This window comes from Staurois parvus, unplaced genomic scaffold (assembly GCF_062004578.1).
Source record: "Staurois parvus isolate SC_StPar_1 unplaced genomic scaffold, SC_StPar_1.0 ptg000657l, whole genome shotgun sequence".
Taxonomy (NCBI): Eukaryota; Metazoa; Chordata; class Amphibia; order Anura; family Ranidae; genus Staurois; species Staurois parvus.
In genome coordinates, this window is record NW_028318453.1 from 3104989 (window position 1) to 3162135 (window position 57147).

Here is a 57147-nt window from a genome sequence, read left to right on the forward strand (position 1 = left end):
AACTTTTGTTGACATATTATAAGAATGTCTAATCTGTAATTTGATGCCTTTTGGAGATTTTTCCATCTTTCCTTGGCTTCTTTATGCACATTAATACAAATTTTTAGCTGGGGTGCCCAAACTTTTGATCCCCACTGTACATTACTGTGTACGTGTCATATCACTATAATGCAGTACAGGGGAGGGGGATATACATTACTGTCTACATGTCATATCACTATAATGGAGTACAGGGGAGCTGGGATATACATTACTGTCTACATGTCATATCACTATAATGAAGTACAGGGGAGCTGGGATATACATTACTGTATACATGTCATATCACTATAACGGAGTACAGGGGAGCTGGGATATACATTACTGTGTACATGTCATATCACTATAACGGAGTACAGGGGAGCTGGGATATACATTACTGTGTACATGTCATATCACTATAATGGAGTACAGGGGAGCTGGGATATACATCACTGTATACATGTCATCACTATAATGGAGTACAGGGGAGCTGGGATATACATTACTGTATACATGTCTTAACACTATAATGGAGTACAGGGGAGCTGGGATATACATTACTGTATACATGTCTTAACACTATAATGGAGTACAGGGGAGCTGGGATATACATTACTGTATACATGTCATATCACTATAATGGAGTACAGGGGAGCTGGGATATACATTACTGTGTACATGTCATATCACTATAATGGAGTACAGGGGAGCTGGGTACTTTAAATGTGAACTTAGCCTTTAAAGCATTTGTCAAACACAAGCCCAGTCTTCTCCACACCCACCTTGTCTCAGCAGTCAGTAGCGCAGAGGTAGACAGAACTCCTTCAGCAGATCCAGCGTCACTCCTTGCAGCTGCAGAAAGGCTCATCTCTGCCACACACACACCCCCCCCCATCTCAGCAATAGGCAGCAGAGAGGAGGACTGAAATCCTACTACAGATTCTGCGCCTCTCCGTGCAGCAGCAGCACTCCCTTTTCTCCACCTCCCCTGGTCTTACCATTAAGCAGAGCCCAGCAGCTGACTCCAGCCCTCCTCTGGTCCTCCTCCAGACCCTGCACTTTCTTCTTCCCAGCCCCTCCCCCAGCTTCTTCCTGGCAGCAGCACAAGGCAAGGGGGGGGGTAGTTCACTGTGATGTAAGGGAAGGTGGGGGACTCTTGACTTCTGATGTAGGGGGTATGCTCTAGACATCTGCTTATAATTATTACATTATTACAGTTCTATGCCAGTTGAAACAGAGGGTCACACACCTCTGGTATCATCCACAAAAATGCTCAGACAAAACACCACAGCAGAACCATGGTCTGTGCAAACCCTCCTTTTCTGACTTGCATCATCTGCTACAGGAGTGTGAGTGGGCTTCATCCCGGTCTGCACCTGGCCGTCCCAGCTTAAAGTGTTACTAAACCCAGGACCCTGCATTCACTATATCTGATCTCCCACAGTACACACAGCATGGAAATGCAATTATTTTAGTAAATATAAACTGCTTGTGACTTCTATCAGTGTTCAGCAGAGCATATGTTAAAGCTTGTAGGAGGAGTTTTATTTCTGCTCTAGGAGGATGCAAAACCCCTGACCTCTGTCTGGACAGTGCTGATTGGCCCTGTGCTCATCACAAAAAAAAAAAAAACCTCTCCAGCAATACACACCAAACTGAGCATATGCAGAATGGCTACTAGTTCAGTCTGTCTTATCAGGAAATAAGACATGGACATTTGAACAAGAGGAGGAGAAGAGAGGTCAGGATCAAACATCCTTTTTACACAATGCAGAGGATTAACCCCTTAGGTTCCTCAGTGAGTATAACAAGCATGCTTTACTGCATATACAGGCTGAATTTACTGTTGTGGGTTTAGTAACACTTTAACCACTTGCCCTCCTAAAGATTTACTCCCCTTCCTGACCAGGCCATTTTTTGCTTTATGGCGTTGCATTACTTTAGCTGATAATTGCGCTGTCATGCAATGCTGCACCCAAATTAAATTTACATCCTTTTTTTCCCCACAATTTGAGATTTCTTTTGGAGGTATTTGATCGCCTGTGCGTTTTTATTTTTTTTTGCACTATAAAAAAAGTCAGACAATTGTGAGAAAAAAAATATTTTTGACTTTTTGCTATTAAACATGTCCAGTAAAAAAATTCAAAAAATCAAATTTCATCATAAACGTGGGCCAAAATGTATTCTTCTACATGTATTTGCTGAAAAAAATCCCAATACATGTAAATTAACTGTTTATACGTGAAAGTTATAGCATTTACAAATGGCGGTTGTCACGGAGTGCCCTTGCCTCCACCACCCCCCTTGTGCCTGCTGTCCCCTCCGTGTCACCTCACCCTCCGTCTCCCTCCCTTGTCAGGTCCTCGCATCCTGCCACAGCCTTTGAAGACAGGCTGTGCAGGGTGAGAGGTGTCACCTCGTCCTCCTTCCACCCCTTGTCAGGTCCTCTCATCCTGCTGCAGCCTTTGAAGACAGGCTGCGCATGATGGGAGGAAAGTGACCCCTGTGGCGGGAATCACATCTCTCCCAGCCATATAGCCAGAAGTGGGATGACCCCCTGCCAGGGGACTCTGGCGCAGTGCCACTGACCTGTCTCCGCACGCCCCCCTGGTGGGCGCAGCGCGGGCACGAGGCTTCCCGCGCTCTGTGCCCGGCGGAGACAAAGGCCGCGCTCCCTGAGTGCGGCCCGAGTGAGGAGGGCGTGCCTCGTTGCCCCGGCAACCCAACCCTGGGCCGGCCACATCCTGCATCCTGCACCGGCTTAAGAAGGCCGGCGCGGGACCCAGTTTGTGTGTTTGTCCCCCGCTCGGGACAGGGTGCTGTGTGGGGTCTGAACTGAGGCCAGACCCCAAAGCCAAGACCCTGCTGAGTCCCTGCAAGCCTGCTGTTTCCCTGACAAGCTGACCGCTGCGTTGGTCCCCTGCACGAGATAGAGAGAACAGCTGTTGGGAGGTCTGAGCTGAGGTCAGACCCCACAGCCAAGACCCCGCTGAGTCCCCGTAAGCCTGCTGTTGTCCCTGGAAAGCTGATTCCTTATGAGCCTGCTGTTGTCCCTGGAAAGCTGAACCCTGTCTGCTGACCACTTTGTCCCTGGAAAGCTGTGTGAGGTCTGAGCTGAGGTCAGACCCCACAGCCAAGACCCCGCTGAGTCCCCTTGAGCCTGCTTTTGTCCCTGGAAAGCTGAGTTCCCGTGAGCCTGCTGTTGTCCCTGGAAAGCTGAACCCTGTCTGCTGACCGCTTTGTCCCTGGAAAGCTGTGTGAGGTCTGAGCTGAGGTCAGACCCCACAGCCAAGACCCCGCTGAGTCCCCGTGAGCCTGCTGTTGTCCCTGGAAAGCTGAGTCCCTGTGAGCCTGCTGTTGTCCCTGAAAAGCTGAACCCTTTCTGCTGACTGCCTTGTCCCTGGAAAGCTGTGTGAGGTCTGAGCTGAGGTCAGACCCCACAGCCAAGATCCCGCTGAGTCCCCGTGAGCCTGCTGTTGTCCCTGGAAAGCTGAACCCTGTCTGCTGACCGCTTTGTCCCTGGAAAGCTGTGTAAGGTCTGAGCTGAGGTCAGACCCCACAGCCAAGACCCCGCTGAGTCCCCGTGAGCCTGCTGTTGTCCCTGGAAATCTGAGCCCCTGTGAGCCTGCTGTTGTCCCTGGAAAGCTGTGTGAGGTCTGAGCTGAGGTCAGACCCCACAGCCAAGACCCTGCTGAGTCCCCATGAGCCTGCTGTTGTCCCTGGAAAGCTGCCCCCTGTCTGCTGATCGAGTGTCCCTGGAAGCTGCCTGCTGCTGAGTGTCTGCAAGCCGCCTACCATGAGTGCCCCTACAAGCCGCCTGCTGCTGAGTGTCTGCAAGTCGCCTATCGTGAGTGTCCCTACAAGCTGCCTGCTGCTGAGTGTCTGCAAGCCGCCTATCGTGAGTGTCCCTACAAGCCACATGTTGCGGAGTGCCCTGAACTGCCCCTATTGTGTGCCCAGATTACCCTTGCCTGAACTGCCCCTATTGTGCGCCCAGATTACCCTTACCTGAACTGCCCAATTGAGGGCCCGGATTATTGCTACCTGCACTGCCCCATTGAGTGCCCGGATCAGTGCTGCCTGAACTACCCCTATTGTGTGCCAGGATTTCCCCCCCCGAGTGCACGGGCCATCGCTACCTAGATTGCCCTATCATGGGCCGGATTACAATTATTTTGGGCTCCTCCCCTCTCTTCCCCTTTTTGGGTACCTGGATGCTACCTTCCTTCCCTGATTGAGTGCCTTCCATAGTTCAATAAAGCTTTGTGTGTTTACCATCTTCTTGGTGTGTTCTGTTCTGCCTACGCTTCCGTCACAGCGGTATAGATACTGGAATTTTTTTTTCTACTAGTAATGGCGGCGATCAGCGACTTATAGCGGGACTGCGGTGGACCTTCTGACACTGGGAGGGAACTGACTTGGTGTCACTGACATCCCCAGTGACACCAATACAGTGATCAGTGCTTAAAAAAAAAAAGCACTGACACTGTACTAATAGCACTGGTCAGGATGGGGTTAACATTTTATTTATTTATTTATTTATTACAGGTACTTATATTGCACCATCAATTTACACAGCGCTTTTACATATGCATTGTGCATTCACATCAGTCTTTAACCCTCAAGGGGCGTACAATCTAAGTTCCCTAACTTACATTCATACATACACATACTAGCGCCAATTTAGACAGGATCCAATTAACCTACCAGTATGTCTTTGGAGAGTGGGAGGAAACCGGTGTTCCCGGAGGAAACCCACGTAGGCACAGGGAGAACATGCAAACTCCAGGTAGGTAGTGCCGTGGTCGGGATTTGAACCAAGGACTCTAGTGCTGCCAGGCGCACGTGCTGACCATTTAGCCACTGTGCTACCCAACAAAGGGTTAACTATGTGCAGGGACTGTTGTACTAGGGGGCGGTGTGTTGGTCCTTCACTGTAAGCACACTGCTCTGGATGGCTGTGCTGTGCCCGAGCTGACAGGGAGGAGGACTGTTAGTAAACAAAACAGTCCTCCTCCTTGTCGGTGATTGTGGGAAATCACCGGGCACCGGGGAGTAGTTACTGGCCGGGACTCGGTGATTGATAGCCGTGGCCGCGAATGGCGGCGTGGTTAGGGTGCCTGTGCAGCTCATGTGCGCCCCCTACCTGGAAATGCTAAATCATGTATATATATATGTGATTTTGCGCACCCGTGCCGCCCTGTAGCAGTATATCTGCTATAGGGTGAACAAGAAGCAGCTAAGTCTTAAATTATTACTAAAACCAGTAATAATCAAATGCAGAGGTGATTATTCAATATGATAAAGAGCAGATACATTTATATATTCTTACAGATACAAACGGCCCTTTGAAAGCAACCAAACCACTAATGCAGCCAACAATGAAATTGAGTTTGACACCCCTGCTTTAACGTCTTAATACTAGAAATGTAGAAACTCATCTGAAAAATAGACACACTCCTGCAGTAACTAACAGGTTAAACAGAGTGCTACTGCTTATCAATGACATCCAGGCTACTCCCTTCCACTCTTTCAGGCCTCCCCTACTTACTTCTGTTTCTGCTTCTACTCTCCCCCCCCTCCCCTTCCTTCTTTTCCCAGTCCCTCCTTCACTGAAGAAATGAGACGTAAACACAGCAGTCAGATCTAAACGGATCCAGCATTTCAGCTTTAAATTTCAACCGAACACTATTACAATGGCAGACTTTACAAACTTTATCAAGGAGGTCACAAAAGTATTCGAAGCTTCTAAAAATATCCCAAAGGATGAGTTGATGTTTACATACGATGGAGTGTTGTATCCAACTGCAACATGCGACATTGACACATTTAAAGCTTTGGAAACATTTGAGACGCGTGAGGATGATATTATGATGGCGGCTTATCCCAAGTGTGGTAAGTGATTTGAAAAAAAAAGAATTGGTTTAAATTCAATTTTAGAGGTTAGTATTAATTTTAATAGTAGATTTAGGATATGCCTATTTTCACTAGAAGACATTGGAATGGGATGTGTATCAATTTAGACACTCACTTTTTTATTTGGAATTTATTAAATTAAACCAACTCCTTTTAAAGTGGAACTAAAAGGGAAAACAGCAATCTGTGAGCAGAATCAGCAGAATATTTATCTTATCACATGTATAATATACTGTACATACCTGCATGTTTTCAGTGCTCTTTACCTTGAGCTATGCATGTGCAGCACAGGGTACATTCTTGGTACGATGCCTGTATGCCAGGATGAACCAACGCTGGCCAATCAAGATACCAGAAGATCAGGCACCTGGAAAACGCTGGCCAAAGATCTTGCAAACTTAAATCTGGGGGTTGAGCATTGTGGACTTTATTCACACTTGAAAGTATAACTAAAGACAAAGCATTGGGGTTTTTTTCTTAATTTTGGATAGAGTGGAGAAGGAATAGAAACTTTGTGAAGTAGTACTGCTTGGACCTTGAAGAAGGGGACATACCCTGAAAGCTTGTCCTGAAAATTGTATGTTACCGAAAAATAAAAAAAGTATCACGGACGGTACTCAATTTATTCTCAGTCTAAGCCTGGGTTCACACTGATGCGGTGCGGAATTCGCAGCGTTTTCTGTGTGAATTCCGCACCGCATCAGAATCGCACCCCGTTCATACGAACCGCTGCGGTTGTGTATGTTAAATTAACAACACCCCGAAATCGGCCCGTAAAACGCGGTGCAATGTGCAGAATCGGATCACATAGGTGTGAATACCCAAGAGATCCGATTTTAGTGTGGACCAAAAAAGGGTCCTGCACCTTTTTGGTGTGGATGCTGTGTGATTGGAGTCATACAAAATGTATGGCTCCAATCGCACCATGCACAATTCGCATGTGATTTGCACAGGAATGCGGGGCGGTTCCTGTACGAACCACATGCGATATACCACACCACTTATGTGTGAATCCAGCCTAAGGGTAGCTATATACCCCTAGATTTCTCTCATTGAGCCCCGTAGGTTGAACAAGAGAAATTGGTTGATTCCATGCTAAACATTGTGGATGGAGGAATCTGCACTTTTTTTATTTTTAATGCTTCAAAAGGTAACATGGGACAGTAATTGCACTAAGGTGCCTATGTATAGTAGATATACGTGATATACGTGAGTACATGTGGCTTTTAAGGTCATCTCTTTTTGTGTGTGTGTGTGTGTGTCCTTTCATTTTAAAATATAAGTTCAGTTCATAGTAACATCTTACCCTGTGCTCTCCTGTCCCCCAATGAGACAGCAGGTGGGGGTGCTTTACCTTACATCCGCTATCACATTTTAAAAGCTGCATGGTGTTGCCCACAAAGCCACATCATTCATTTACAGAGTTCTGTGAAATAATGCACAAGTCCCGTCTCTCGTGTAGTCACTTGTAGTTCTCAGTGAATTTCAGGGGATTCTTTCATATCCTCAAGATGGAGATAAAAGGGTTTTTTATGGTACTAACTCACACATGGTATACCTTCCTATTTAGCTGTAAACTATTGAAGATTTATGCCAAAAACATATTTTAGATGTTGATTTGGTTATGCCTTTCTTAACTATGTTGGGGTGGTTTGGCAGTAACCATTTTTTTTTTTTTTAGCAATGGTTAACATTGATTAATGACTAATGTGGTTCTGCCCATGGGGATCTGTATCATGAGTTCAATATACAACTTTACTTATTCTAGGTACAACCTTGGCTATACTGTATGTTTAATATAGTCCTTTTGCTCGTGCAGTGTCTTTTACCCTTTAGCTGGCAGAGCTTTTTTGCATTTTTTTGTACACTTGTTTAAAAAATACTTTTAGGCCTGAAGATTACACAAACCCCAGACATTATATATATCCTGAAAGCAGAGAGCCTAGAGAATAAAATAGTGGTAGTTCCAATTTTTTATGTCAAAAACAAAATGGCGACAAACTTCAGTATTCTATATTTTCTATGGACGACGCTCCTAAAGCCCCTTCAGGTCATCAGTTTAGAGTTACGGAGAAGGTCTTGTGCTAGAATTGCTCTCACTCCGGTATGCGTGGCAATATGTAACATTCACCTCATGAAGCAATGATGAATAAAAGCAGAACACAAAAAAAATATATATATATATATATATATATATATATATATATATATATATATATATATATTACTATTCCTGGACCTCCTCATGTCAGCCTACCACGGGATGTGACAAGCAATGGCAAAATAGAAGGGAGGGAAAAAATAACTTTAGATAAAAGACCCAGAGACTCAATGCTGCAAAATATTTTAATGATCGACAGTCGCTCCTAGTGCCCGTAAACCAAATTCCTCCTTGAGCGGAAGAGCCACATTCACCCTGTAGTGATGAATAAAGGTGTTGGCCCACTCCGGCTTGCTGCTCTGCATACTACTTCAGCCAACACTTTAGCATACACAGGAGGACATGACCTTCAGTGAAATACAGGCCTCTCTTCGGTCCTTTTGGAGAAGACAAAAAGATGATCTGGTTTTCCCTTTTGTTCGAACTAAATTCAGTTTTTTCCATTCATCTACTGACTCATCCTCTGGAAAAGCTGAGTGAACTGACTTCCAATTCATGTGAAACGAAGTTGCGAAGAAAATTTGAAACTGGTCTTTTTGTCTTGAAGGATCGAACAGTGTGACTCTTTAGATGAGAATTTGCACAACTTGGGCACTCTCCTTGCAGGAGCAAAAGCTGTCAAAAATATAGTCCTCAATGTTAGATGAAATAATGAACATAAGGAGACTGGATCAAACGGAGGAGCTAACAAAGCCTTCAAGGGACAAAGGCCGACCTCTTGTTTGACATAACAGACAGGGCCGAGACTTGGACTCTTTTGAATTGTAGGCCAAGCCACCTTCTAGATTGCTTTTCAGGAATTCCAAGATATTGCCATCTGAATCTTCAGTGCTTGAGGCAGGTGATGCAAGTAAGGGGAGACCTGCAAGAGTGCGTAGAGGGATTTCCAGCATGAACAGCCCTGGAATATGCTCTATAATGCAGTAGGCTTTAAACCTGACTTACCAAGGCAGAGCAGCAGGAAGACAGGCTGCAGCACTTTGTGTATGACAGCAAGAAAAGTTCAGCGCTCGTGCGACAATTTAGAGAAGGAGGAAGGAAGGCTACCCCATTCAATAGCGGAGGTCCCCAATCAGCAACAGGCATCCCACCGGCTCCATGGCACCCCAAGAAACAATCATAGGGAGCCATGTCATTGCTCAGCTGCCCACCTTCTCAATTGCCTGAAGACCAATTGGCTCCATGCTGTGGGACAACAAGCATCAGCCAGCCCACACACCCCAGGTACTGATCTAAACCCACACTCTCTGCAAGCCAAGTGAAAATGCCTTAAAGAGATAGCTTCCTTTGCATATCCCTCTGCTACCATAACTTCCATGCACCGTCATGAATGTAGTACTTTATACTGCCTACAACACGTCCCTGCACCAAAGGAACCCACCACCAAGTGAGTTTTACACCCCAAATGGGCGGTCTTCCGACCCGGGAGAGGCTGTACGTGGGCAGGATCATAAAAATTCTCTTTTTTTTTCTTCTTTAAAAAGTGTCAGAGCTGCTTTTTATAGGCTAGGTAAGAGATTTTCCTGGAGGGGCCAGAGGGGTTCGAGCTGACCCGTGGTAGGGTAACATGAGGAGGAGCCTATATATATATATATATTTTTTTATTTATTTTTTTTTTTTATTTTAACATGGATGTCATCTGAAATAGTTTGTTAGTTTGGAATAAATGCTTACAGACTTATTTCCTCTATCTTCAGTATAATTATGTTTGGTTTGTTTTTTTTATTCATTGTCACTAATTCTTTTTCTTATTCTCAGGCTCAAACTGGTCTGTAATACTGTTACATAGCATGGTCCATGCAGTACACAATAAAGAACCTTGTGCCTTGATCCCAGTCATAGAATTCAAATCCCCCAATAAATTTGAGGTATGTATTATACAGAGCTGCTCATGCTCTATAAAAACTGGGAGAAAAGTGTGGGTATTGTCACTTTTAATGAGAAATGTCACTTATAACAACCAAAATGTGTCCCATATATCAATGCAATTCAACAACCATAGGCTTTCATGAAATACAATATACTCTCTAGGTACAGAGCCGATGCTACCGCTAGGCGAACTAGGCAGCTGCCTAGGGCGCAGCCACGACTGCTGGTGTAATCATCATCATCCCGGTACAGGGTTTACCATCATTGTGGCTGTGCTTCACTGCTCCTCTGCACCCCGGAGGTGTCTGGGAAAGTGTGCATTGTCCTCTAGCTTCAGCCAGTACAGGACAGGGGGCATCCCATCAGGGTCTCTCCTTGGCTACCCCAGACCACTGACACAAGGCATTGCAAGGGTTAAAGCAGTATTAAATGGTTTAGTTTTAGGCCCCATTCACACTTTTGTGACTTGTCATGTGACTTTGGGGTCTAAAGTCACATGATAAGTTGCCCCCCGCCCCATGTTTCAGAATGGATACCATTCATACCTGTGCGACTTCAAGTTGCAGCGGCTTCAAAGTAGTTTCTGCACTGCTTTGGTCCGACTTTCATGTGACTTGAGGGCCATAGACTTCATGTAAACCCTCCAAAGTCTCATGAAAGTCGCACCTGAAGGTTGTACATGCGACTTGTGTACGACTTTGCACAGCAGAAACAATTATCCTTAGTCATAACCAAAGTCGTACTTATCCAAAGTTGCATCAAAGTCTCATTAAGGCTGCATCAAGTCACCCTGAAATGCAAAATGTTTAAGTTTTGTTTTTTTTTGGGGGGGGGGGTGAGTAGCTGGTCACGCCTAGGGCACAACATTGTCTAGCACTGGCCCTGTCTATGTAACCAATATTTTAGTGTTTTTTCTAACTGTAAATCTTTGACAATGATGCAGATTTCACTGTGTTTGAAAAGTCAGCACAGGGAATATAAAATCCTCATATAAATCTGAAAATAAAAGTGATCCAAACTGAGGTTTAGGAAAGTAAAAAACAAATGATAGTTTTCAAGTAACTTTTACCTAAAAAGAATCCTCACCAAAGAGTATTTATTAAGGATAGGTTACACTATTGAAGGTGGTTGCGGGTACAGGATTTGTAGCTGTTCCTGCACCTGAAACCACCCGCAGCCAAAATGCACTGCTCTTTAAAAATGCACAGGGCTGCCATTCATTTTTAATAGCACCCCCATACATATAAAAAAGGACCATGTGATTTCCCAGCCACTGCATTTTCAAAATGCTGGAGGAACGTTTTTCCTGCGTGAAACGCAAGCACAGCAGCCCATTCAAATGAATGCACAAACACAGCCCTCAAAGCCACATTAGTGTGAACCCAGCCTTAAAGGGTCCTTATAACACTTTGGATTTAAAGTCAATTGTGGTCTAGAGCCCTTTCCCTAACATTTCTTTATATGTACCTTCTTTCTAGATGTCTTTAGTTCAGTCAAGTAACACACAGGGTCCTTTTCCTCCTCATCTGTCCTGAATATTGCAAGGAATTGTGCTCATGTAATTAATAAATTCCTGTAAACCTAGGGGGGGGGGGGCATGTCCTTGATGCCATGGGCTCACAGGAAGTGGATTATAAGTAGCTGGAGGTCATTCATTCCAGAGGAGGACCAGCACTGGACTACAGAGGAGGGTGCAAAGGGCAGCATTGGAGTGTGGATAATATGATTACAACTTTTTTATACAGAAGGAAGGGGGGGGGTGTATGTAAACAATAAAAAAATAAATGTAAATAGGCTTTACTTGTGTTTTAAAAGTGTTTTTGCCACATACAAAAGTGTACAATTTTTGCTTTACAACTTTAACAAAACATTTAATAGGTGTCAATTTTCAGAGCACTATAGGATTTCTAAAGAAAAAGCAAAGCATTAGAAACATCCTTTTTTGTCTTTGGTTGAAACCCTGGACAAAGCTGTATAGAAAGAGATGGGAAAAGGCAAGAGTCACTGCTCTGACTGCTCTACTGTATGTGTGCAAATTGTAGCTTGAGCTACTGAACAATAGAAACAGGGGGCAAAGATGGCTAGAAAAAAAACAAATGCTATCTGGATATGGAAAGCATTAAACACACACACACATGCACACACATACACACATATTCTATTATTCCTTATAAAAGCAGCAGGGCTTTTGGTCAGCGGGAACGTGGAGGAACTCAGCTTGGCACCTCCAGCACTGAATGTATGTAATGGCAAGGGGTGGTGGGGTATGCTGGAGGGTCTATTGATGCTGGCTGCTGGGTGATCTATTTTCATCGGAGGGGATCTATTTTTGCATGAGGGTATATTTTTCCTGGGGGGGTCTTATGTTGCTGGAGGTCAATTGTTGCTGAGAAGGATCTATTGTTGAGGGAGAGGTCTTCTGTTGCTGGCTGCTGGAGAGTCTATTAATGCTGGCTGCTGGGAGATCTGTTGTTGCTGCAGGGGGTCAGGGGGTCTAATGTTGCTGGGGTGGTGTTTTGTTGGGGGGGTCTGAAAGGGGTGGTACTGGGAGGTGTTGCTGGGGTGGTATTTTGTTGGGGGGGTCCATTGTTGTTGGGGGGGGTCTGAAAGGGGTGGTACTGGGAGGTGAATGAGGGTGTAACCAAGGAAGGGAGCTCAGAGGTGCATAGGGGGAGAAGATAAGTGGGAAGCTCCTGTGCCTATTCTCTGAGCAAAAAGCCCTGGGAACCAGTATCTATTCCTTTTTTAAATAAGACTTTTCTAAAGGTATTGTATACACAAGTAAACAAGGCACATATCTGTTATAAATGTCTCTTCCAAATGAAAAGTGTTTTTCTGTTTATAATACAGATACTAAAAGCTGACCCTTCCCCACGAGTTTTAGCAACACACTTCAATTATGACCAAATCCCAAATTCCTTCTTTGAAAAGAAAGTAAAGGTAAGGTGTCTAATTTAATATGAAAACTTTACTATTTGGAAGTAGCACAGGCAGGGGCACACTGAAAACTCATGGGGCCCCCGGGCAAAAGGGGATCATGGGGCCCCTGTGTCCTTGCCCAAACTCAAAAAAGCCTATGAAATGGTACCAGGGGCATCTCATGGGGCCCCATACTGACCCCAGGCCCTCGGGCAGTGCCCAAGTTTCCAAATGGTCAGTCCGCCCCTGAGCACAGGAAGAAATAATATAGACCTTGATGAAATCTTGGGACATACTAGTGCAAGCATCAACAGCAATGATAAGAATATGAAATATGCATTAATTGTCTAAATACTTAGCACTCAACGTGAGGCTTGGGGGCTGCATGCAGTCCTTTGGCACTTTTTGTGTATCCCTAGGGGGCTCTGCAGCTACTACTGTGCCCCCATTCTATAGCTCCTGAAGTATATCCCTAGTCTCCAACAACTACTATGGCATGTCTGCAGTCTTTGTCTATCCTCCGTAGCATGCCTAAAGTTTCTGACCATGTCCTGTACCCCCCAAAAGCCTTTGGCCATATTCTGTTGCATGTCTGCTCTCTCTGACACCTATTTACCGAATATTATGTGTGGCCTTTTGGTAATGTCAGGGGCTGCACTTGAGGCACCCCATATCAAGCAAATTGATCATCACTAGTCTAATTTCCAACATGAAAATAGAACCTGCAATGTAGTCTAAGGGCAAAAATGTATTTCTTGTTATAATCTTAGATCCAGTTGTTTGGTTATGACTGATCGTTTACTTTTATCTTACCCTTACCTTATCATACCTTTTTTCTTTAAAGCTGAACATCTGGCAAACAGCTAAATACACAGATAAAATGCCTGTAAGGCAAGCGTTTCACCTTCCAAAGGATTTGTACTTACAATAAATCCAGTCAGTTTCGAGATTTGCACAGATCTGCCACACAGCACACCCCTATCTGATAGGAGTGGAAACCAGATTTTTTTTCCCCTACTGCAATTTAGTAGTATTTACAGGTTTCTACCCCATGCCCAGCCTATGACTAGGCAATGTAAGGAGAAACAGTAGAGGTCATCTCTCTAGAGCTCCATACCTGCGGGCTGCATACATGGGCTATATATTCACTAGAAACATTTGGCCTGTGTGTGCACCAGCCTGTCCAACAGAAGCCGGTCGAATGGGTGGAGTCAGGTCCCAACCCTGGTTGAGGGATAGCCGAGTGGAAGGACACCAGGAGGTAAGCAGAATCAGAGTCAGAAACAGGGAAAAGGAGGTAAAAATCAGGTAGCAAGATACAGATTCACTTGGCAACTGCGTAGACAGTAGTTCACGCTAGGGTTGGTAACAAAGGCAGACAGCGAACATGAGTAGATCAGGGTAATCCTAGAGCAAGGTCAGAGAGGAAGCCAGGTCAGCTACAGAATCTAGATGAATAGCAGAAACTGGATCACAGGAACAAAACTGAAGACCGTCCAGCAAAGAACTAGTGCAGGTTTAAATAGGGCATTTGGCAGTATGGACATGCACACAAGTCCATGCTTGCTTATATTTGTGAGCAATAATGTACATTCAGTGCATCTTCTATGCTCTTAGCAATGTGTATGCTTAAGCCAGACAACGTGCCTTAGACTGATGGCTGACACTGTGGTCCTGACAGAGTGTGAGAGAGTTATACACTTGTCAGGTTTTTTTTTTTTTTCCATCTGTGCCCATCGGAGAGATTTCCCTAACCTTACTGTCCCATAGCCAAAACAGAAAGTGAAAGGAAATCCTTCAAAAGTGAGAAAATCTGTGGTTTTCACCAGGGTCACCACCAGAAAAAATGTCTCCATTGGAAAATTTCCCCTCTATTACTGTTCTCAAAATTTGGGATTTTTTTTCCACTTTCACTCTCAGTAAACAGGACAAATAGAAAGGGTGAATCTCCCTAATGGGTGCATAGACCGCAATAAAAACCCTGAGAGGTGTTCTAATTCCCCTCCACTCTATCCAAAACTAAAAAAAAAGGTTTCGCCCTATACTTTTCAGGAAGGTAGACCAGGGTCAAATTTAAAGCTTAGTTGTGACATTCTGTTGAGCATATTTAGGTAATATCTTACATCTAGATGTGCCATGTGGCGACTACTTGCCTGTTTGATTTTATGCTGTTTTGAGATACCATAGCTGTAATTGTTTCCATGTTTTCAAATTGAAGCAATAAGAAATGAGCAAGAACACTGGAATGTGTTCAGAATAGCCTGTTTAGTGTATTACCTTTTTTGCCATTATTGACAGGTAGACAGAAGTCATTCAAAAAATGTAATACTATGGTTTTGTTCTCTGGTAGATTTTGGTGGTGTTTCGCAATCCAAAGGATACAGCTGTATCAATGTTTCACTTCTACAATAATAATCCAATGCTTCCCACCTACAATAGCTTTGATGACTTTTTCCCAGATTTCATGAGTGGAGAAGGTAAGAGGTGTGCTAAAAATTCTGAAAATAAGATTAAAATTAAGATAAACTATGATTAAATAAAAAAAATGATATATACTGTATGTGTGTGTATATGTGTGTGTGTGTATATATATTTACACACAGTGAAGGAAATAAGTATAAGTATTTGATCCCCTGCTGATTTTGAATGTTTGCTCACTCACAAAGAAATGATCAGTCTAAAAATCAAATGGTAGGTGTATTGCAACACTGAGAGACAGAATGGCAACAAAAAATTCAAAAGAAATGCATGTCTAACAAATTATGCACTGATTTGCATGTTCATGAGGGAAATAAGTATTTGATCCTCTTCACAAAACATGACTTAGTACTTGGTGGCAAATCCCTTGTTGGCAATCACAAAGGTCAGACGTTTCTTGTAGTTGGCCACCAGGTTTGCACACATCTCAGGAGGGATTTTGGCCCACTCCTCTTGGCAGATCCTCTCCAAGACATTAAGGTTTGGTGGCTGACTTTAGGCAACCCGAACTTTCAGCTCCCTCCAAAGATTTTCAATCAGATTAAGGTCTGGAGACTGGCTAGGCCACTCCAGGACCTTGATGTGCTTCTTCTTGAGCTACTCCTTTGTTGCTTTGGCTGTGTGTTTTGGGTCATTGTCATGCTGGAACACCCATCCATGACCCATTTTCAATGCTCTGGCTGAGGGAAGAAGGTTCTCACCCCGTCCATCGTCCCTTTGATGTGGTGCAGTTGTCCTGTCCCCTTAGCAGAAAAACACCCCCAAAGCAGAATATTTCCACCACCATGATTGACAGTTGGGATGGTGTTCTTGGGGTCATAGGCGGCATTCCTTCTCCTCCAAACACGGCGAGTAAATGCCAAAGAGCTCAATTTTGGTCTCATCTGACCACAAAACTTTCAACCAGTCCTCCTCTGCATCATTCAGATGTTCAGTGGCAAACTTCAGACGGGCCTGGAAATGTGCTTTCTTGAGCAGAGGGACCTTGCGGGCACTGCAGGATTTCAGTCCTTGTCGGCGTAGTGTGTTACCAATTGTTTTCTTGGTGACTGTGGTCCCAGCTGCTTGGAGATCATTGACAAGATCCTCATGTCTAGTTCTGGGATGATTCCTTACTGTTCTCATGATCATTGACACGCCACGAGGTGAGATCTTACATGGTGCACCAGACCTAGGGAGACTGACAGTTGTTTTGTCTTTCTCCCATTTGCGAATGATTGCACCAGCTGTTGTCACCTTCTCACCAAGCTGCTTGGTGATAGTTTTGTAGCCCAGTCCAGCCTTGTGTAGGTCTACAATCTTGTCCCTGACATCCTTGGACAGCTCTTTGGTCTTTGCCATGGTGGAGAGTTTGGAATCTGATTGTTTGATTGCTCCTGTGGACAGGTGTCTTTTATACAGGTAACAAAATTAGATTAGCAGCACTCCCATTAAGAGACTGTTTCTAATCTCAGCTTTTTACCTGTGTGAAAGATACCTGGTAGCCAGAAATCCTGCTAAATGATAGGGGATCAAATACTTATTTCCCTCATGAACATGCAAATCAGTGCATAATTTGATAGACATGCATTTCTTTAGAATTTGTTGTTGCTATTCTGTCTCTGTGTTACAATACACCTACGTATATGTATGTACAGTGGTGATCGAATGTTTGGGCACCCCAGCTAAAAATTTGTATTAATGTGCATAAAGAAGCCAAGGAAAGATGGAAAAATCTCTAATAGGCATCAAATTACAGATTAGACATTCTTATAATATGCCAACAAAAGTTAGATTTTATTTCCATCATTTACACTTTCAAAATAACAGAAAACAAAAAAATGGCGTCTGCAAAAGTTTGGGCACCCTGCAGAGTTAATATCTTGTACTGCCCCCTTTTGCAAGTATCACAGCTTGTAACTGCTTTTTGTAGCCAGCCAAGAGTCTTTCAATTCTTGTTTGAGGTATCTTTGCCCATTCTTCCTTACAAAAGTCTTCCAGTTCTTTGAGATTTCTGGGCTGTCTGTCACGCACTGCTCTTTTAAGGTCTATTCATAGATTTTCAATTATGTTGAGGTCAGGAGATTGTGAAGGCCATGGCAAAACCTTCAGTTTACGCCTCTTGATGTAATCCCCCGTGGATTTTGAGGTGTGTTTAGGATCATTATCCATTTGTAGAAGCCATCCTCTCTTTAACTTCAGCTTTTTCACAGATGGCATCAAGTTACCATCCAAAATTTGCTGAAATTTTATTGAATCCATTTTTCCTTCCACTCGTGAGATGTTCCCTGTGCCACTGGTTGCAACACAACCCCAAAGCATGATTGATTCAACCCCATGCTTAACAGTTGGACAGAGGTTCTTTTCATTAAATTCTGTGCCCCTTCTTCTCCAAACGTACCTTTGCTCATTCCGGCCAAAAAGTTAAATTTTAACCTCATCGGTCCACAGAACTTGTTTCCAAAATGCATCAGGCTTGTCTATATGTTTATTTGCAAAGTTCAAACGATGATTTTTGTGGTGAGGACGTAGAAGAGGTTTTCTTCTGATGACTCTTCCATGAAGACCATATTTGTACAAGTATCTTTTTATAGTGGAATAGTGTACCACAACTCCAGTGTCTGCCAGATCTTTCTGGAGGGATCGTGCAGTCAAACATGGGTTTTGAATTGTTTTTCTCACAATCCTGCGAGCTGTTCTGTCTGATATTTTTCTTGGTCTTCCAGATCTTGCTTTAACTTCCACTGTTCCTGATGACTGCCATTTCTTAATTACATTCTGAACAGAGGATATTGACATCTGAAAACGCTTTGCTATCTTCTTATAGCCTTCTGCAGCTTTGTGAGCGTCAACTATTTTCAGTTTCAGTTTTCTAGAAAACTGCTTAGAAGAACCCATGGTGCTGATTGTTGGGGCAAGGTCAGATGAGTCTGGGCATTTAAAACCTTTGAGATTGACATAACCTGTTCTTCCCAGACGATCATTGAGAACAATCCATGACACTGGCAGGTCTCAGCTTTGCAAAGGGGGCAGTGCATGCTATAAATTCTGCAGGGTGCCCAAACTTTAGCAGACGCCATTTTTTTCTTTTCTGTTATTTTGAAAGTGTAAATGATGGAAATAAAATATAACGTTTGTTGACATATTATAAGAATGGCTAATCTGTAATTTGATGCCTTTTGGAGATTTTTCCATCTTTCCTTGGCTTCTTTATGCACATTAATACAAAATGTTTGCTGGGGTGGCCAAACTTTTGATCCCCACTGTGTGTATATATATATAAAATATATGCCAGGGGTTAAGATTTCGAGTCCAGAGCTACTAGCCGGTCACAAAACTTATTCTCCACCAGTTGCCCCACCCAACCTTGCCCAGGCCCACCCCCAACCCCACCCCCCGCCCGCCCCCAACCACGCCCCCTTAAAGCTTATGAAATTACCTTTTTCTTTAGAATAAATAGTCCAAAATATAAAACTGTACACAGTAATGTATATCCCAGCTCCCCTGTATCCCATTATAGTGATATGACATGTATACAGTATGTATATCCCAGCTCCCCTGTACTCCTTTATAGTGATATGACATGTATACAGTAATCATTACTGTATACATGCCATCACTATAATGGAGTACAGGGGAGCTGGGATATACATTACTGTATACATGTCATATCACTATAATGGAGTATAGGGGAGCTGGGATATACATTACTGAGTAATGTATATCCCAGCTCCCCAGTACTCCATTATAGTGATAGGACATGTTGTATACAGTGCTTACTGTCCCCCTGAGTCCCCTGCAGCATTGGAGAGGGTGTCTCCTCTCAGCGGAGGAGAGCGGACCTCTCCTGCACTTGTCCCCTCGGCGGCGGTGCCGCAGAAGCCAGAAACCAGAAGTTGTAAACCGGAACTCGGCTTCACAATGAGGCTTGGAGCAGGTGCAGTCGCTCCATGCTTCATCTGTGCTCACCGCTCGCAGCCACTCGCCACAGATGAATTTGTCCTCGCATTTGGCGAGTGGCTTTTTCAAGCCCTGATATACAGTACGTTATACTATATTGCCAAAAGTATTGGGATGCCTACCTTCACACGCAGATAAACTTTAAAGGCATCCCAGTCTTAGTCCGTAGGGTTCAATACTGAGTTGGCCCACCCTTTGCAGCTATAACAGCTTCAACTCTTCTGGGAAGGTTGTTCACAAGGTTTTGGAGTGTGCCTATGGGAATTTTGGACCATTCTTCCAGAAGTTCATTTGTTAGGTCAGATGAGTAGGCCTGGCTCGCAGTCTCCACTCTAATTTATCCCAAAGGTGTTCTAACTGGTTGAGGTCAGGACCATGCAGGCCGGTCAAGTTCCTCCACCCCAAACTTGCTCACCCATGTCTTTATGGACCTTGCTTTGTGCACTGCTCTAGAGTCCAGTTGCGGCATGTTTTACACCACTGCATCAAACGCTTTGCATGTCACTTGGTGATGTAAAGCTTGGATGCAGCTGCTCGGCCATGGAAACCCATTCCATGAAGCTCTCTATGCATGGTTGCTGTGTTTAATGTGAAAGCCACACGAAGTTTGGAGGTCTTTAGCTATTGACTCTGCAAACAGTTGGCGCCTACGTGGCCTACATGTTCATGGCTGAGTTGCTGTTGTTCCCAGGTGGAATATTTAGTAGCGAGGAAAAGTTCCTGAGAACAACCCATTCCTTCACAAATGTTTGTAGACGCAGTCTGCATGCCTAGGTGCTTGATTTTATACACCTATGGCCATGGAGGTGATTGCAACACCGGAATCCAATGATTTGGAGGAGTGTCCCAATACTTTTGACAATATGGTGTATATCAGAAATAATTTGCCATTAGAACATTTGAGAAATGTTTTCTGGTACTGCATCCAGAAATAACACACCCTCCTGTGCTTTCCCTAACTAGTTAAATAATACTGACCTATACAGAGTAAATGTTGCTAAAATTTAGTAAATGTACATGAGCACATTAAGTGCTTAGTTGCACAATTAAATATGCATTAAATTCAGTAAGCATTATTAGGAATACACAGCAATATGAATTAAAAGCAAAAATTAGTTTGAATCTGTAAAAATATATCTAATCACAATCCAATCTCACCATGCTCCACTTCCCATGATCCAGACAATTTTCCCTCTTCCACTGTTAAGCTGTCCATACATGGATCAAAATTTGGCTGCTTAAGCAGGGACCACTCAAACGATCTATGAATAAACAGAAAGGTTGTACAGAAATTGATCTACTAATTGACTTCTGTACAACCACCCTTTCAGATTTTTCTTGCTCAGTTGGCTATAGCCTGCAGTGCTGATCATTGCATTCTGATGACAGGGAAGTCTCCCAGCTGTCAGAGTACAATAGCTCAATGGGGAGAATCCCCACTGGTTGAACAAAAAAAGAAACTGACTCATCTATGGTCTGCCTTACTCTGCAAACTGGTCTTGCTGCTCTCTCTCCCCCTTCCAACCTTCCTCTCACCACTTCTTAACAATTTGCATGTTGCTTCTTTTCTCTCTCTTTTCCACACTCAATTTTTTCACTGACCCCCACCAATATGGCCTTATTTACCCCATCCTGGTTCATTATACTGCCCCTTCCTTACCCCTACATAAACTGATTTCTTATCCCCCCCCCCTTCATATTTAAAACTCTTCTTTTTTATGTTCCACTATCATTCCCTCTGCCCCTTCGTACCCTTCTTCCCTACACTATACTGTTTTGCTTTCTAAATGTTGTTCCCCCCTGAAACACACAAACATACACCACTATCCAGTCTCACTGCCTCCATTCTTTCTATGCAACTTTTTTTTGGGCAGAGGCATCCAATCAGAGACTCTGTTTCATACAGTTTTGATCCATTGCATGACAAGCAAAGTGAGCAAGAAAGAAAGCATTGTACACTAAGAATTTCAGGGATCCTATGCTTTGACAGATCACAACCTCAAGGAAGACCAGTGGGCCTAAAGTCCATTTTAAAAATTTATGAAAATCCTTTGATTTTTCTCTTGCTTTTCACAATCCAAGAGGTTTTGCCATAACACAACTGACAAACGTTGGAAATGTGTTATACTCGTCCAAAAATTCTGAATAAGGATTCTTTGAGATCATAACATATATTATGTGGGTGAGCCCATGTCAGAAGTTATCTTGTGCCTATATAGTGCTACAATTTATCCTTTTAAATTTGAAACTGTGTATAATAATAAACAACACCCTTGAAGACCGTACCAACCTTTGACCATATTCATCAATCACCTAAATGGCACAACACAATTTGTGTGGTGACCTTTCTTTAGTGCACAGTCCTCACTGTCCAGACCATAAAAGGATGAGTTGGCTGGGTTTTTCTTCCCAGGCCAAATAGATTCTTGTCCTCCCTTGACTCAACAATTATCCTATAGAATGTCATAGCCAGGGGCGGACTGACAACTCATGGGGCCCCCGGGCAATAGGGGATCATGGGGTCCCTATGTCCTTGCCCAAACTCAAAAAAGCCTATGAAAAAGGTACCAGGGGCATCAAATGGGGCCCCCTATTGACCCTGGGCCCTTGGGCAGTGCCTGAGTTTCCAAATGGTCAGTCTGCCCCTGGTCGCAGCCTGTCTCAGCTTAAACTATATCTTCTGTAGGTAAAAAAAAATACACCAATCACAATGTGCAGCCCAGCCACCTGCTTCCTAACAACCAAGAAGGAAGGGGAGGGAAAAAAGTGCTTACTAACTGCAGTATGCAAGACAATTTTAACCACCTCCCACCCGCCATATAGTACAATGACGGGCGCAAGGCGGTTCTCTCGCTCTGGGAGGACATCATATGACGCTGACAGCTCGTGAGGAGAGGAGAGCCGGTAATTGGCATTGCTCAGAGGGGACATGTACACAGATCATTAGAGCACTGATCAACAGTGTGCCCTGATGATCTGTGTAGCCCCAGCAGTGCCACCTGTAAGTGTCCATCAGTGCCAGCTGTCAGTGCTCATCCATGCCACCTGCCAGTGCCCATCAGTGCCACATTTCAGTGCCTACCAGTGCACATCAATGCCACATATCAGTTCCCATCTGAGCTGCCTTTCAGTGTCACCCATCAGTGCCAGTCAGTGCCACCTATCAGTGCCAGTCAGTGCCGCCTATCTGTGTGCATCAGTGCCGCCTAACAGTGCCAGTCAGTGCTTCCTAACAGTGCCAGTCAGTGCCGCCTATCAGTGCCATATATGAGTGCTGCCTTTCAGTGCCCATCAGTGATGCCTGCCGATGCCCATCAGTGCCACCTACCAGTGCCTCCTCATCAGTGCCCATCAGTGCCACCTATCAGTGTCCATCAGGGCGGCCTATCAGTGCCCATCACTACAGTCTCATTAGCGCACATCAATGAAGGAGAAAAATCACTTATTTACAAAATTTTATAACAAAAACTAAGAAAAAACATTTTTTTTTTTCAAAATTTTCATGGTTTTTGGTTTGTTTAAGAAAAAATAAAAAACCCAGAGGTGATTAAATACCACTAAAATAAATCTCTATCTGTTTCAAAAAAATGATAAAAATTTCATATGGGTACAGTGGTGCATGACCGCTCAATTGTCATTCAATGTGTGACAGTGCTGAAAGCTGGAAATTGGCCTGAGCAGGAAGGGGGTATAAGTGCCCTGTAGGCTAAGTGGTTAATAGACTCCAGTTAAAAACACTTACACGATTACAAGTGTAAAACGGCCTTTGAACACAAATGAAGGTGCACCCCCAGATTCCACAGCCTAAGCATCCCCTGATGCTTAGATGCAATCACTGTTGATGGAAGAGGAGCCTCAAGCCACTGCCAGACCTAGAAGTTCCTAAACCAGCAAGGAACGCACTAGTCGGGCGGCCGTGACGTCATTGGGTAGGATGAAATCTCCAATCTTGGGTCCTGGTTTTAGGAACTACCAGCACACTAATTTGGTAGGTGTGTGCTGGGCCTTCAGGAAAATCATAACCAAATGGTAAGGTCAGAGCAGCAGTTTTGCATGTGTAAGCCAGAAGGCTGAATGGGAAAATATTTGGATGGAAGAGAAATTCGGAAAACCCCTATGAGAAACCCATGCACTGATTTTGTTTTATTTAACGTTCTTTTAAAAAAATAGGCAAGAAAAGCCCTTTAAAAGAAGATTAAGATAGTGGCTGTGTCCTTGAAGCTCTGTTGTTTGAAGCTAGTTGTCGCACTGTATACACTTTTTACTGTTCCTTAGAGTTCTTCTTTGATGTTCTCATAGCAGAGGACATTTTTACATTTGGACTTAAAAAGTTGTATTGAAGGAGTTAAAAGTAATCACTTGCTATTTTTCGCTTCAGTGGCCTGGGGTTCTTACTTTGACCATGCTATTGCTTGGAATAAACATCTTGATGAAGGCACAGTTTTGTTGATGACTTTTGAAGATATGAAAGAGGTTGGTGAACATTTTGTAATACACGTACCGAAAACTTAGCCATTGCTGAGGCTTTAAATGAAATGATCAGCACTGCTTTAAAATGTAATTATAGCAATATCTCTAGAGAGTTATGAATAATATGAATATTGAAAGGCAGATTATACCATTTTATTAAACTGGAAGTTTGTTGTTAACCTCAATAGTTTTATAGTACATTAATTACCAAATATTATTAAGGGGTGTATCAAAATAGTAATATTCAGGCTGCTAACTTGTACCCATTGGCAATTTATCAGGTTATATGATAGACAGTTCTGGTATCTAACAGGCAAGATGAAGCCATTAATACATACCATACATGAGTGGTTATTTCCAAGAAATACTTCATGGTCAGGGAATACATGAACCAATATTTGTTGTGTTCATTCCAAGGATCCAATTATCGTATTATTCCAACAAAACTTAATTTTTATTTAAATCGGTGCAATTGATGGGTTTCTTATCTTTTGGAGTCCCCATACTCTGTGTTTTGCATGTGGCATCTGCATTTGAGTGCAAGATAACCAAATGTGTCTATGAGTTCTCAAGCAACAGAGATGATGAGGCTGATTTACATTAGGAGTTTGTGTGACTTTTCACTTCAATTAACCAATCATGCGAAAGATGGAATAAGTAAAGAGGAATTTGCTTTTCACATGAATAGATAATTTGAGTGAATATTCACACAACCTATTGAGTGAAGATTCCGAAGTCCTTTTACAGATTAGCCAGATTGCCTTATAATATAACTATAAGCAAAACATTTTTTACGTTTCAGAGTGGTGAGGAATTAAAACAGCTGTCAGTTTTTTTTGGGGGTTTTTTAACCCCTGTCTGTCCCCCTGTAAGGGAGATTCACCCTGTTTGTCCTGTTTAACATTATCATTGAAAGTGAAAGTAAAAGAAAATCCAAAATTTTGGGTTATTATTATTATTATACAGGATTTATACAGCGCCAGCAGTTTGGGCAGTGCTTGTCACCAGAACTGGAATATTTTCCATTAAGGAAACTAGTTCCGGTGACCCAGGTGACAACTGGGTATTCCCTCACTTTAGAGGGATTTTCTCTCAGTTCCTGTTTTAGCTATGGGGCAGGAAGTGAAGGGAAATCCGCCCAATGGGACACAGGTGGCAAAAACTTTACAGGGGTTATAACCCTCTTTTGTTCTATCCAAATTGAAAAACAAATTTTTTTTGCTTTCAATTTAAACTTTAACTTTAAAATACATCTGTGACCCATTTTTGTAACCCATAATTGTAAAATTATAATATTGACATTAATAGATATCTTTACTTACTGCATGCTCCTGCTATTCATATAGGATCTTGAGAAATCAATTAGGAAGATTTCAGACTTTTTTTCTTTACCCCTCACTGATGAGCAAGTTAAAATCATTGCGGATAAAGGAACATTTAAGTCTATGAAGGAGAACAGCAAAAACACACACGGTGAAGTGGGCAAAGTTATATTCAGAAAAGGTAAGACAATTTTACACCATGTATAATATTTTAAATCAAGTGCAATTTTATATTTAAATGGAAATGGCCATAAGTACAAATAGAACAGCGAATCTCCCTAATGGGGACAGAGATAAAAATACACCCTTGATAGGGAGTCCAACCCTAGAGACCAGGTACTGTACATGTACGTCATCCAGTCTAAGCGGTTATACCGGAATGATGCCTGCAGCTATAGGAATTATCCCGATATCTTTTTTTAGAGCTGGTGATACTCTTTCAAGTAAAAGCAATACTGTTATAACCACTTCATCCCAAAGCTGTTTATAAACGGCAACAGACAGGAAGTGGTTAAAAATCAAAATCCTCAGCGAGTGGCTGGGGATTCGGATTTTAGCAACCCCCCCACCCCCATCCTGGTGCCCTGTGACGGTTGCTTAAGCAGCGTTATGCTGGCACCAGCCCTATATAATTTGTTGTGGGGATACAACAGCTTGACTAATTACATCTTAAAATAGTCACAATGTAAAATAAAAACTGAAATATTTATGAAAGTAGCCACACAAACTTCAATTTCATTGTACAGACCCTGTATAATCTCATTTAAAAACACACAAAACAAAGCAATATGAGAACAAACGTATGCAGTCCAATCAAATTCTGTACAATCACACAGGCCCTTAACATCTCATGGCTATTGGTAGATGCATACATCAAATTGTATAGTTATGGTCAGCTCTGTGCATTATGTACATGATTAACCTAGAACCAGAAGTATAAAAATTAATCAGGAATATAAAAAATAATTCATATTGCATACAGTATGTATATATAAAAACCATACCAAAAATTAAATAACAATGCTAATACTCATCATCAACTACAACCATAAATATAAATATGTATAAAAAGAGAGAGATTAGAAAGATTATATTAAAAAAATAAACTATGTTTTATAAAAACAAATATTTTATAAAATTGTGTTTTATATATATGAAAATGCTAAGGTATCCATACAATTAGTTTGGCTTTGGGGTCCTATGTATGTTAAATACAGTATTAACCTCAAACTCCTCATTTAAAATGATTGTAAAGGTTCTGATTTGTTTTTTTTTTAAATAACAAACATGTCATACTTACCTGTTGTATTTACCAAACCTTTCTGAGTGTGCGGATAGTGTGGCACACATAAAGTCAGCCGCATGGGTATCTCAGGCAGGAGACAACGAAGTCTGTATTTTTGCCGATGCATAACAAAGGAACAAATAACACATTTGATTTTATTTCATCGGAACATCCCTACTAATTGACTAAAGAAGCCAGGTTTAGTTTTAAAATGATTCCTCAACTTAATGTGGGCTGTCTTGGACATTGCAGAATCCGTAAACAGGACCCAAAATTAGACCCTTGTTTACCTAATAAATGTAGTTTTGTTTATTCAAAGGCAACCGATATGAAGTCCTTTTTATTTTCCTTTCCTGATGTGAACTTTTTGGCAGCACCACGACTTTTGTCATTTCTTAAAAACTTGTTGTCCCTTCCTTGACTTTCCCTGAGTTCTATGAGTGTTTAGTGGAAGGGTACCTAATTTATCCGCATGAACAGTACTGAATTGTCATGGTCGAAGTAAGGCTAAGAGGGCACAGTAGTATTTAACATCAACACCAAACACATAAAGCATCATAAATAACACTGTAGGACACAAATAATTTCTGTGGAAGTGATATAGCCACAGCTGTATTAAACAGCAAGATAATATTTACATAAATTAGACACAATTCTTCAAAACATACATGAATTCTAATACAACCAGGTCCTTGACAGTGCCACTCAATGTCATGTTGCATTGTAAACCCATACCAGCCATTCACAACCAGCTTGGTGGGTGCACGTCAGTCATTTTACACCATGATTCACCTGGAATAAACAGGAATATATGTGAATGTTAAGGTTAAACCACTTGTCAAAACATTACCTTAGCTCTTACTTTTTTGTAACCATCAAAGACTTGCCAATCCTGTGACAATATTAAAACGTCATCGCGGCTTGGTCATTCATACTGCCGAATCCTGCGAACCCGGAAGGAAGACCGGGGGAAGATGAAAGCACCTATAGAAGTAACAGCGCTCCACTGGAGGGCTTAGTTTTCAAGCAAGTCTGTCATAATCTGCTAATATGCACCACATACTAGCACATCATGACTTAAATTGCCCAGGGCCCATGTTTTTTTTTTTTTTGCTGTAGATTACTACCGTTTTAAGCAACACCCATGGAGATTTTTAAGTAACGTTGTTTGCCGCCATTTCACTGGCATGCAAAATGATAAATCTTGACATGCTTGGGTATCTATTTACTTGGTGCAACATCCTTTTCTATATTTTACCAAACAATTGGGCATTGTGTGTTTGTGTGCACTAAAATTAATTTTCCCCAAAACATTTGATAAATGGCTGTGTAAATATCGTGCAACATAAAAAATTGCAACAACCGCTTTATTTTCCAAGACCTCTGCTTTGAGAAAATATATAGTGTTTGGGGGTTCTAAGTAATTTTCTAGCAAAAAATGCTTATTTTAACATGTACAGTATGTGAGAAATGTCAGAATTGGTCTGAGCAGCAAGCGGTTAAACTTTACACCAACAAAAACAGTTACAGCTCAACAATAACTTGTTGCATTACTGCAGACTTAATGCATATATATGTGTAAATTATCCTTATTAACCTGTATTTAAGCTGTAACAACAAACTCCTTTTATTTGCTCCCTTTTGGTCACTGAAATATGCCATTGAAATCAATTTGTTATCAATGTCCAAAGAAAAAAATCTGTTGATCATGCCAAAAATTCAGAGCTCTTCTGTGTTCTTTGCAATGGTAAATCTACACTTCTTGCCCAGGTTACCACTGTAAACTACTGAACATGTCCACCTTATGTTGAGGTGAGGGGCAAGTGTTCTTGGGTCTTAATACACGTCCTGCCTAGGGTGACAATGCTGCTTCTCCACAGATACACTACAGTAAGTGAGGGTTATCAACCTACAACAGGACATGTGGATGGATCACCAGGTGAAAATAAAAGGAAAAAAAGAAAACTAAATGCAAACACCACATCTAAGGACTAGTAAACTCTAGTCTATCACATTTTGGTTCTTGGGTTTAAATACACTTTTTATGGTCTTGTAAGGTGTATAGATCATGTTTTACAGCTCATATCTTTTGTTCCTTACCCTCTATAATTAACAGGTATACCAATACAGAATCTAGTACTTGATTATAAAAAGTTCACCCATGCAGTGTAGCGTTATACTGTATTTAAATTTTTTTTTCAGGGGATGTTGGAGACTGGAAAAACTACTTTTCAGAAGCTCAAAGTCAAGAAATGGATGCAAAATTCGAAGAATGCCTAGCAGGAACAAAGCTTGGAGAGGTCTTGAAGTACAATATTTACTGTAAATGGTGACAAGGCAGAATTATGTGATATTTTTTGTTTTATGGATAAATAATCAATGTGTACAGAATTATACACCATGTGCACAGAATGTATAATCTTGATGTCAATTTTTTAAACTGGGCAGTCAAAGATTTTTTTTTTTAGCAACAATCATGACTAAGGTCACAATAAATCAGTATTGCCTGAAAGTTGTAATCATCTTAACACTCCTTTTCATGTCAAAGCTCCTTTGGTCACCAGCCAACCACTGAACTGCATTGACTGTGGGCTCTTTCGAGCAAGCTGCGCATTTACATAGGAACCTTACCGGTTTGAGTTTCCTCAACAGCTGGAAGGGATTTCCCTCAATGGCTGTATACTCTTCATCTCTATGAATAAATAAAGCTGCTATTCAGACAACTAAGCACAGGAATAGATATTGACCTTTTCATCAGGAATCAAATCACAGTCTGGATAATTCCAATGTGTATCAAAGTCAGGGGTGGACTAACAACTCATGGGGCCCCCGGGCAATAGGGGATTATGGGGCCCCTGTGTCCTTGCCCAAACTCAAAAAAGCCTATGAAATAGTTACCAGGGGCATCCCATGGGGCCCCCTACTGACCCCGGGCCCTCGGGCAGTGCCCGAGTTTCCAAATGGTCAGTCCGCCCCTGATTAAAGTGCATACTCAATAAGACTCTGTTGTCTTCTGATTATTATTGATTTTTCAGTATTAATCTAGCAACACCATTTCACGTGGCCCTTCCCATACAACCATTATATCAATACATATCCCAAAAAAAGGGATGCTTTGAAGACACAAATTAACCTACCTGTATGTTTTTGGTCTGTGGGAAGAAATTACTTGTGATGTGAAAGAGCCAGGTATCAGCAGTGGTGTTTTAGGAGGAAAGCCACACTTTATTGGGGGCCCTGCATCTTAATGCTGACTGGCCTATGGGTTGGCAAGTGGTATATCTGTGAGGGTGTCCAGCTGGAATATTTTTAGAGCCAACTGGATTAGTGTGAACTACATTATATTCTTTATGACAATATTCCAGCTGCACCAGTCGCTATTACTGGAGTGGGATGTTGTCAATTCCAAAAGCTCTAGTGGAAGACTGACGATGCAAAAGTGTATCCTTGCAGCTAAAACCTAAACTTAGCAGAATACAGTGAAAAAAATAAGTATTTGATCCCCTGCTGATTTTGAATGTTTGCCCACTCACAAAGAAATGATCAGTCTAAAAATGGATTGGTAGGTATATTGTAACACTGAGAGACAGAATAGCAACACAAAATTCAAAAGAAATGCATGTCTAAGAAATTATGCACTGATTTGCATGTTCATGAGGGAAAAAGGTATTTGATCCCCTATCATTCAGCAGGATTTCTGGCTACCAGGTGTCTTTCATACAGGTTTAGAAGCAGTCTCTTAAAGGGAGTGCTGCTAATCTCATTTTGTTGCCTGTATAAAAGACACCTGTCCACAGGAAGGAGCAATCAAACAATCAGATTCCAAACTCTCCACCATGGCAAAGACCAAAGAGCTGTCCAAGGATGTCAGGGACAAGATTGTAGATCAACACAAGAACTATCGCCAAGCAGCTTGGTGAGAAGGTGACAACAGTTGGTGCAATCATTCACAAATGGAAGAAACGCAAAACAACTGTCAGTCTCCCTAGGTCTGGTGCACCATGCAAGCTCTCACATCATGGAGTGTCAATGATCATGAGAACAGTGAGGAATCATCCCAGAACTACACGTGAGGATCTTCTCAATGATCTCCAGGCAGCTGGGACCACAGTTATCAAGAAAACAATTGGTAACACACTACGCCGATAAGGATTGAAATCCTGCTGTGCCCGCAAGGTCCCTCTGCTCAAGAAAGCACATGTCCAGGCCCATCTGAAGTTTGCCACTGAACATCTGAATGATGCAGAGGGGGACTGGTTGAAAGTGTTGTGGTCAGATGAGACCAAAATCGAGCTCTTTGGCATCAACTCAGCTCGCCGTGTTTGGAGGAGGAGGAATGCTGCCTATGACCCCAAGAATACCATCCCAACTGTCAAACTGTCAACTGTCAAACATGGTGGTGGAAACATTCTGCTTTGGGGGTGTTTTTCTGCTAAGGGGACAGGACAACTGCACTGCATCAAAGGGACGATGGACGGGGCAATGTATTGTCAAATCTTGGGTGAGAACCTTCTTCCCTCAGTCAGGGCATTGAAAATGGGTCGTGGATGGATGTTCCAGCATGACAATGACCCAAAACACACGGCCAAGGCAACAAAGGAGTGGCTCAAGAAGAAGCACATTAAGGTCCTGGAGTGGCCTAGCCAGTCTCTAGACCTTAATCCAATTGAAAATCTGTGGAGGGAGCTGAAAGTTAGAGCTGCCAAACATCAGCCACCAAACCTTAATGGAGAGGATCTGCCAAGAGGAGTGGGCCAAAATTCCTCCTGAGATGTGTGCAAACCTGGTGGCCAACTACAGGAAAAATCTGACCTCTGTGATTGCCAGCAAGGGATTTGCCACCAAGTACTAAGTCATGTTTTGTGAAGGGGATCAAATATTTATTTCCCTCATGAACATGCAAATCAGTGCATAATTTGTTAAACATGCATTTCTTTTGAATTTTTTGTTGCTATCCTGTCTCTGTGTTACAATACACTTACCATTCGATTTTTAGACTGATCATTTCTTTGTGAGTGGGCAAACATTCAAAATCAGCAGGGGATCAAATACTTATTTCCTTCACTGTATATGTAGATTCACTTTGCAAGCCTTCAACATTTCCCACATGTTTTTATTGCAATGAGAGTGCTCAGGAGGAGATAAATGCAGCAGTACTGACATCTCCTTGTGCAGAAATGTAGCCCTCGTCCCTGCTTTTAAATTTGGTTGCCTCTTTAAAAGAACACAGAACATGGCAGGTCTCCTTAATGAGCTGCCACCAAGTGGGGCCTTAGCCAAAGACCCCCAAACCAATGATTACTGGTTTGTTGCACTGTTTCATCATGAATTGCTCTGCTTTAAAGTGATAAAAAAAAAAAGCTTATCCCATGAGATGTGAAAGATATGGCCTGGATGCAAACTGAGAGGTTTGGTGATGAGAACACAATTCGAACAACAATACTGTCATGCAGATGGGTTTCTTGAAGATGTAGTGGCTGCTGGATGTCTTCCACTGGAATCTGCTGTGCTTGCTGGGCTGGTGGCTGCTTATCACAAGCTGGAGCTGCAACATCAGCAACTTGGACATGAGAGCATTAAGCTGCCAGGTGATTAAATGTGTGGGAACATACAGTACGTTTGTTTTTAGTTGAAACATTTACTGATATCAGGACTGAATGGTAAAAAGTGGAAGAGAAAGAAGATAGTCAGAGAGGCATTGTGCTCAATTGGTTTATCTTGCATCCTAACTGATGGCTGATGTTGCTGTTATGTTTGTTCCAAATGAAAAAGTAATGATATTTAATTTGCTGTATCTGGAAGAAAGCCTCCAGTTGTGTACCACTGCAGAAAGTGGTGGAATTTACGCAACACGTTTTCTTCAATGCCACCATCACATTAGTTCTCATCTGTAAAGTAGTAATTCTGGGTGCTGTCTTCCCACCCCCTCATATCCTACTGCTAACTGATCCACAGGTATCGCAACCAGCTTGGCCAGCCCTAGCAATAGGCTTTGAGACATGGCATTCCCTCTTTGGGGATTTATATGAAGTAAAACGTTCTAACATTTATGACTCTACAAACAAAACAAGTAATTCTTCAGTAATAGTGCACTGCAGGTGAATCACACTCATACGTTGCTTGGCAAAAGTTTTTGGATGCAAAACCTACATACCAAAGTTTGGCTTAGCTAGGGTTAATTTTAGTAGTTCAGGTAACAATAGTTGGTATAAGCATACTGCAATAAAAAGTACAGGCTTCCATTAAAAGCTCAAACTCAGCCCTCGAGAGAGAATTAATAAAATCCTCCATACACACTCCACAGTGTAAAGGCAGCCATGACAACTGTGGTTGCTGGCGCTTTCGAACAGTGACTCCATTTGTTAAGATTCGGTCACTGTTAAGCTTATAATTTTTCAATTATCTCTATCAATTTTTAAATTGACTTTTGTCAAGCTGAGTGGAGTTTGCAGGTCAACCCATAGCTCAAATTTTGGTAGGAAGTGCCTGACACTTGCGTTAACTATTAGTCAGTTGTTCCAGAATGCTGAGCTAAACATTCTTGTAATCCATTACATACTTGTTGCCCATATTTGTACTCTTCGTTGTTTTACTAGTTTGTTAGGAAATGAGGGCAAATAACCACAAAATTGTCACAGGAAGCAGTATAAACAGAGGCTCAATCCATTTTGCACTGTGGTAAAGGGTTGATATAGGTGTAGTCTAGGTTTGGAATAAGTGCAGTATAGGGTGCAGCATGGCCGTGGTATGGATTGAGTGGTTCAGTCCCTGTTGCAGTATCATTAATGGGTGCATGGCCCTCTCACCAGTCCCTAGGATGCTGCAGTGACCTCTTGCTGTAGAAAGGGGGCCCCTAGGAAACCTGTAATGGGAAAGGTGGGTGGACATTGCAGTCTCCCTTTGGCAGTGGTGCAGGCACTGTGATATGGGCAGTTCTGCTCTGCCCCTGGGTGTCCTCACCCCCAGTCTCAGGCTCACATCTTCACTGGTATGCTCTCCAGCTGGCAATCAAATATTCAGACAGAGGTGTCCTCTCTAACTCCCTCAGTGCCAAAAGGAAGGCAGTTTAATAAAAAATTCCCCACTCCTCCTACTGCACAGTACCTATTGGGATCTGTAGTGTATCCATTATAGCGTTGCCATTATATGGCTGCCGTCTCAAACAACTCCCAGGAATCTCGGAACTCTGCATAGACGTCTATGGGTTTGCTTGGCTTTAGCTAGCTGAAGGAGGATGGTGCAGCTTAACATCAGTATGTCTCATATTTCTGTAGCCCATCACCTGACTACACTAAGATACTCCCAGCTTTTACTGTTCACATCCACTATCAAGGGAGCCTCTCAAATGCTAAGTTACTGCATCAGGGAAGAGAGAGCATGTGAGGGGGTTTGAAACAAAGGAAGAGCTTGATTCTGTGATGGTAGAGGTGAACCGTTGTTAGATAATGAGTTTGTGAAATCTTCATTAACCACTGTAAATAATATTGTAATTATGAATATATTTCAGTTAGAGCTGTATCAGTGTGAGTTTGTAATATGTCTTCCCATCAATCCCTGTTCTACAGATAGTTGGGGATGGTTTAAGTTGCCAGAGTGAATGTTCTATTAATCAATTCTTTACTGTGTAACAGAAGTCTTGAAAATCCTTTGCTGAGAATCCGCTTTCAGACGGTTCGGTGCCAAAGTTAGTTTATCTAACAATGGGACCCAAACCTGTTGGCTTCACAAATATCCACTTCAAAGTATCCCTCTTTTTAATATGCAATGGAGGTGGCCAGCCATTCATGAATACTTATTTTTCCAGGAAAAGGTCATGAACTGGCATGCTTAAATTCCATAAAGGTTGTGCCAAGATTTGCCTTAAAGGGGGTTGGTGTATGCTAAATACAGGGGATTTGAAGTTAGCCAATTATGCAAGGGAATAGATTTGCCAACCAATCAGAGCTACTCCATAAAAACTAATGGAGGAGAGGTCTATAACAATAGAAATTAGATGGAGAGAGAGGCTCGCTTTGGAACACCAGTTAAGACAATGGAACCCATACGTACACTTCCATGGAATATATATCCCTTGCATTTATATCTAAATGTTTGTCTTATATCTTTTCTGTCTCACGGTTTGTATTTTGTAATATGTTAGAGCTTTCTTAATAATGTTTCTTTTATGTAACTAGATAGATTGTTTGTGTTAGTTTAGACCTCCATACTATTCACCAATAAATTTTGGTTGTTGTGTTAAACCTTTCACTTCTGGGTAAGAACTCTTAATTCACCAAATCATATCAGAGAAATATTATATTTCATAATCTATAGATTTGGTCAACACCGTAAGACAGCTGGGCATGTTCTAGCAATGTCCTAACAACAAGGCAGGATGGAATGATGCAATCTCTGAGCGTTTTTCAGTCAGGATTCATGAGGTACGTAAATGGTCTACATCTATAGTAAGGGCATAATTCAACATTGAACAAAGGTGCACAGTTTGTTTTGAAATATGGACGCCCCTTATCTGCATAGGCAGTTTTTTGGCAAAGGTGAACTATGCCTTTAACCTTATAGCCATACAGACTTAAGTTATATATTCAGATTATATAGTATTCAGATTCATATTCTTCTGCTTTGTATAGTTTTTAGTAGCCACAACCCTTGACAATTTAAAATATTTTTTTACAATATGCCTGTTTCCCAATATTGTGACATTTCCAAACAGGCGAGAAGTTGTAAAGCTGTTTATGAGATGAAGAGGTTGGCTTACATTGCGATACAACTTCTAAATCTCATGAACAATTTGGTTAATAATTAACAAAGTCAAATTTGTGTTAAAGGTAGCTTGAAAATCCTGTATATATATTCTGGACTGCTTCATTGCAGCCAATGCATCTGAAATTATAATTTGCTTAAAACAGAACTAAAGTTAAAATTGCAAGAAGATAGATTTACTTGCTAAAGTAACATGCAACAAAAAAGGAAAACAAACAAAATACATTTTCCCCTGGCTCTTTGCAATTTTTTTTTATAATGAACACATTGTGCATCCCAGCCTATTCTCTGCATGCCAAAAATAAAGCCAATTGCCAGGGACAATGTAATTCCTGTGCATATGCACAGATGTTACATTGTCAGTGGCCATCAAATTGCTGAAGAGGAGCAGCATGGAGACTTGAAAGAAGTAGCAAAAATGATGCCTGCAGCCTTGACCAGACAATGCTGCAGGAGCAAAAGCCTGACAGTTAATAGTGCTATAATACGCATACTTGCACATTATGTGAGAGTCCACCCAACCCATGCAGAAATTAATTTTTCCAAAAATGTATCTAAAGCCAAAACTTTTTTTTTTTTGGGTGGACATAGATCTGGAAAGGGTTAACAATAACAATTGTTTGTTTTTTTTTGCTTCTTCTGAATATGCTAGATAGATTATGCTATGCAAAGATGGGGCCCTTTAAGAATGCACAAAAGTTTCCATCAGACAACAGATGTTAGTCTCTGACCAGACCCTGAGCACTGTGATGTCTCTTTTTCAATCCTGCTAAAACAGTCCCTCTTTTTCATCCTTACAAGTGGAGAGAGTGCTCTTTAGTATAGTCTGATCTCGCCAAGCATCCAAACCTCAGTCTCTTTGCTTCTCTGAGTTCTCACCTGATTGTGGTCAGCTATGGCAAAGATCTGTTCATCCAGCAGCAGTAGCAGCTTAGTCTTTCGCACATATCTGTTTGCTTCCAAGACTGTCCCCTCACTTTTAGCATTGCAGAGAGTATGATGGCAGCAGCAATTTCTAATCAGCCCTCTTCTCCTGGGCAGCACAGCATCAGAAAGCTCCAGCAAACTCTGGCCACACACCACTTTTTCCCCTTCAATGCAGACCTATGGTGCTCTCTCTAAGCTGCTCAGCACAGAAAATGGTTGCTACAGCACATGATTTCTACAGTGGCTTTCTCTCTGCATTTTGCAGGCTGGTGGCACAGCATTGCTCCTTTCTTTAGCAGCCCAGTTCACTGTCCCCTTGCTCTGTTGCATCAGCCAATAACCATCATCAAATAAAGCCAAGTTAACTGCTCCCTGCATGGGAGACACTCCATACATGAGCATTACAAAGTGGTCTCCTTAAAGGTGGCTGCTCCAAAATATTGGAGATGCTAAGTCTGTGACTGCCAATAATTTACAGGTGCCACATCCACATCACAAAAATCTAATTAATGAAGGAAGAAAGAGACAAAGGGTGGGATTTTCTAGGTACCAATCAATAACACAATTAAAATAAAAAATGCTGTATTTTATTTAACAAAGTTAAAAGAAAGATTGGACACATAACACATATATGGACCAATTTACATTTTACATCATTCATTGACTGAATAGGTTGAGTTCCATCTGACAAAATATCTTCAGCTGGAGATGTAAAACCTTGAAACTTCAACGTGTTTCAGCTCTTAACAAGCCTTCATTAGGAGGAAAAGATAAAGTCAAAAAGGAAATACAGTATAAAACACATAGAGAGATGCAGGTCCTATATGAAGAACCTCCAATGAAATCAGGTGAAGAGCAAAGAGGATGAACCCATTCATATGGCACAGAGACAAATATCTGCCAAGCTTAAAACATCAAAAAAGCTTTTAGGATTGCCCAGATGGTCCTGATAGATCCATAACAAGATTAATACTGCAAGCACCAAAACAGGCCACTTAGCAAGGTCCAATGGAGTACACAGGAGGTAAAACCATGATCATGGAATGGAGAAGCTTAATGACCTGTCAGAGTTCAAACATAGCGATATAGGGCTTCCCGGACTGCCTCGATGGTTCCAAACAGATCTGTAGTGAGGACAGCACTGTTGATGATGTTTTTTGATTTTATGATGTTTTTGATGTTTATTTTGTCTCTTTGTGCCATATGAATGGATTCATCCTCTTTGCACTTCACCTGATTCCATTGAAAGTTCTTTGTATAAGACATACATCTCTCTATATGTTTTATACTGTATTTCTTTTTTGACCATATCTTTTTCTCCTGATGAAGGCTCATTAAGACCTGAAACACATTGAAGTTTCAAGGTCTTACACCTCCATCTGAAAATATTTTGCCAGATGAAACTCAACCTATTCAGTCAATGAGTGATGTAAAATGTAGATTGGTCCATGTATGTGTTCTATGTACAACCTTTCTTTTAACTTTGTTAAATAAATTAGTACAATTTTTATTTTAACTGTGTTGTTGATTGGTACCTAGAAAATTCCACCCTTTATCTCTTTCTTCCTTCATTAAATGGCTGCTGTACTACTGCATTAATGAATCTTCAGTTTAACCCTGTCTATACTGCAAAAGGATAATACAGCAGCAAGAAAGGAAGTTACACCACTGTTATCAGCTACAGTCCAGGTTACACAAGATACATTTGCGACTACTGCACTTAGAAACATGGACAGCTGATTTATTAGGATTTCAAGAAACTGCATTTATTTTTGACAATTGTTTTTCATTTAAAATATACAGAAATCCCCAAACAGGGGCACAATATGCTGTCTGAGGAAATGCAAGCTACAAAAGTAGTATGTAGTAGCAAATAATCTCGTATTATCACACAATCCACTATTCATGTGTGATTGATAGCTACAAGTTATTACTACATGTTCTTTTGTGGTTGGCTCCATACATAGTTATTTTCCCATGTATCTAAAAATCAGTAGCTACTCGTATCAATCAATTGCTAGCGATTTCAGTAGGAGGATTGAGCTACTAAGGGTTCTTTCCAATGAGTGCTCTTTTGTATATGGATGTACTGTAGATAGAATGCAATTTTTCTCAATTGATGTGCTGATGTAAGCAGTCTATTTACATCCCTCCACACCCAAGTCTGTTTAGATCCGCAAAAAGAAATGTAATTGGTTTGGGTCCATTTCCGTTTTTGTGGACCAGAGCAAGACTGATGACTTGAACATGAATGAGAACAGATGCACATCCACCCACCTACAGGGTTATCATACGTCCTTTTTTTTTTCTTTATCACAAGAGGGAGGAGAAATTTGAATGGTCATATGAATGTCACAAAAGTGAGAATATCTTGCATAGCTTCATCCTATTCAGGTGACTGGCAGCAACCAGAAAGAATTTGAAATCACTTGTGTAGCCCTAGTCTTAGAAAGCAATAACAAATATGCACAACACAAAATGAAAGCAAGTTACACCTGATGGGAAAAAAAGGTTGTAATAAAGCAATAAAATACTGCTGTGAAATGCCATTAAGATCTGTAAGACCCATGTCATATTAGCAGATCCTGCCACTTATGAGAATTCACCAGTAAGGGTGAGCTGCCATCATGTCTTGTTAGGAGTGGGAGTGGTGTTAGTCATTTACCAGGTTTTTTCTTTCAGTTGGGCACCGTTCATCATGATGACTTGGCATTGCTGGATGATGTGATTGATAATGAATTCACATTGTGAGACATTTTTGCCCAATATTTATTTTTTTTAATTAACTGATGCCCCACAACCCTATAGCAGATATACTGCTGCAGGGTGGCACGGGTGCAGGGGCGGACTGACCAATTGGAAACTGCCCAAGGGCCTGGGGTCAGTAGGGGGCCCCATGAGATGCCCCTGGTACCTTTTTCATAGGCTTCTTTGAGTTTGGGCAAGGACACAGGGACCCCATGATCCCCTGTTGCCTGAGGGCCCCATGAGCTGTCAGTCCATGTATATATATATATATATATATATATATAAATATATACATTTCTGGGTTGGGGGCAGGCGTGCGCCCTAACTGCCATTCGTTGCCACAGCTGTCAATCACCGGGTCCCGGCCAGTGATTACTCACCGGCGCCCGATAATTCACGAGCATCTCTGACCGGGAGGAGAACTGTATGTAAACAATACAGTTCTCCTCCCTGTCAGCTCATACACACTGCTTTGGATGGCTGTGCACAGCACAGTCATCCAAAGCAGTGTGCTTACAGTGAAGCACACAGACACAGCACACAGTTAACCCTTTGATCGACCCACATGTTAGTCCCTTCCTGCCCAGTGCCATTAGTACAGCGTCAGTGCTTTTTTTTTTAGCACTGATCACTTTATTGGTGTCGCTGGGGATGTCAGTGACACCAAGTCAGTTCCCCCCCAGTGTCAGAATGCCCGCTGCAGTCCCGCTATAATTCACTGATTGCCGCCATTACTACTAAAAATTAAAAAAATCCAGGTATATATTCCGCCATTTGTAAACGCTATAACTTTCACGTAAACCAATTAATTTATTTGTATTGGGACTTTTTTTTAAGCAAAGACATAGCAGAATAAATTTTGGCCTTAATTTATGACGAAATCAGATTTAAATTTTTTTTTTTACTGGACATGTTTAATAGCAAAAAGTTAAAAATATAGTTTTTTTCTCAAAATTGTCGGACTTTTTTTTTTATAGTGCACCAAAATTAAAAACGCACAGGCAATCAAATACCAACAAAAGAAAGCTCAATTCGTAGGAGAAAAATGGTATCGCAAAAAATGGCCTGGTCAGGAAGGGGGGTAAATCTTCAGGAGGGCAAGTGGTTAAAGGTCTTGCCAAAAAGTGTCAGTGTGTTTATTTATGTTTTACATTTTTTTGTGAATTAGTAGGGGTACAAGTACCCTTGCTCATTCACATAGGGGTCGATGTCTGATGGCCCCCTTATTGTTTTAAAGTGGACTTCCAGATTCCAATAAGCCTCCTGTATTTTCAGAGGGAAATCAATGCCATTTGTTTTTGTGGGGGGACCCCCAATAACTTCTATAACAGATCCTCATAAGCATCTGGTATAGATTAATGGCAGCCCTAGCCACTTTACAAACAAAATGTAGTGGCCTAAAGATGTCAGTTTATCCTAAAATTTTATTCTGATAATGCATTGCTGTTTACTCAATATTGTTTAATATAATAATTACAGTTTTAATGTTTGCTATGTACATTATGATGGCTTTCCTGATCAAAAGTACTTAAACGCAATGAAAAAAACGATACATTGGCTGTGAAAATAATATGTAGACTTGGAATCCTGCTTAATCGGCAGTTTTCTCCTGAGTGAGAGGCTGGAAGTGTTATCTGAAACCATACATAAGCTTTGTCTCACTGACTCGCCTTCTAATAGCGTGAGAGCAGTACAGCTTTCGACTATTGTTCTCACGCAAGAAATCAAGGAGCCCCAAACACAAGAAAATTATTCCTATGCAAAAGAAGACCTAGTAGGGTAAAGGTAACACTAAATTAGGAAATTATGGAACTAGGAAAATATGGAGTAGCTCTCACAGACATGAACTTTTCCCTACTTGGCTTCTAACAAGGACTCTTTTCATTCATGTATTTATTCTTCAGCAGAGTGCTGTCCAGTTCACAGGCATAGTTTACATCAGAGGTACATTAGAATTCAGTGGTACAAACATTAGGGAATGTTAAAGAGCAATCAGTTAAAAAAAAATGCATGAGGTCTTCATCTTACATACTTGGATTTGACCTGGCACTGCCAGAATTTTGATCTAGTTGTCAGGTCATTGCCAACATCAATGACATCCTTGGAATCAAAAGAATATAAATACTGGAAGGCAGAGTGTGTAATTTTTCGGAATCTTTATCTTCTTATGTAGTTAAAGAATATGCTAACCCAACATTTTATATTTTAATTAAAGAAAAAAAAGTCATGCAGGGCTCTGCCCACCCAGCTGCTTCATTCATTCATTCACAGAATTATTTGAATGGAAGATCTACGGCCTTTGCAGCTGCCGGCTTGTGGCTTGCAGCAAACACACAATTTCAGTAAATAAAACACTGATGTATATTTTAGGGCAAACAAATGCAACAAATTGCCACTTTTTTTGTAAAATATAAAAGATGAGCTTGCACAGAGTAAATAGATACGCAACATGTCAAACCTTAGATTTGTGTGGGTCCGTGATATGGCGATAAACTTTAGTACCCTATATTTTCTATAGGCGATGCTTCAAAAGCCACCTATAGAGTGTTGCAGAGGAGGTCTTGTGCTAGAATGATTGCTCTCACTTCGATGTGTGCGGCAATATGTAACGTGTATCGCAATCAACGTTTTCACGCGTAGGCGCCCCCCGACCTGTGCCTTTACGTTCGTACATGCGTATATGTGGGGGTCCTCAAAATTTGTTTTGGGGGGGAATTTATGTGCTTGGTTGTAACTTTATTTTTTGCAAAAAAAATATTTTTTGCTTAACTTCTTTTTTTCAACACATAGGGGATTTTATGGTGACAGATTCTCTTTAAGGAGACATGCAGGGACTCCTTTGGGCTCCACTGAATGTAATGCAATGCAGATCATATTGCAATACATTCTTTCTCAGCTATGCTAGCTAAGGAAAGTGACGGGTGACCCAGGAGTGACGTCATAAACGTCGCTTTCCTGGTCACAGCAAGAAGAGGAGGAGAGCAGACATGTGTCTGCTCCACTCCACCCACTGGCACCCGCCACGTTGGTCCTGGGTCCGCAGATGGGAAAGTAGAGCCTGGCATACAGGGCAGGGGGTGCACCATTACCAGGGGTGTGTAGAAGCAATCAGGCAGCAGTGCAGCCACCTGAATGCTTCCATGTGACAGGCAGGAGTTTGTCAGGTTTATACACAATCCCAAAGGCTGGGGCCAGCAAATTCTGTGTAAAACCCCCTGCTGTCAGGTCTGTACAATGTATGGACCTGGCATCAAAAGGGCTAACTGGTGGCTGGAAAACCAACTTTTAAAGTGCATTTACTGCCACCTACTGGACAGGAGTATGAATCAAAAGCAAACACTATCCTTGTCTTCTACAGCTGCCATCTTTTAACTATACTATATTCAAGCAACAGTACCAGTTTCTTTAAAAAAAAAAATATATATATATACATACAATCTTGAACTCACACTCACCTCTAATATTTCCTCTAAAGACATACAAAAAAGCTTTCACTCACCGTTAAAATGGTAATCCCTCCTAGATTGTAAGCTCCGAGCAGGGACCTCCTATCCCTCTTGTATTGAACTGTATTGTTCCTGTATTGTCTCCCATTATATTGTAAAGCGCTGAGCAAACTGTTGGCGCTATATAAATTCTGTATAATAATAAACAGAAAAGCAAAAGCAAGCATTTCTCACATTGCAGCCTACCGATTCTTAGATGTGATGACTACATTCATTTCTTTTAGGCTTTCTTTCCTCTATTTTCATCTGGTAATCTGTCCAGTAAGTCTGTTGTTTTTCAAAAGAACAAGCTCTCTTCAAGATGTAGCAGTTACAGGGATGAAACAAACTATTTACCACTGACAGGGCTGCTTACAATGATCAGCTTGTATTTATTATTGTAAAACCTTTATCCTTAAAGGAAAAAAAAATGTTGCTGTAATTGCTTATAAAGTATTAGCTGGAGTTTAGCTTCAATGTGTTAGTGTACCTAAATATGTTAGTTCATCTACCATCCCACCCCCTACCTCAGACTGCCAATGCTGCTGGCCAAAGGTGCCCCCTGTGCTCCTTCATTCAGAGTGGGGACACTCTAATACAGTAGGTGTGTTACTGGACAGATCACCAAGTGGAAACAGAGAGAAAAGAAGTGTAAAAAGAAAACTAATGCAGCCACCATCTAATGATTGGTAAGCTGCATTATATTACGTTTTTGGTTTAATACTACTTCATATTTTGTACATCTCAACAATACATGATCAACAGTTTCAATTTCATTGCAATAATCCTATTTCCCTGTGATATGATTTTTTTTAATCACGTGTGTGTGCCACCGTGGAGAGAAGAGGCGGGGTAAACTCTGTGTGCAGGCTCTGGGCTAGCTGAAGAAGCATGGAAAGAGCAAAGTTGATAGGATACACTGACTATCGCCTTGCAGCTAAGAGTGTGGTGGGCCTGCTGTGTCAATTAATTCCCAGCACTTCTTGGGATCAGAGTTCTCCCTCTTCATTCGCTCTCGCTTCCTCTTCCCCAGAAAATGTGTTTCATTTCGGTTTCATTTGTTAAGTAAATCATTTTGTTTTGTCATAATTGTTATGTTAGAATGATTCTTTTTCGGAACAATTTTATTATTTTAGGAGAGTATATATTCATTGTTTTAAATCAATTTGTCTTTTCGGAAGTTCTGTTAATCTTTTGTTATTTTGGAAGATCGGCTATATGCGTTTTAAGAACCAGTTCTCACTACATGTGTTTCAGTAGCTTTTTTTCTGCATCCAAAATGCACAAAAAGTAGGTTATATGATTGGCAATGTCATAGTTCACATCAGTGCTTGCAGTTCCAGTGCGTTCTGGTTGCAGAAAAAAAAGTAGAACAGGCTGCATTTTTCCTGCACAGAACTGTACTGGAACGTAGTAAAACACATCAGCAATGCACTGGAACGCACTGGAGCGCACCAAAATGCACCTAAAATGCACTGGAACGTACAAGTCCCTGTTTAAATTGAAGTAAAAGGGGGGAAAAATGAACTGGAATGCATGAAAAACGCACCAGAACGCATCAAAAACGCACACGGAATGCGCATGCAGAAACAAATCCGGAATGCATCTGGACTGCGTTTCTATAGTGTGAACTGGCACTAATGTGTTAATTTGTTATTTATTTCGAGATTACTTATGCACTTACCCTGCTAGTCCAATCTAGTCCACATATCCCTGCTAGTCCATTTATCCCTGCAAGTCCAATCCACAAAGAGAAATGGAATGAGCTGATTGTACAATATCAACTGGAGGCCTGGGCATCCGAAAGTAGCAAACGGAACAAAATTTATTTCGGATTAATTCGTTATGTTATGTTTTAGAAATTTGGTTCCACCTCCATCCAACCCAAACCCAATAAGTGGGCATCATCTTATTTCACTTTTATACCTTACAGTATTTATTGTAATGTGTTTCCATTTCATATGTAGGGCATTTTTTATAATAATTAAAAATGTTAATGCAAAAACAATCCTCTGATTATCCAAGAGTTAAAGACTACCACGCCGTTCTCATCTGAATAAAACAAATTAATTCAAATTATGTATTCATTCATTATGTAATAACATATTAACATAACTTAATACAATTTAATTTATTTCCCTATTGCCAACTGACTGTTTGTTGGGTTGCGCACATAAAAATGAATCGATTGGTCTCTCAAGTTCAAGCCCACTACAAAAGAATTAAGGCCAGTGCGAATAGCAGTAGTAGAGATTCAGAGATTCCTGCTGCAGTTCTCAGTGGCTAGGTGTGGGCGCTGGATCAGTTCACTATAATGACAGGTCGCAAGCAACAGCAGCTAGACCAAACCTCACCATCTGCACTAACAGAGGAACTTTACTCTCAATCAAAATTAACTATTTTTAATCCTTATCCCCTAGCCTTAGTAAATAGATAGGAAGGTATACTATATATACCTTTCTGAAATGTTTTTTGTTTTAGATTTCTTCAGTTTTTTCCTGGTTTCTGGCCTAGGCCAAAATGATGTTATACATCACAGGAGTCTTCATGGGTATTTTTTTCTTGCATCATGGGCTTTCCCACCTAAGCACATTTTTAAAAAAATTTTTAACCACTTCAATACTTGCACGCTTTTTCATTTTCAAAAAAATGGCAAAAATGAGATGGGGATTTTCCAATAAGGGGCATGTTCATATCATCCTGGCATTTTAATTTGATACTGTATGTTTAATACTTTTTTTAAAAATAATTTTCAGTCTTTTTCTCTTTATATAGTTGCAAAATCAGTGGTTAATAAATACCACCTAAAGAAACCTCTACGTCTACAGTGACAGTATTGACAAGTGAAAGTGTTACATGGCTAAGCAATGTTCAGTCAAACTATCAAAGAACTAAAGAATTAAAAATGGCCTGGACAATAAAAAGTTGTAACATGCCAGTCTCTAGGTGGTTAAATACAGTTTTGCAAAAACATGAAATCATCATGTACACACTTCTAAGGCCTCATTAACATGGGCATCTAGGGAGTGGTAAAAAGAGGTTGTCAAACCAGTTTTACTATCCTCCAACCAAGCAGCAAGTTGACATGGCCAGCGGTCATTAGCACATAATGCTTGGGTTGCAGCATGGCAACCTTTATATGATAGGTTGTGTTTGGCAGGCAATACCACCATGAAATGCGACCCATCAAAATGAATTAGGGGCCACTCCGTAACCACAAGCCAAATGCTTGGCTTACAGCTGCTGCACTGTATTTCAATAGAAAATCCTCTTCGTCAGAAAAAAAAGAGCATTTAGGAGGCAACAGTACCACCTTCTGAATGGTTGACAGCCACTGCTCTACTATCATCCCAAAATTGATCCACAGTGTCAAGTGCACATGTACAGAAAATGTGGAGCTGAGGAAAAAGTATATCAAAAGTATCTATATTTCTCAAACAGCAATTTTGAAGGGTTGTATGGTGCAGAAAAAGCAGTATATTCAGGATAATACTGAAGCAATAGCAATATCTCACAGGTTGAATGGAGATAAAAGTTAGAAAGAGAAATACAAAATAAGCATAATAATATTCAGGGTGAAATTAAAAATGAATAAATCCTAAAATTGTGATATGATGTGATGAGTGGATAATTTATGAAAGGTAAGAATAAGTCAATAATTAGACAGTAAACCAAACTGATATATGTAATAGTTTTGGAAGTAAAAAATAAAGCATACAATAATCATAGCATAATGTGTAGATTTAGTAGGTCTTGGAGGCCAAGCTGAGTAACAGCAACTTAAATCTAGCAAATGTAGTGATGAAAAAGGAGCGTATTGCATAAACAGTTTGCAATTCTATGATTTTGTTTACTCCATCAGGATGAAGAGTTTTTAAAATAAAGATCCAAAAAGCCTCTTTAGCCTTTTGGATATACTGTACTCAAACACTACTTTCTTTTTCACAACAAATTTACTGACAATCTCAGAGTCATTCCTACTGAACAAATACCAGACTCTAAGAAATATGATAGATTCAAAGGATTGACGGAGAGGCTAATCAAAAGTAACTGAAAGCAATGAAAACATGCCAAAATACTATAGTAGACTTTAACACAGAATATTGCTTTTTCTGAAGAGTCCTGAGTTAAATGCTGAATTGTTATCTGAAGTCATTGCATAAGGAATTACTTTGTTTTACTGACTCGCCTTCTAATAGCGTGAGAGCAGTACAAACTATTCTCACGCAAGAATTCAAGGAGTCCTAAACAAAAGCAAACTATTTCTATGCAAAAGAAGATCCAGTAGATAAAAAGCCAAACTACCAGAGAGATATAGAGTAGCTTTCCTTAACTTGATCTTTACCCTACCTGACTTCTGGCATAGACTCCATTCATCTTTTCACACTGTAGTTATTCTTTAGCAGAGCCCTGTCCAGTTCTGAGTTATACTTCACATCAGAGGTGCATTAAAATCAGGTGGTTAAAAAAAGTTTCAAATCTCTCTGTTGCCTGAACTTTTTTTCTTTTTTCACATGTGCTAAAATGCATATCATTCACATTAAAACAATAAACATATTAGATATATCCTAACAGTCTTCAACAAAGTTTATAGGGCATATCTCCTATGTTCAGCTACTCTCCCACTGCCACGGCTTGTCCTGCCACTATCATCTGCAATTAACAGCCAATAAAATGACAGCCAGGAATTGCTATATATTTATTTCATTCATATCATGACTGGTTAGCATTTTGTCATGGTGTAAAAAGGCAGTTGGAGCACAGTTTGGTATGCAAGGATTCCTGAGCCAGAGGTGAGACTGGATCAAAATGTCAAGAAAGGTAGTGGTGTCATCCAGGGCTCCTGGATCTTAAAGAAAAAAAAAAAAAAACTTCAGTATTTTCAGGACTTTGCAAGGCCTGGGCTGGGTCCTTGAGGCGGGAGGCTTTGTAGAGCTTTTGATGCTTCCAACCCTAGGTCCACATTTTGTTGGCAACCAGCACTCACATTGTGCAGCTGTGCACAAGCCTTTTTGGTGTGGGAAGGAACTGTAGTTCAGGGCTTGACTCAGAGATGGGAGGGCACAAGCTAGGAGATGGTGGGCCAGTGCAACCGAGAGTGTTTCTGGAAGTGTTCCTGCCCACAGATTTCCACAACCACCAGGTCAGGGTTGTGGGGAGGAGGACCTTGTCCTCATCAACATAGGGACAAAGTGCTTTGCCAGGGGGCCCTCTGGCAAAGTACCCCCCTTGTTTAGAGCACGTGGCCCGATATGGTTCAGAAGGTGTGCACCCACTTGCCCCTCAACTGTCCTGGCCTGCTTAAATAATGCAAAGTGAAAAAAACAAAGTGAAAAAAACCAGAAGCGCACCAACCTTGCGCATTACCTGAGTAACCAAAATTTATTAGTAAAGGAATGGTACTCACAAACAGCGAATAAAAACAGGCATGTAAGTCCTCCAAGGGACTTCAGAGACAAGAGGCCAGCGCGAATCCCATCATGGGGGTAGACACTCAGTACAGCTGACGCGTTTCGAAGGTCATACCTTCTTCCTCAGAGCTCAAATAAATAATTATAGGAATTTAAGGGGGGGGGGATGCAATTTATCTGTTGTTTCACGGGGTTACTCCTTAAAATCCATATCAGTCGAATAGTTGGGGGGGGGGGGGCACATGCTGTTTTTCTTTAGTTTTTTTTGTGGCCAAACATCAAATAATTTGCCTGTGTGCAAAGTGTAGAGGTCTCCCTCATTGCATTTCCCCTGCTGGAATACTCCTAGCCTACGGTGTTAGGCTGTTTTCTCTATTGGTGAATGTTCTTGAACTCTCATAGTCATATACTATTATGGCTAGTTTTGTTTAGGACTGAATGTTAGGGAATGTTACGTTTGTCTGGTGAAAGGCAATATACAGAAACTGACGTTGCATGCATATTACAAACATTATGGGTATTTACTTTTGAGATTATAAGTACTGTCGAGCTGAGGCCAAACTGCCCTAGATTTGGTTCGAGCAGGGTTCCATAAACTTTAATGTTCTGATGTGGAATCAAACCCCACTGATTTCAACGGGAGTTGAACCTGTCAAATCAATAGCTAACCAGCAATGGGGTGTCAGAAAATAGCTTGGGGGGGGGGGCACTGCCCTGGGGAATATTTGGCCAGGAGCAGTGATTTTTTAAATAAAAAAGTCTTACAATAAAGTCTAATTCCTTTAAATAACATGTCTGGGGGCATCCTAATCCTGCTTGTGAAGGGGTGCATCACTGTGATGTGCAGAACATTCTGCAGCAGCTCTGACATTGTCAAAGGAAGAAAGGAAGAAATTATGTCATTGACAGCTTTATTGATTAAAAAAACACACAAAAAAACAAAAAAAAACAGCACACAGATACCTAAAAGAATGTGCTAGTATTTTGGGGGACCTTTAGACGTGTGTGTACTGTTTGTTATGTTTTTTTTTTAATGTCAATTGAATCTGTATCCTTTTTACTTAGTAAATGTCAATATTTTCTGTAGCTCATCTTACAACAAGAATAAAAAAAATGAGTCCTCCCCAAAATACATACCAGACCCTTTTGGTTTAGTAAAAATTTTAGGAGTAAAAAAAAAAAAAAAAAAAAGAGTAAGGTTCCCCAGGAAATCCACACTAGACCCTTTACATCTGGTATGGTATTGGATGGAGTATCCACACACACAAGAAAAACAAAATATGTGAGGTTCCCCTAAAAATCTGTACCAGACCCTTAACCACTTGCCTACCGGGCACTTATACCCCCTTCTTTACCAGGCCAATTTTCAGCTTTTAGCACTGTGGCATTTTGATTGACAATTGTGCGGTCATGCAAGATTATACCCATATGAAATTTTTATAATTTTTTTCTCACAAATATAGCTTTGTTTTGGTGGTATTTAATCGCCATTGGGCACTTTACTTTTTGCGCTATAAACAAAAAGTGTGCAAAAAATTTGAAAAAAAAAAGTTTCTTTGTTTCTATTATAAAATTTTTCAAACAAGTAATTTTTCTCCTTCACTGATGTGCATTGATGAGGCAGCACTGATGGGCACTGATAGGCAGCACTGATGGGCACTGATAGGCAGCACTGAAGGGCACTGATAGGCGGCACTGATAGGCAGCACTAATGAGGTGGCACGGATAGGCGGCACTAATAGGCAGCACTAAAGAGGTGGCACGGATAGGCGGCACTGATAGGTGGCACTGATGATGGGTACTGATAGACAGCACTGATAGGTGGCACTGACTGGCATCACTGCTGGGCTTTGACTGGTGGCACTGCTAGGCATTGACTGGCGCAACTGCTGGGCACTGACTGGCACAACCGCTGGGCTGCATTAATGGGCACTGGTGGGTGGCACTGGTGGGCACAGGTAGGTGGCACTGGTGGGCACAGGTGGGTGGGCACAGGTGGGTGGCACTGCTGGGCACAGGTAGGTGACACTTCTGAGCACAGGTAGGTGGCACTGCTGGGTGGCACTGGTGGGCACTGCTGGGCACAGGTGGGTGCACTGCTGAGCACAGGTGGGCGGAGCTAGTGGGCGGCACTGTTGGGCACAGGTGGGCAGAACTGGTGGGTAGCGCTGCTGGGCACCGATCATCAGGGCACTAATCATCAGTGTCCTGATGATCGGTGCCGATCCCTGCTCTGACAACTGCCGGTTCTTGGGAGTACTTTCCTCATGCTCTGACAGCGTGAGGAAAGTGCAGCCGAGAATCAGCAATTGCATTTCCCTGTGATCAGTGTGTCATTGGACACGGCTGATCATGTGGTAAAAGGCCGCTGTGATTGGCCTTTTACCACATCACGTGATCAGCTGTGTCCGTAGGACACAGCGATCATGGAGATCACCGGGGGCGCGCAGGAGAGTGCGTTCTAGGAGGACGTCATATGACGCCCTCCCAGAACTAGCCAGCCACAGTGTAGCCGTCATTCGGCTATCTGCGGATGGCAAGTAGTTAATCTGAGCATAGAGCCTGGCTGTCCAGGAAAGGAAGGGAGGGGGGAATGAGTGTGTCCCCCTCTCCCTACTGAACCATACTAGACCACATGCCTTCAACAGGTTGATGGCCATGTTGATAAGGACAAGGGCTAATAGGGGTCCCCCAGATACCAGCAGCCCCTGCTTGAATGAATAGGGGTACATAGCTCATTCCCCAAAGAAAAAAAAACTTGCAACCTTGAAAAAATATACCCAAACATTTGACAAGTCCTTTATGAAAAAAAATGTCACTTGTAAATCCATTGTCAATTATGATGCCTGCTACTCACCACCTCAAAAAACAAACAAACAAACAAACAAACTGACAACCCGGCAGTACCACTAGCCAAAGCTGTCATATACGGTACAGAAGCAGTAAAAATACCACTACATATGATTTTCAACTCCCATCCAGCAAGGGGATGAACAGGCTAAAGTTTGGGCATTCAGTCCAAACCTAGGTTCAAACCAGTCTTCTCATCCCTAGTGGCTACTGAGATCTGCTTCTGTGAATGATACAGGGAAATGTATAAAGAAATCTCGTGTGGTATGTTCTCTTAATTATAAGAGTCTGCTTTTCCCTCCAGGAGATTAACCATTATTTTTCATTATTAACCATTGTAAAAATGGTTTGAAAACACTAAGTAAAAACTTACTAATAAGAAAAATGTAACTTGATACATGGAGTCACAATTATAATATACTAATTTCTCTTTGTTTTATTATGAATGGGCTGGGTATGCACCCCAATACATGAACAAAAAAAACCAACATTTTTTGTGCATTGTGATTCCTTGGAGTTCATGCCTGCTACTGTAATAGAGCCATAGGGTTACTATGTATTGCAATAATGTGTGTTAAAATGTGTTAAGCAAAATGAAAGCAATAAATGATGGGGGCCCGGTACAGGAGGGCTGGCCTCACTGCCTTATCACTGACCCTTAGAAAATACACTAATAATTAGAAAATCAAATAAAAACATTCTTATAATAACACATTTCTAACAGAATTCTATTAGTGTATGGCCAGCTTAAGATTTTTTATCATGATGCTACAATACAAATGGATGTTACACATACTCTATATTGCCAGAAGTATTGGGACGCCTGCCTTTACACACACATGACCTTTAATGGCATCCCAGTCTCAGTCCGTAGGGTTCAATATGGAGTTGGCCCACCCTTTGCAGCTATAACAGCTTCAACTCTTCTGGGAAGGCTGTTTGCAAGGTTTAGGAGTGTGTCTATGGGAATGTTTGACCATTCTTCCAGAAGTGCATTTGTGAGGTTAGGTACTGATGTCAGACAAGAAGGCCTGGCTTGCAGTCTCCACTCTAATTTATCCCAAAGGTTGAAGTCAGGACCAAGTGCAGGCCAGTTAAGTTCCTCCACCCCAAACTCGCTCATCCATGTCTTTATGGACTTTGCTTTGTGCACTGGTGTGCAGTCATGTTGGAACAGAAAGGGGCCATCCCCAAACTGTTCCCACAAAGTTGAAAGCATGAAATTGTCCAAATTGTGAGGTCAGGTGCTGATGTCAGACGAGAAGGCTTGGCTCACAGTCTCCACTCTAATTCATCCCAAAGGTGTTCTATCGGGTTGAGGTTGGGACTCTGCAGGCCAGTCAAGTTCCTCCACCCCAAACTCGCTCATTCATGTCTTTATGGACCTTGCTTTGTGCACTGGTGCGCAGTCATGTTGGAACAGGAAGGGGACATCCCTAGACTGTTTCCACAAAGTTTGGAGCATGAAATTGTCAGGAGCTGAGTAGCAGCTCAGGTGAGATAGCCAGAGGGGTCAATTGTGGTCAGGGTTGAGAGGCTCTGCAGGTCTTTCCCAATGGAATTTGCCCCTGCTCTGACGCTTTTGGAGAAGGGTCTTGGAGACAGTGGGTGTATCTAAGAAGTGGCTGGCTGCACTCTTGAGGGACCTTAGCCAATCCCCAACAGAAGGCTTGGCAAGGGGCTAGAACTCCTTTAAAAGTGTTAGAGCCTGCTCAGTAGCAGGAGTTGGGTGGAAGAAGGAGAGGAGTGTGGAGAGGAAGATGTGAGGCAGAGGAAGAAGGCTGCAAGGATGCCTAGTGGGATGGGGCCTGCCTGCAAGCCTGGAATTGCAAAGGAGGAAAGCTCAGAACTCACTGATCCCCTGAGCGAGGACCACCAGTATGGCAGGGAAGGAGCAGTCCAGCTGATAGGCTTAGTAGCAGCAGCCATCCAGCAAGTGGTACAGGAGAGGATCTGAATGAGTACGCTTACATCCCCTGGGCGAATAGGAGAAGGAGCACTCTGGTGGGAACCAGATTAGCCCCCTGCTAGTGACTGTTCACTTCATTAAAGGAACAGGAGCAAGATCCCCTGCACTCCAGATTGCTGGGTTAAGAGGAGAATTTAATCTAGGGTCTGGGGTGGTACATCAATGGGACACTGGCTAGCTCTCCAACAGAGACTGTGTTGCAGAACAGAAGTTTGTGAATAGTTCTAGGAAGTTTGTTCTCAGCTATCGGTCCCCTTGGGCATCCTATACCCACCTTACCCTATCCCAGTTCTAAATCCCCTCAATAAATAACAAAACAAAACCTTGAGGTCTGCTTTCTGACTTTAAATGCCCGCTTGTGTGGAGAATGCAGATTGCCTGGCTGTGTAGGACTATAGGGGGACCCAAATCAACAGCAACCCCTAAGTTGCTACATAAAAAATATATACATGTATGCATAAAATGTAAATAATCCAAAAAAAGATGCACTCCATGGGACTTGGTGGCCTGCCGAAACATTAACTTGAATAAACTACACTTTTGAATATTATATCTGTTGCTAAGTTCCTATCTACAGCTAATTTTCTGCATACCTTATTCAGGGGTGTCAAACTCAATTTCATCAGGGGCTGCATCAGCATTATGGTTGCCCTCAAAGAGCTGGTTGTATCTATAAGTCTATATAAGTGTATCTACGCTTTATCATATTAAATAATTGCCTCTGCATTTGATCATACTGCTTTTAGTAATAACTTAAGACTTAAGCTGTGAAGGGCAGGTGTAGACCGGAATGAAGCCCACTCACACTCCTGTAGCAGTTGATGCAATTCTGAAAAGAAGGGTCGCATACTGCTGGTATCATCCACAAAAAACTTTATTGGAGACTGCTCAGGCAGAACATAGTTCTGCCATGGTGTTCTGTCTGAGCAGAAAGAAGTTGGGATGGAGCTGGGAACCAGGAAGTACAGAGTCTGGAGGAGGACCAGAGGAAGGTTGGAGTCATCTGCCAGAGTCTGCAGAATGCTGAGACCAGGGGAGGCAGAAAGGGGGTTGTGCTGCAGCTGCACAGAGAGGCACAGGATTTGTAGGATGAGTTCTGTACTTCTCTCTGCTGCTGACCTCTAAGACAGGGGATGGGGGGCAGATACGAGCCTCTCTGCAGCTGCATGGGAAGCACAGAATCTAGAGAAGGAGTTCTGTCCTCTTTGCTGCCGACTGCAAGGTGGATGCGGAGATGATGGGGGTGCCACAGCGGCAGGAGAAGTGCAAGGACGAAATGGCCTGGCCGGTTGGATTTGTCCTGCTCTTTGTCTTTTGCACATGTGCTTTGTATTGACTGCGCTTGGGCCATTACAATGTAGAGTGTGTGATGGCCAACTCTCTATTGATATTTATGTATTCATTGAGACCAATAGGAACTAGGGTATTTAAAGGGGAACTTCACTCTTTCAATCAACATTGACTATTTTTAATCTTTATCCTTACAGCATTAGTATATAGATAGGAATGTATTTCATATTTGCTTGTTTTAAACTTTTTTTACATTTCTTTAGTTATTTTCTGGTTGGCCTAGGCCAAAATGATGGCAAGCATCCCAGGAGCTTTCAGGAGGGGCTTTCTCAGCTAAGCGCTCCCTTCTGCCTGGGCTAAGGGCAGATAGATTCCAGGAAGTAAATGCTACATTAATCATCTGCCCTTACTCAAGATGGTCACAGCATGGAGACATGAATGGATTGGAGAGTTTGCTTTGAGTATTAAAAATTAATGAAATAGAGTCTTAGTTTGTGGTGTTCAGATGCAGCATAGTTCTGCTTTAATATGTAAATCCAACAGGTCTCTTGTTTACATACTGTAGCTTAAATAACCTTTCTGATGGTGGTAAATAAGGATGAATGAATCAGACAAAGGTCGGTTTTCAGGGGGTTTGGGGAACCTAGAGAGAAGGCTGTGAATCCTATACATATTGCAGAACCCCACTGAAGTCAATGAGAGTTGAATTTTGCTATTTTTCTGTCTTTTTTTTTAAGGATAATTTACAAGTTATTGTAAAAAAAATGACATGGGTAGCTGGACACTGCGGCGAGCAACAGGTGCCAATGCAAAAAAAAAAAAAAAAAAAAAAAAGCACTATTTACCATGGGGAGGCTTAAAGGGCAACATTAAAATACACAAATCCTTTAAAAACCATTGCTTGAAGAATGCCTTAAAGTGGTTCTAAATGCTGAATGAATGCTGAATGAATGCATTTTATGCATTAAGGTAAAAATCCTTCAGTGTGCAGTTCCACTCTCAGCCCCCCCAATACTTACCTGACCCGATCTCGATCCAGCGATGTGCACGAGAGCAGTGGCTCTCCCAGGTCTCTCTCTCCTCATTGGCTGAAATCCAGCAGTAAGAGCCATTGGCACCTGCTTCTGTCACCCACAGCCAGTGAGCAGGGAGTGGGGGTCAGGCCCTAGATGCGCTCTGTGTGTCTTATGGACACACAGAGGCAGCTCGGGATCAAGTAAACACAAGTGCCCCCAGGGCAAGTGGCTTGCTTTGGGGGCACTCAACAGGTGGGAGGACCCAGGAGCACCGGCGGAGGAGGATCGAGGCTGCTCTGTGCAAAACCATTGCGCAGAGAAGGTAAGTATGTGTCAGGGCTCCCAGGTGTGACCAGAGGTGTGTGACTGACGCAGGGAAACGCAGACTTCAGATATGTGATAAACAATATAATTTATTAACACTAACAATACAAACATAAACGCAGTGCAATACTAAACATAATACAGTGCAAACAAACCAAACCAACCACCCACAGATAACAGTACATACAAGCAAGCGTCGTCAGGCAGGCCGGGTCAATATCAATTGGGCAGGTAGGTACAGGGGGGGCAAGCGGAGATTGGTCGGGGTCACAGGCCAGGTTCAGCAGGTAGCAAGCAGCGTAGTACAGAGGGTCAGGCAGAGGGATGGTCAGGGTCACAAGCCAGGGATCAGAACAGGTAGCAAGCAGCGTAGTACAGAGGGTCAGGCAGAGGGATGGTCAGGGTCACAAGCCAGGGATCAGAACAGGTAGCAAGCAGCGTAGTACAGAGGGTCAGGCAGAGGGATGGTCAGACAAGCCAGGGATCAGAGCAGGGTCAGCAGAGAATCAGACAGGAACAGAGAGCAGGAACAGGATACAGGGCCCAAGAGAAACACAACACCAAGGCAGAGTCTGCAAGTCTGGCCATCCCTTAAATACCCCAGCATAATCAGTTCCAGGTGTTAGCTGGCTGCAAAGTTGAGTCTCTGATTGCTGGGAGCACCCGCTGGCCAGCCCTGGTACTGCAGATCAAAAGGCAGGTGAGTCCCACCATTGCTGGCTAGTCCATTCCTGACAGTACCCCCCCCCCTCAAGGAGCGGCCTCAGGACGCTCCAAACAGTCCTAGTTGGGCAAAATGTTCCACCGCACGGGTCTGGTAACTGGCGGGATATCAAAGACTGGCACACCGGGCAGGACTCCGGGCAGCGGCACACCGGGCAGGGGCACACCGGGCAGAGGCACATTGGGCAAAGGCACACCGGGCAGAGGCACATCGGGCAGAGGCACATCGGGCTGGACTCCGGGCAGAGGCACATCGGGCAGGACTCCGGGCAGAGGCACATCTGGCTGGACTCCGGGCAGAGGCACATCGGGCTGGACTCCGGGCAGAGGCACATCGGGCTGGACTCCGGGCAGAGGCACATCGGGCTGGACTCCGGGCAGAGGCACATCGGGCTGGACTCCGGGCAGAGGCACATCGGGCAGGACTCCGGGCAGAGGCACATCGGGCAGGACTCCGGGCAGAGGCACATCGGGCAGGACTCCGGGCAGAGGCACATCGGGCAGGACTCCGGGCAGAGGCACATCGGGCAGGACTCCGGGCAGAGGCACATCGGGCCGGACTCCGGGCAGAGGCACATCGGGCCGGACTCCGGGCAGAGGCACATCGGATTACCAGGCGAAGCAGCAGGCAGCGGGCAGAGGCACATCGGGCAGAGGCACATCGGGCAGGACTCCGGGCAGAGGCACATCGGGCAGGACTCCGGGCAGAGGCACATCGGGCCGGACTCCGGGCAGAGGCACATCGGGCCGGACTCCGGGCAGAGGCACATCGGATTACCAGGCGAAGCAGCAGGCAGCGGGCCACCAGGCGGAGCAGCAGGCACCGGGCCACCAGGCGGAGCAGCAGGCACCGGGCCCCCGGGCGGGGCAGCAGGCAGCGGGCCCCCGGGCGGGGCAGCAGGCAGCGGGCCCCCAGGCGGGGCGACAGGCATCGGGTCCCCAGGCGGGGCGGGCGCCGGGCCCCCAGGCAGAGCGGTGGGCGCCGGGCCCCCAGGAGGGGCGACGGGCGTCGGGCCCCCAGGCGGGGCGTCGGGCCCCCAGGCGGGGCGATGGGCGTCGGGCCCCCAGGTGGGGCGACGGGCGTCGGGCCCCCAGGCGGGGTGACGGGCCCCCAGGCGGGGCGACGGGCGTCGGGCCCCCAGGCGGGGCGACAGGCGTCGGGCCCCCAGGCGGGGCGACAGGCATCGGGCCTCCAGGCGGGGCGACAGGCATCGGGCCCCCAGGTGGAGCGACAGGCATCGGGCCCCCAGGCGGAGCGACGGGC

At 42.6% G+C, this 57147-nt stretch overlaps 1 protein-coding gene across 2 annotated transcripts; it reads left to right on the plus strand.

Moving 5' to 3' along the window:
- Nucleotides 1–5622: 5622 nt before the first annotated feature.
- Nucleotides 5623–28892, plus strand: LOC149448781 (sulfotransferase 6B1-like). Of its 2 annotated transcripts, XM_089694271.1 has the most exons (7): nt 5623–5916; nt 9857–9966; nt 12818–12907; nt 15237–15363; nt 23682–23776; nt 25120–25276; nt 28583–28892. In XM_089694271.1, exons 1-7 carry the CDS (start codon nt 5718–5720, stop codon nt 28711–28713), a joined length of 909 nt encoding a protein of 302 aa, XP_089550397.1. In that variant the 5' UTR covers nt 5623–5717; the 3' UTR covers nt 28714–28892. The 2 variants fall into 2 exon arrangements, with proteins under 2 accessions (XP_089550397.1, XP_089550398.1); XM_089694272.1 differs by lacking the exon at nt 12818–12907.
- The last annotated feature ends 28255 nt before the right edge of the window (nt 28893–57147 follow it).

Excerpts from the sequence above, each read along its gene's own strand:
- LOC149448781 (XM_089694271.1), top strand. The coding sequence starts at position 5,718 with ATGGCAGACTTTACAAACTTTATCAAGGAGGTCACAAAAGTATTCGAA. Across the intron at positions 9,967-12,817 it reads AATCCCCCAATAAATTTGAG|ATACTAAAAGCTGACCCTTC; the intron begins GTATGTATTATA and ends TTTATAATACAG. Across the intron at positions 23,777-25,119 it reads CTTTTGAAGATATGAAAGAG|GATCTTGAGAAATCAATTAG; the intron begins GTTGGTGAACAT and ends CTATTCATATAG.